General features: G+C 35.1%; 3 protein-coding genes across 8 annotated transcripts; 1 reads left to right on the top strand and 2 right to left on the bottom strand.

The window, feature by feature from the left end:
• Positions 1-36,623: 36,623 nt before the first annotated feature.
• On the bottom strand, positions 36,624-57,483 carry LOC129799253 (transcriptional regulator ATRX homolog). Of its 6 annotated transcripts, none has more exons than XM_055842975.1 (11): positions 57,341-57,483; positions 56,904-57,075; positions 55,551-56,707; positions 50,839-51,049; positions 49,473-50,190; positions 49,221-49,396; positions 45,397-45,648; positions 45,160-45,331; positions 41,097-42,232; positions 37,409-37,552; positions 36,624-37,331 (listed from the first exon to the last, which is right to left on the bottom strand). In XM_055842975.1, exons 3-11 carry the CDS (start codon positions 56,705-56,707, stop codon positions 37,245-37,247), a joined length of 4,053 nt encoding a protein of 1,350 aa, XP_055698950.1. In that variant the 5' UTR covers positions 56,904-57,075; positions 57,341-57,483; the 3' UTR covers positions 36,624-37,244. The 6 variants fall into 6 exon arrangements, with proteins under 6 accessions (XP_055698950.1, XP_055698947.1, XP_055698952.1 ...); XM_055842972.1 differs by having other exon boundaries at positions 57,336-57,476; XM_055842977.1 differs by having other exon boundaries at positions 36,624-37,325; positions 57,341-57,476.
• Positions 57,484-57,727: 244 nt separating this feature from the next.
• On the top strand, positions 57,728-58,218 carry LOC129799252 (28S ribosomal protein S21, mitochondrial). Its single transcript, XM_055842971.1, has 2 exons — positions 57,728-57,958; positions 58,022-58,218. Exons 1-2 carry the CDS (start codon positions 57,812-57,814, stop codon positions 58,136-58,138), a joined length of 264 nt encoding a protein of 87 aa, XP_055698946.1. The 5' UTR covers positions 57,728-57,811; the 3' UTR covers positions 58,139-58,218.
• Positions 58,219-61,654: 3,436 nt separating this feature from the next.
• Positions 61,655-70,127, bottom strand: LOC129799251 (arylsulfatase B). Its single transcript, XM_055842970.1, has 5 exons — positions 69,306-70,127; positions 64,995-65,082; positions 64,531-64,919; positions 64,171-64,477; positions 61,655-62,398 (listed from the first exon to the last, which is right to left on the bottom strand). Exons 1-5 carry the CDS (start codon positions 69,565-69,567, stop codon positions 61,735-61,737), a joined length of 1,710 nt encoding a protein of 569 aa, XP_055698945.1. The 5' UTR covers positions 69,568-70,127; the 3' UTR covers positions 61,655-61,734.
• Positions 70,128-72,089: the final 1,962 nt, after the last annotated feature.

Below are 72,089 nucleotides of genomic sequence, written 5' to 3'. Positions count from 1 at the left end.
AAAAATGCAAACAGTCGCTGACACCGTAGATGCTAAAGGTATTCATGCGATCTGGATTGTCACTTAAACAAATTTAATTGAATTAGCCAGGAAAATTTCAGCATCCCAGATATTGGGGATGAGATGGGGGGCTGAAATAAGTGTCGACCAGTCACTCTATATCAACTGATTGCGAACCCAGGGGGTGTGGACCTTAAAATAGAAAAAGGTTTGCATTGTAAAATAATTTGATTATGGCAATTTATCCGTTACCCCGCCATATTTTTTTCTCTCTCTCTCTTTCCAACAATGACGGACGGATGGTTGAATAAATAAAGCACCACCCCTCTGCTTTGGCATTAACTTGCCCAGCCACGGGATGGATATAAATGTCAGGTGGCTATTAATTCTTTAATTGGGCAGTCCAAATGGGAAGCTGAATTTGAGATCATTGGGGCATGGGAAGATTTGGTACATGGAAGTTGCATCAAATTTAAAAGTCACTCATGGTGACATTCCAGACACCTTTCCCACACAGCAAAATATTTATAAATTCATTGGCATAATTGACTCTCGACAATGGCGGGAAAGGGTGTCGATTTGTGGAGAGAAACAGTCAATTTGCCAAGTGCATTATTTGGCTCTTTACTCATCCCTCAGCATTCGTTACCAAATCAATTTTCACCACTGCAATACACCCCCTGAATCAGAATCTGTGACAATTTTCACCCAATATCATACGACATTTCACCTGGTTTCATCCCTAAACATTTTCACATGGCAATTTGACTCAATTAAGCCAATGACTGAGCTAAATCATTTGGGTGGAAATCATAAATTTCACTCTAAATTTTTACAAACTGTCGCTAAATAAATCAGTTGGTACCTTGGTTGGTACATTGCTGATTCTCTTCCTTCTTGACCCTATTCGCAAATACTTAGCGGATTTATTTTAATATTAATTATTTCTGAGAGGAATTGAGATAATGATTATTTTTATAGAATCATTTTCAGCAGTGATTTGGAATATAGGGAAAAGATGAGTTCTATGAGACACCTCACTTTATTTCGTTTTTAGGACACTTTATCATTTTAGATCAAAACATGTTACCAGTTATTGTCTATTTTGTTCTACAAATATTTAGTTATTAATTTCCGAAAATTTAATCATGGGCAATACCAATTATCTCGTACAACACATCATTATCCCATTATCCGAGACACTTTCTTGTATTCCGAACAGAGAGGGTGCATCTAAAGGCGTCTTCTATACGGGGGGATTTCGAAATGCACCCCACTGTGCTATGCACCGGTGGGTCTCGGGAAATCTCCCCTAGTGGTTCATGTATGAGATAAATTTTCTTCACACTCTGTTATAAATTCTCCAAGTGTGCTCTAAGTAAAATAGATAGCCTGGAAGACTTTCTATTTTATTTCGAAACATTTCAAACGTCAATCACACAGTGTTTTACAATCAAAGAATTTGTTAAAGAGTTGGTAAAGTTAATATTTATGCCTGGTGACGAACACTTTATAAGGAAGAGGAAATGAGGCACCCATTCTCTATATCAAAACCGTCTTACCGCAGGATTTTATGCTAATATTGTTGCTAAATTAAGAAAATATCCTAGGTTTTTATTTTTCTATAAATCACCTTTATTCTATTTAACTATTTCTTTATTACTATTTAATTATGTCTAGTTAACAATTCGACCATATTAAGAAGATTAAACGATACATTCAGAAAAAAGATCGATACCGTGTCCATATTTCACCTGCTTTTCGAATTTTGATAATTGGAAAATAGATCACGAGAAAAACATCTCTTGAAAAACAATAAATGATTTGAAATCGCTTAAAATGTCAAAATATTTGAACATAAACAAATGGAGCTCTCGAAGACGAAGATTTGAAGCGCCAAAAGATAAGCAAAAATGCACCGGTCTAAAGCTCAGTGGGGGACTTTTGTGTCAAAATGGCGATTTCGAAATAAAATCCCCCCGTTTAGATGCTCCCAAAAGGAGGGATTTTAATTCTAAAATCCATTTCTAAATAAAAATCCCCACTAAACTTTAACCAGGTGTATTTTGCCTAACTTTCGACGCATTAAATCTCCCTCTTCGAAAGCTACATTTGTTTATGTCAGGAAGTAGACAAGTCTACTATTCACGATAAACTTTTCGTACTGATCAGCGCGATCCTAGAGACTGATTGCGCGATAGACGTTAAGAAGTTCTTCTTCTGAACGTTTTTTTTTAGCACATGACTGTTCTTATATGCTCCTGCATTACCGACTTTTCCGTTTATTGGTGTTTGTCTCGCCTGTTTTCCGGAGTCCTCGCCGTCCTCTCCGTGTTCTAAAATCCCCAAACAGTCGTAACAGGAACCAACACCAAAAATCGATTATGCAGAAGTTTTTGAGAACTGTCATGTTTTAAAGATTTCTCTCTTTCATTTTTCAATGGGAAAGCTTTTGATTTATGCTGATTATACTCAATTCTACAAATCGCAGAAATTATGTTCTAGATTCAATCTCAAAATGGGATAATTTTGGGATTGAAAGAACTCCAATACCATTTTTCGATGGAATTCAGTCCCATTTTGTGAATGACTTTTAGAACATATTGTGGTTGATTTTATCATATTTTGCGGTTGATTCTATCCCATTGTGAGATTGAAAGGGTTCCAATAAGATTTGGTGATTGAAATTATCCCATCATGCGATTGATTTTTCAAAAATATCTCGACATTATTTATCCCACAATACGATTAATTTTATACCATATTGCGATTAAAAATGTCGCATTAATGAGATAGTTTCTTTCGCATTTTGAGATTGATTTTATCGCATTTTTTCGATTATATTTATCTCATTTTGAGGCTGATTTTATGCCATTTGCAGTATTGTTTTTATCTCATTTTGGGATTGTTTTTTATCCCATTTAAGTATTGTTTTTAACCCATTTCTGAATTGTTTGTATCCAATTTGGCACTGCATTTATCTCATTTTGGGGTTCTTTTTATCCCATTTTGGGATTATTTTTTACCCCATTTTGGGATTATTTTTATCCTATTTAGGGATTGTTTTTATCTCATTTTGGGACTGCTTTTATCTCATTTTGGGGTTTTTTATCCCATTTTGGGATTGTTTTTACTCCATTTTGGGATTATTTTTATACCATTTCGGGATTGGTTCTATCCCATTTTGGAATTGTGTTTTATGGCATTATGGGATTGTTTTTATCCCGTTTTGGGATTGTATCTTATCCCATTTTGGAATTGATTTCTGCTAGTTCCATCCATCCAGGCATCCACATTTTTTCGCTCAGGCCGAGATTTGATCTCATAACTTCATGGCATTTCTCCACTTTAGGGTCGACGATTTTACCAATTACTCCAAGAGATACTTGAATTTCCTTGATTCCCAGGACAAAGGGTTTCTAATTTTATCCTTTTAAGGGTATTGATCCTATGGCATTGTGATGTAGATTCAATCGCATTGTGGGATAAAATCAATCGCACTAATTCCTAAAATTAAATCCTATCTCCCCTAGATTCAAGAAATTTTAGGATATTTCTGAGATAAAAATCGTGTGATTAAAACAATCCTATTGAGCTTTAATTTGATCTGAATGCTTGGAAATTTCTCTTCGTGAACAAATAAAAAATATTTTTGAAAAATTCTTGAGAAAAATACATCAATAACGGCTATACCGACTCATGACCGATAAAATATGATTCAGTCCGGCTGGAAAATCCAAAACTTTTTAAAAGAAATCCAAATTTAAGTAAAAGGATTGAAAAATAGGGGAAACTGGGGCACCATCAAACATAGCGTAGCACCAAACACTCCGATTTTTTCGAAGAAATGGTCGAGATAGTCCAAGTAGATTAGGAATAAAAATTAGTGTTTGATGCTACCCCGTGTTTGGTGGTACCCCCGTTTCCCCTAGGCCGTAAAATGAAAATTTTATATTCATTCGCCCAGAACAGGGTGTGGTTTAAATTTACATATGGGCGGGGCTTACTTGGGAACTTCATAGCCTTCCTTGTAAATTGCTCAGATCAAATTGCAATGAAGAAATTACTTCTCAAAACTTATATTATTTGTCCATCACAGACCGACATTTCCCTTTGTTATCAAAGCTATAAATTTTTAAATATTAAATTATTTGAAAGAATATAAATGAGCCAATTAAATAACCTTAAAAGCATAAACATGTAGTATTGGAAAAAGAACTATTTTCTTCCATTTCGAATTTTCCAATAAAGCCATAATCATATTCCCACATGCAGCACTGATAATAAAGATTATTTGGCATTTATGCACGTTTCAGCAGATTGCATGGGAAATTCAATGGATGTAAAATTAATTAAATTAATTAAATGTGGTGATAAATTAAATTAACTCATATACTGTGTTCATCTGTGATTTTTTTTGCCAATAAATTATGCGATACTCCATGGGAAAATGTTATTAATATGTGGAATATATCCAATTAAAGTATCAAAGATGTGAGTAAATATCAAATAAATTTTTATCCTAATTCACAAAATGTTTTAAATAAAATTGAGAGAGAGAAAGAGGAGTCAATGATCTCTTGTGGGCTTCAAGGATAGACAATTTCCCTTTTAGTCGAAAGTTGTTTTGGGAGGGCTTGGATCTTGGGGTTGAATTTTAAATTCAAATTGACCTATAAGCTCTCCCCTAAACTCGAGAATTGAGATAAATTTAGGTGTGTCGAAGAATCTTGAGGGAGAGGTGGGTATAGAGCGTGAGAAAAGGTGTGAGATTTCTTTGGGGAGCGCACCTTCTTTGCCATATCCCAGGCTCCATGTGCAGAGGAGCATTTGATGGCGATGCTGCTTTGGGAATTTTCTAATGTTCGACAATCAATGTCATCTCATTTTAGTGGAGAATTGAGCTTGAGATAGGTTGACGTGACAGTGATGGGGCGCCTTCAAAAATTTAAGAGACATTCCGTGTTTTGGATAAGAAAGGGATAGGTGCCTCTCAAACCCCTTGACTGAAAATTTTCACCTCATCTCACATTGCTTCAACCTCTTCTCTAAACCCAATCCCCATTTGAGCATAGAGCTACACACGAGAAGTCGTGTCTCATGTCAACTCATCGCATCATCCGGAAGCTCTCCACTTTCAATTCCCAAGCACCCGGACCAAACAACCCATGTAAAAGTTTTTCCTGCTAAAAAGAGGTGTTTGTGTCAAGATGAAGATTAATATCGCAAAGCCACGTTTCTGGGGGGGAAGGAAGAAAATTCAGGATTCACGGCCCATCATTAGTAAAAACGTCTCACTTTTGGAGAACACCACAAAACACCTTCATTCCATAATTGATCCCATAAAAAATTCACAGGAAAACATTGAGTGGAAAAGTCTCGAAGCTCCCCCCAACCTCTCCCGAGAATTATGAAAGGTGAAACTTTTGTACTTCGATAATTTTCTGGAATGTAATTGAGCCTCTGATGGATTTTCTTGGGCAAAAAGGGGGTAAAACTAAAAGTTTCCTCTCATTGGAATTTCCCCGAGGAAAGTGTCGAGAAACAATTGAGAAACTTTTGAGTCCAGCAAAGCTCTGGAGAATCACTCAAATGCACTCCATAATGGTGCAACCTGAAATTACTCAATTGCCCCAATATTCAATGTATCAAACTGTATATGGATTGATAAGGAATTATTGAAGAAAAAGTTTCCAGAATTATTTATTGCATTTGATCTGCAGACTCACAAGAAATTTTCGTATAAGTTTGAGAAGCTTTCGCGGAAAATTGCATTAATTGAGTCAAAACCTTCCTGCAGAGTATTTACTTATTTACCTCACTGTTTGTAGATTCTAAAGAAAAAGAAAATTGAAGGAAAGAAATTTGAGAGAGATGTCAAAGCACCACAGCTTTGCAGAATGCTCAAATTTGTAACTTTGACGGTACAGGGGGCCCCAGAATTATGCATATTTTTGGGATCGAAAAAAAACGCCGCGAAATGGCTGCGTACAGAAAATTTGCATAGGGGAATGTACCCTCCCTTCGAACATTCATGCCTTCGAATAATGTGAATTTCTTTTAATTTTCCTAATGATGTTTATACACTAGGAGCAATTTTCGTAAAAAAAAATGCCGTTTAAAAAAAAATCTAACGTTTCTGCCTACAAGGATAGGGGAAATTTTCTTTAAAAAGACATTTTTTAATCCTTTAAGGACGATTGGAACACTGGTGTCCCATAAAGAAAATAATTTTTCCTGACTACCTAAAGTTATTTTTTTTTCTTATATCTGTACAAAATTGTAAAGTAGAAGGTTGAAGGAATCTAAAATATTTTTTGCAAGTCTCTAGCTATTTACTATGTAGTAAATATTTATGCTCAAAAATGGCGAATTTTTAAATTCTCAAATTCATAATTGATTTTGTTTATTTTTTATACTTCCAATTTTTTTTAAACAAACCCTTTTGGAAATAAAAACTACAATACTCATACGTAATATTTTTCATTAAAGCGAAAAATATTATTCATTGGTATTGTCAGAAAAATTACTTAAATTTTTGGGCTATTTTTGTCCCTATCGTTCATAGAAGCACAAAATACACCGAATCAAACTCTGTTGTACTTTCCAAGGTTAGATGTAAGACTTATCATTGATTATGTTTCTCAGTTTAATTTTTATTTTTTATTTTAAGTTCGTAAAAAGTGTCTCGTCGTTAAAGGATTAAAATATAAATTTATTGGTACAAAGGTGAACTCATTGGGGATCTCCCGAAAAGATGGAGTAACCGTTCAGGCTTTTTTTTACATAACTAATCAAACATCTATCTAAAATCTTGCCACACTATTTAAAAAGTGTCTCATCCGGACAACCAGATTTTTTTAAATTTTAACGTCTGTCGTAATTTATGAAAAATTTCAAGGGCTTCAAATGTCTCAGATTAATTAGGCAATGTATAAAATTAAATTTTAAGTAATATAATATGAATGAATAAAATTACTTTTTATTATTTTTAATAAACCAAATTAGCATTCCTTACAAACAAAAACCTTTCAAGTGGGCCCAGAAACCGAATTTGCAGTGTATGAATCACATCTTTATAACCTGATCTAGGCTTATCACTTGCTTTAATTTTTTGCTGGCCACTTTTTTAATTTTTACTGATCAACTCAAGTATTTCTATTGCCCATTTTTAATTTTTTACTGATTTTTTTAAATTTTTTGCTGCTCATTTTTATTTTTTCTGATTATTTTTATTTTTACTGATCACAGTTTCTTTTACTGCTCTTTTTTAATTTTTTGTTGATCACTTTTTAATTTTTTACTGACCATTTTTTTTATTGTTCATGTTTAATTTTTTATAAGGTAAAGTGTCCTCACTGGACCGGAGTCCTCAACTCGACCGGTCGGTGGGTTAATTTTTGAATGTTTGATAATCAATTTCTATGAAATTGTCACTGATTCGTATTATTTATGGAATAATTGACCTATTAATGTTAGATCATACGCTAAATATTATATCAAGTAATAGCTAATACAAAAAAATGAATAAATAATTCTACCGATCGAGCGAGGGCACTTCTTAGATCATCTTCTTTAATTTTTTATTGACTTCTTTTTACTTTAACTGATCATTTTTTGATTTTGATGACTGATCATCTCGAATATTTCTACTGATCGATTTAAAGTTTTTACTGCTCATTTTTTACTTACAAAATAGAACTTTTTACAGACAAAATTGTCCAGTTTTAAAAATATATTTCGGAGTCATATTATTACTGAAAAACATAGGAAAATTTACTCATTACGAAGCTTGAGATCGTACCAAGCATGGGCCAAGGGGTAAATAACGGTGCCGCTCATGCTTCACTTGAGTACCAATTTGTCGATTTATTCCAAAAATAGTGCCGATCTACCGTCAATCTGCCGATATCCTAGCGATCTACGGATTTCTGGCAAAATTATGTCGATCTTTGAATTTCCCAGCAGAATAGTGACGATCTGCCAGTTTTTAGTTCCACATCGACACTATTTTGCCGATCACCGCTCATGGTTCTCTTTGAGAAACACTTGTTCACTCCTTTGGGATGGGTACTTTCCGCTATTACTCTATCCTATTGAACCTCTCATCCTAAATGTAACAAAAAACTTTAGCATTTTCCAAGACCTTTCAACTAAGATCGAAATTGTTAAAATCGGAGTATAATTTTCATAGATACGGATACTGAAAGGCTACATTTATTTTAATTCAATATGGCGCCTATTAGGACTTGTAGGGGGAGGCTTTGAACTTTCGCATACAAAAATGATGTTCAAGTTCAGTGATTTTTTCTGACTACCATGCAAACTGTATGGATTCTCCAACTATGCCAAAAAAATGTCTTACTTATAAGGTTTATAATCCCACCAAACAAAATTCCAGGAAATCCTTAGATTTTCCTCCAGAGGAAAATGAAAATTTAATGGCGATTTATCCGATAGATGAATCAAGTTTCTATTATCGCACACGATTCACGCCATCATTGAACACCCCATTTTCACCGTAAATTTTGCACCGGACACTAAAAGTTGCACATCATTGTTTAAAGGGAACTCTAATCTACTTGATTAAACCATTTTTATATAGAATAAAACATTTTAATATCACTTTTTTGGAACTTTTCTGAGAGATGTTTTATTGACATTAAAAACCATTTTTTTGATTGGTTCTACGAGAATTTCACTCCGGAAACGGTTAAATCTGATGAATACTTTCTTAGAAAGTCCAAATATCACCAAATTTACACGAATCAATAAGTTTTTAAAGCTAAAAATTGACTAAAACTCTGCAAGCGAGAAGACCACACAAGATTCCACCATTCCTCCACGGAGCCGGATATGCACAAAAACGTTTGAATGCGCATCATTGAAGATTTCTCTGTTCCTGCAGCTGCAGGAATCGGGATTTAGCACAGATATTGAGCTTCAGCAGGTGAACAAGCTAAAATTTTCACAAAACAGCTTCTCACGGACAATTTCTTTTCTTTGTCATGCAAAACAACACAATAGTGAGGTTATGTCAAAGATTGTCAAAAAACCAGTTGTAAACTGTATGAGCTTATTGCAGATGTGATTCTTTCATTGCACATTCAGTTTGTGCAAGCTTGAAAAATATTTTTATATCAAAGAAATGCAAAATTGCTTAATAATTACTCAACTGCAGCCTATTTGAGTCAAATTACTTCTTGTTTATCAACTTTACGATTTTTAAGTTTTCCTTTTTAGTGGTGGATCAAATCGGTAGATTACAATAGATGTGAATATGAGGGATCGTATCTAAAATGAAGTTTCCTGGAAAATATCTGAAAGAAGCAGTCTTCTATGTGCGATCGATGAATCTGAGTCAAGTTTGTGAATTTTGTTCCACCCACAAAAAGTGCCTGTTCAGCCTAAAAGATTTTTACATAAATCTGATTCCTAATAACCCTTCTACCCTTTGTGATAGTAGTTTTTCAGAAAAGTGATATTAATTCTGCACAATCGTATGAAATATTGCACAGCAAAATTACAGTTTTGGACCTGTTTTTATTTTTTGTTTCCTGAAACTAGGAAAAAAGGATTAGACTCTCAATTTTTTCAGGAAAGATGGGATTTAAGGTTAGCTATTACAATATATAGCCATATGTGAGATTCATAAAGGAACATGGGAGAAATATGAAGTGTCTGAAGGTAGCGTATGTGCGAACGATCAAAGCCTCCCCCTACTGTTTTTCTTTCACATAAATTCCATAACTAAACAATTCTCCTAATCTATTTCCGTTGCTGGAGAATTTTGTTTGATATTTTTGCATGAATTCATTATAAACCTGCCACTTTTCACTGGGAAAGTGAGGAAAATGTGCGGTAATGCAAGAAAATTTTCACACATACCCCAAAAATGAAGTGGGAAATATTGTCGTTGATCTTGAGGGGGACAGGATGAGTGGACGTGGAGACAATTGTGGGGTATCCACAGACGCCACAGAGATCCCATGTCAGAGCTACTAATGCTGCCTGACACGCTGTCTGAGAGTTCAGGAATGAGAATTTGTGGAGGAAAACTCCCAAGAAGTTGCTTCTCTCTCTGGGAAATCCATGAATAAATGACATCATCCAAATGTTGGGAAATTTTCAAGAGCACCCCCGCCCCATACTGATTTGTTTCATTTCCCATTTGACTTTTATCTGCACAACAGCATTGCAATACTGTCTCTATACAACCCCTTTCCTTGTCTTCTTGTCTGTCTCCCCGGCATAGAGTCTGGGTGCCAAAAGTGAAAAGTCATTACTTATTAACACTTCTGTTTGTTTTCAGGAACATCTCGCGAATCAACTATCCAGTCCCATCCACCTGCCAGAATTTTAGATCAATCCTTAGCGAGACTGACAGCATTAATTAGCCCGATGATCGCCTCGCAAATCGACCATCCCAAGTGGGAATATTTGGAAAGGGTTGAGAATTTAGAGAGAACTTTGTGAGTAAATTTACTCGTTATACATATCCAAGTGATTAAAAATTCAAGGGGAAAATGTTCAGAATTATGTTTTCTTTTTTTCAAACATTTTGTACTTAGTCTTTATGAGAGTCGTAGTATTTTTAAAGACCTTTCAAATAAGCTAGGAGTGATGGAAATCGGAATATTAGAATTGTGAAAAAAATATAAAAATGTTAAAGATTGAGAAAAATAATAATATGACGTCTGCGGTATCTGAGAGAAATTTGGAATTAACGGAAGCTTTTTTTTATTCTTTTTACAATCTTCTGCGTGATTGATTAAGCGTGATAGGTGAGCAAAAACCGTGTGAAACCAAACAAACGTCAAATGAAAATTATACGTCAATTGCCAAAACGCTACCTGTAGGGGAATTCTGTAAAAAATATGACAATGTCATATGACAAATTTTCGTAGTAAATTTAGGGGGAGGACAACATTAACCCTTTAACGACGAGACAGTTTTCGCAGACCAAAAATCAGCAATAAAAGCAATGAAACCAATGAACAAAACCAGTAAAAGGTCTTATATCTGGCCTAAAAGCCAACAGAGTCTGATTTGGTGTATTTTATGTCTCTATGAACGATAGGGACAAAAATAGCCTAAAAAATTAAGTAATTTTTCTGACAATACCAATGAATGATAATTTTCAATCTAATGAAAAATATTATGTTTGAGTATTGTAGTTTCTTTTCCTAAAACGGTTTTGCTTAAAACAAATTGGAAGTATAAAACATATTTAAAATTAATTTTCATTATGAGAATTTAAAAATTCGTCATTTTTGAGCTTAAAAATTTACTATATAGCAAATAGCTGGAGACTTCCAAAATGTATCCTAGATTCCTTTAACCTTCTACTTTGCAATTACGTACAAACAGAAGAAAAAAGTAACTTTAGCTAGTCAGGAAAAATTATATTCTTTATGGGACACCGGTGTTCCAATCGTCCTTAACTCTTTCCGGACCACAACATATCCAGCGAACGATTTTCAGTAAAACTCACTTTATTGTAACTCTTAGTGGTCAAATATGATACTTTTGTAGAGAAAGAATTTTCTCCGCCTCTGGGAAATTGGAAAACTCATGGGAACTCTCATCCCCTAAAGAACGCAAAAGATAGAAACTTGGACAAACTTCAATTTTCCAAAAGCCAATAATATCAATTTTGTGAATTATTTTTGCATGTCAAATAACTCCTTTACAATGTTGATCACTAAAACAAGAAGAATTATTGACCAGTATCTTGTGGGATGTCCAGGAAGTGCTGAAAAGGACACCCAGCTCCTGCTTGCCAACAGATTCCTCAAAATATTTCACAGAATAGCACTTTAACACACATTTCTCTCAACAGGATGTTATTGCAGACACATTAAGCTTTCTCAAGAGCCAAAAAAACACTTCCTGGACAATCAGAATTCACCAAAATCTGGAAGAATAGGAAAAACTTCCCCGAAAGCAATCTCCTTCGCTGCCAAATGTCAAAATTATCGGCCATATTGACAAAAATTTCGCTCCCGCTTGAATTTTCTTACAAGGTTGGTGTCAAAAACCAAATGGCGGGCACTGGCGGGATAACCTTACATTTGACCTCAAGATTCTTGGGGACGAGAATTCCCATCAACTTTGAACAAGTTTTTTGAAAATTTATGAAAAAATTGTTTTTCGAATTTATGTAATCTGTAATTGATAGTTATCATACTTATTGGCCCCGAGAGGTTTTTCCTTATTCGGGTCTAGAAATATGAAAAAAGTCACAATATGTGCAAGGAAGCAGAAAATCGAAAATTCACGATTTTTGACCAAGAATATCTTAGCTCAGGAGTTAATTGGGATCCTGCAAAAAATATCCTAGATTTGGACATCCTTATAGTTTGTAATTATCCAGAAGAATCGGATTTTTATCGATTCTAGATAGTCTAAAAAAATTGTTGTTTCCATGGGTACCCAGTGTCCCAAAGGAGACGAAAGAGTTAAAGGGTTAAAGCTCAATGAGCATCGAATAGACATTGCAATGAGTTCTATGAACCTCTTTGTAACTGATACGGATTTTCGATTATAGTTCTTTTGAATTAAGTACATAAAAAAATTTAAATTGATCATATGACATTGTCATACTCAAAGGCATGACGTTTCCTATGTTTCCCATATGTTTCTAGCGAGCCGAAAAAACTTTTGAGTTTATTAGCTGTTTTCTGTCATTGTAGAATGAATTATCAAGAAATACAAATAAAAAATAAAAGCCAATTTAATATAGAATAGGCAACCGAAGACCCCAAATTGGCAACCTACGTAGTTTTGGAGATATCTCATAAAATGTGTAAGAAAACAGGGAAAAATTTACACTAAAAGTGGTCGCATTTTTCAGAGCTAATGTCACCCAAGTGGTCATACTGTTACAGAATTGTTGATCTAATCTACTAGTCAGAGAAAAGTATACAGTGCCCGCTTTGTAATCCGGATGATTGGGGGACAATATGACAGATGTCCGCTTCGTAATCCGGATGGATTTTTTGAATTTGTTCAACGTCTCGAAAATATAACACAAGTTTTCTTTGTAAAATTAGATTAAAAGTTTTAAAGAAGATTAAAAAGGCATAATTAGAGAATTCTATGCTATTATACTTTATTTATTAAACAAAAACATCATAGCATAATTCTTTTTCATTGCTGAATATACATGCATACATGACCTCAAAATTATTTTAAATGTAACCGTCGATAACTCGTCCGGATTACGCCGATCCGGATTAGAGAGCGGGCACTGTATTTAAAAATTCAAATAAGAAACGTTAGAAAATAACCGTCATTAGACAATGTTAGATGTGGAAATGCCTATACTTGCAAACTCCAACGTAAATTGCAAACTGGAGCGAAATGTAACACCAAAAGGGGGATGGAAAATGTGGGGTGATGTGGCTTTCGACAGGAGGAACATTGTGCAAATAGCGGCTGCATTAAAATTAATACGCGATATTGCAAATAATTATCTGTGAATTGGAGGATTGGCCCTGTTATCGGGCATGGGAAGTTGCACCCAGGCAACTTCCGTTCCCTCTCCCCAAAACCCATCAATCACCCATTCTGGTGTTTTCTTCGTCATATGCCTCCGAGGCCACAATATTGACAATATACAAGCGAGAATGGATTATGGATGAGGGAATTTGAGATTTGGCGAAAATCTCACCAGTGACACATTTTAGGAGACACCTTTGTCGCTGGGAGAATGCCTAATACAGGAGAAGCCACAGGAGTGACACTCCGCCTCGGATTGTCCATCAAAAATGAAGAAGGGACTTCCTAGCCTTGGACACGGTTTCAAGTGGAAACAGCACTATCCACTTTTCTCGCTTCGCATATATTCATTATGGATAAATTTGTAATGCGCCCATCGTCCTGGAGCACAAAACACTTCCATCGAGCTCCATTTCCATTTCTGACAAATTAATGAAATTGACTGACGTGCTGCCAATTGCCAATATATTGGTGGAAATTGATAAATCTGCACACAATGCTGAAATCTCGGGACTTGCCCAAAAATCTGTGAGTCTCTGTGTGTGTGGAAAAACCACCCAATTTTCACCCAAAGCTCCCAGTTATTCTTCCATACCCCACATACATATTTTCCATTTTTAGAGTTGATGCTACTGTAGATAAAAGATGATAGAGCTAATTGTCATTAATTTTCAAACATGGAAAATATTTAGCGGAGACACACACTTTTTAGAAATTAATTAAAATGTTTTGTTGAAAGTTTGTCAAAATCATCTAACAATTGCTGAATACTAATAAGTCTGAGGCATTGTTAGTACATTCGAAGGGTAATAATCTCATCCCCTTTCCACTGTTTCTATCAAACGAAGAGATTCCACTCTCCTCCAGGGTGAAAAACCTAGGTATTATCTGTAATACGCTTATACGGGCTTTGGACCTAAGGCTTAGCCATATGGCTTAACTTCTCTATTATCTTATCAGTCAAGATTTTTTGGGAAATTTTGACTTAGGATTGGCTTATTAAGGGCAAATGACATATTACATTTTGAAAAATCAATCAAATCGGTTGCTGTTAAGGGTTTTGAGACCCTCGGGAACTGGGCTAAACCTCTAGTCTGAAGACGGTCTTACTAGGGCCGATCACGTGACGGAAATTTGTCGCAAAGTTTTTCTTATATGATATTGCGACGATATCAATCTCTTACTCTAAGGGAAACCGGATTGGTTTTAGTTAGAGCGCTAATTGTTCCATTTTTCACTTAGGATTGGATGGGGTAATTTAGAACAGTAAGGTTTCCGAACAGTTTTAGATGGCAAAGGGAAAAAAAACAATAAAGAAGTACTTTCGGATGTAAAGTCTTGTATTGAATCGTAAGCATCGAATCATCATTGGAAAAACCTCTATGAATATCTAAGTGATTGAGATGAATCGCATTTTTTTTAGTGGTTTTTAATAATTTACCCAATGAAAATGTCAAATAATGTTTGTGTTTTTGGGACACTGGTGTCCCACTTGTCCTTAAAGGATTAACGCCTCGTCCTAATCTTATATGGGGGGCCATTTACTGTCACCATTTACCATTTACGTGGTCATTTACCATCACAGGACAGTTTGTCCTAATGATTTTTTAATAAATTTTTGATATAACATCAAACAAAATTAATATTAACATAGGGGAAAGTGCTCTCCCTTCGAACGTTCATGACTTTGAATAATGTGAAATTCCGTTATTTTTCCTAAGAGACTTGCAAGTAATTATCACATAATTATCAATAATTGATCATAAGCTCACTAATATTTAATAGAAATGTGTAAATCTTATAGGAAAAATAAAAGAAAATTCACATTATTCGAAGGTGTGAACGTTCGAAGGGAGAGGACTTTCCCTTACATACTTTACCATTTTATAACCTTTAGCTTTTAAGGACGAGACGGTTCTCACATATCAAAATCACCAATAACAACGAAACCGATAAACAAAGTCAATAGGACCAGTGACATGGTCGCATACAGGGTCGTCGTCGGCGACCCCTCATATTAAATTTGACATGTCCCATTTTTGTCCCAAAAAATTTCCGAGCACGCGAAAAGAAATTCAGAATAACATATTTGATACTCAATCTAACCTCACTTTATGATTTTTAGTGGCAGAGCGACGAAAACAAATTATTTTTGTGACTTTTCATATTCCGTCAAAGAAATATGTACAGCTCCATTATTGTACTAATCTATGTACAAGGACATGAATCAAAAATATATTATTATTAAATAAGAACCAAAAAGGCTAAAAGAAAAAGACCATAAGGATAAAACCTAACCTCTTTTACAAATATTACAAGAAAATGAGATAATTTAGGTAGATGATAGACTATTAAGAAATTAAGAAGCAATCAAAAATGATCTTTTGATACTAATTGGCAATAATTTAGCTGAAATTTTACACAAAATTACTAGAAATGAAACTAAAATTACATTTAGAACTTTAGAATTCATTTATAGCGTTTCTAACCTCACAAAAAGGTCATAAAAATTGTTCATTGTTTACATCGAATTTCTATTGTTTACATAATAATTTCTACATTGCCATGCAAACTTTTAGATTCGAATTTTGGAACAATTCAATTCAAATCAAATGCGACGGTGTAAAAAATTAATAATGGATCATTTGATTTAAACGTAAACACTATAAAAATGTTTAAAATCATTAGTGTAAAAAACTTGTAATCTGAAATCTTATCTAGAAAAATCCAAATTCATAATTTATCAACTCTGATTGAATGTTGCAGAAAAAACTGCAAAGGAGGAATGGAAAAAAAGTGAAGAGATAAAAATAAAATTTCAATATATCGCATAAATTTCAACATCCACGCTCCTGATCTAGGTGATAAGAGGAAAAAAAGCTCCAGGGACACCCACATATGAACATAATTTTGCCATTTGGTGCTCTTATGATTTATTTTATTACAATTCACACTCAATGGCAGATTGACATGCCAATGAAAATTCAACCAAATGGTCTTACTTAATTTTGGTGCCAAAATCTTTGCCTGAGTGGATTTCCGTGTATGGAAAAAGGTCTCAATTGACGGATGAGATGAAAATTCATCAATTGTCAGTAATCAAATTTAGGAAATAAAATTAATTTAAATCCTTCATTGCAAAAGAAACAGTTTAGTCTTAAAAGTTCAAGGATGTCCTGAGAGTCTTTGTGTTGCATGCAAATGAGTTTCAGCTGCAAAGGACATTGATAGATGGTGAATAAGAAGTTCAATTTGACCTTTTTCCAATGAGGATAACTTGCACTTCTTGTTTCATTTGGCTTTAGAGAACTTTAGATGACTTTAACTTTGTGTAAATTGATTTATTCATCCGGATTTGGACAATTTCTGCAACTTTCCTCGTATAACATTCTGAGGTTGATATTGCAACCACAGAAAAAAAATATTTCAAAGGCAAAGTTTGGTACTAAAAAGAAAGGAAAAACAGTGGATAGATCGTTCTTTGAGCATTACAGAGACGTAATTCAATTTTAGTTCAGTGATTAAATAAAATCTCTGCCTTCTGTTATAATCTCCCAGGTGTGTCTCGGCTAAAATAAAAACAGTGAAAGATTTTCTGCATTTTACTTCGAAATGTTGTGAGATTTTCCACGGGTATTTTATTAAAAATAAGTAATTTAATTAAAAAAAAATGTTCAGTGTTTGAGAAGGAAAATAAGGTAGAATATCCTTTGTACGAAAACCATCTAATTATAAAATTTTGTGTCAATTTTGCTAAAATTTAAGAAAAAGTCTTAGATCTTTCAACCTAGTTGTTGTTAGTTGTCAATTCTCCATATCGTCAGGTAAAGCTAGCATCTAAATAATTTTCCAATTAGTAAACATTATTGAACTCTAACGAAAAACACATCCAAAATCATTAAATCGATTCAAAATTCTTGGATTAAATACGGAAATACGGGCTTAGAGATAAAAATATAATTAAAATATCAATTGAAAGAAAACTATATCAAACAAACATAAATTTATTTCGAAAAAAGAACTCTCAAATAAGATTTTATGCTCCGAAAGATAGGCAAAAATAAACTAAAGTCTCTGTGCTTACAGCGGGAGTTTTATTCTCCAAAAGTGTCCCGATTAAAAGCTAAATGGGTGCAAACACAAGTAAAGTTTGTTTCATCAATAGTGTCTTGGATAAAAGCTAAATGGAAGTATATGTGCACGAAAAGTCGTTGATGTTTGAAAACTCAAATTCAATTTCGAATTTTCATACTATATTCTCGTAAACCGTTTCGTTATTTTTGTCGATTCGAAGGTACATCAGAGAGAACTTACCTAAAAACCCGTTGAAAATTCGAACTTTAAACCGACGAGTTACATAAAAGCCACAAAACTAAGCAAGTTCATGAAAAGGACATTTATTTTAATTAAATTAAAATTAAAACGTTTTGCCATCCCGATATTCCCCAAAACTACACGAAAAATCACTTTTGCAGCAAATGTTTACACACTGTTGCTGACATTTTTAACTATTGAAAGTGTCAAGAATATCGAAATTCGAAATGACAGAACAATCAGCGCTAAAGCGGTGTGTACATGAATTTACACCTTGGGCTTCCGGTAGATTTTTTAATAGGTCTGGCTTGGCTTTGTCTCTTTGAAAGGCTATTACTGAACGGAGTCAGTTTTTCCTCACAACAAAGAACTACACATTTTGACACTTGAGCACTTCGAAATTCGAAAATAACGTACTTTAACCACCTTTCGGAATTATCAAGAAGAAAGAATGTCTCTTTTTTGGCTTTTCAAATAGATTTTCGAATTTTTCACACTCTTCTTGTGATGATGTTTCTTATTTTCGCAAAATGTCGTTGATATTCGAAAAATTGAAATAGAATTTCAAATTGTCATACTAAAAATTTACACAAGGTTGTAAAAATGTATGAAATACCGTAGGAAGAAGATGTTTAAAAAGTTTTCAATATTCAGTGACTGATCAGTCACTGATACTCGAGAAACTTCGAAATTCGAGGACCAGGCCGAAAAAAGAAGTACCAAAGTCTTCTTTGGCTCTCAAAAACGATCTTCAAATGTCTTTTTTCTTTGAGAAACTCAATCTGTTAGTGCTTGAAACATGTTTTTCCCTTTGCTTTAAAGACCGATCTTCGAATTTTTCAAGCTCTGACTATGAGTAAATGTTATTTCGAAAAAGAGGTTTCGAATCAAAATATCCTCGTTTGTCTTCGCAGTCTACAAAATAGACCGAGTTTAACACCCCTTAAATTAAATTTAGTCTTTGAAATCACCTTCTGATTAAAATAGACATACGCCTCTGCAATATGGGATGAACGATATTTCTTTTACAACATTCAAAAACACCACCCACAAGGAATTATCCTCTTCAGTGCATTGGCAAGCAATATGAATCCATATTGCAACTATTCAGGACTTAACCATTTGGATTCCTCTTGGTGAATTCATGTGGGATTATTTCTCAACAAATCACCCAAATCACCCTTAATCCCCTCAGCGTTGGGTGCTCCAATGGCAGGACCACGATATGGAATTTTAGTTAATTTACACAAGTTCGCGGTTGATTGAATACCGAGAGCTTTTTGATGTGTAAAAGTGGGTTAAATTAGTTTTTCTATGCTCCATCTATTTTTGGCACCGAAGGGGAGAAACAGCATCCCGCAAATTTCTGAATTTGTATCCCCCTCAGAGAGGAACTTTTCAATCAATGATTAGAGTTATTTCTTCTCTTTTGATGTTTTCACTTCGCCATTGCGAAGAACAAAAGTTTCCCGCACTTTTTCTGCTTTTCTTCACTTCAACTTTTTGGATATAGGCAAATGGTAATTCTTAGGGAACACAGTGGAATTTCTAGGCTCAAACAGTGCGATTTGATGCGATTCAACAGGGAAAAGAGTTGAATTTGCAGAGGGGAATAAATAAAAATAGAATTTGTAGATTAGAGCAAGATAAGTAAATCGAAAAGAAATCCTTCAAATCTCTTCTTAGATCTTAATAAAATAAATTAAAGTATTTATGTTATTTGTAAGTTAATAAAATATTTATCCATGCGTTCTTGGATGACAACACAAAGTGGATTAATAATTTAAATCCCATGGGATTAGTAGAAAAATGATTTATAATTCAAGAAAACAATCTTAAGAGTTCTTTTTGGGACGAAATATACTCGAGTACCATTCATTGATTGATTTGATTTTTCATAATTAATTAAATAATAAAATTGTATTAGGGTAAGTGTGCCAACTTTCGGCATAGTTGCATGCAAGCGTCAAAGTCTCAAGTTTGAAATGTAATATTTTAAATTCAAATTGATTTTTTTTATTCTTTCTTTTTAAAGAGTGTTTCTTGGAACCTTGTAAAGAGTTTACCGTCTTTATTTACTCTAAAATCATTCTTAATACATTTTAAAATGAATAAAAATATAAACATAGCTTTGGTGCCCTATTTCGGCCACCTTCATTCTCACAGTTCCTTGCCCTTCGGGACTTCTTCCAATTCCAATTCGGGAATTCACGTCATCTCGTTTGTCGAAGCTACATTTTTTGTTACTATTTTGCATTGTATAATCTCTAGAGTACGTAAAATCTAAAAGTTCATGGAAATTCGAGGAACAAAAAAGGTGGCCGAAATTGCAAGCTGGCCGGAATTTGGCACACTTACCTTACTGATTTTTTCTATTGACTAAAAAGTATAATTATACTTTATATTCAGCAAATACTACATTTTATTCAATTTGTTCTATATTTGCATAAAGCAAAATTAAAAAATCATCCTCTTTTAAAAGTACTCACGAGACAAATTATCTTTTTTTTTAATTATAGCGAAATGAAAAATTGATTAAGAAATAAGTACATAATTTTAGAATGTTTTAGCATGAGTAACAAGTATACGGACAAATACAAAAGAATATTCCGGAAAGGTAAATTGGAAGCGATACATCTTAAATTACATCTTAATTTAAAAATCTTCGAAATTTAACTAATTCCGTTCTAAATTGAGTCATTTGGAGTAATTGACTTTTGCCCTTCGAAAATCAAGAAATGAAAAATTTCCGGTCGTAAGGTGTCTACGTCTATTGTCGAAATGGTCATCTCAACTAGTTATACAACATATTTGAAAAGGATCGGGAAAAAGAAGAGAAAAATTAAAATAATCTCAATTGAGGGAAGGTCATCAAATTCCGGAATCCGGAACTCGATATCTCACACCGTTTGGCCTCCAGTACCAAAAAATAGTTAAATCATTATTTAAATAAATTAATACAATTACCGGAATTTTACCGATAGGATATTCAAAAAAAATAAAGGTATCAAATGAAAAATAATTAAAGAACAATTATCTAACGTTACGGTGCTATCACACTAGGATTTTCACAATTTAATTTTAAATTCAATTAAGCCAATTGAGCTTTATAATATTTCTAGAATTTACTTGAAAATTCTCACAGCCAGGACACATTTTGCAAGAAATTTGCTCAATTTTAAATAGTGCAGCGAGATTTTTGATAGTGAATGACTCCGGAAAATGGGTGATAGTACTTAAAATGCCTTATAAGTCACTTATCTGTTGTGCAAAAGTATCCCCAAAGAAAGAACAATAATTAATAACGAATGAATAAATTTAAAAAGAACAATTTGTTTCAAAAGGCCTCTTGTTTAACTGCAAATAAAATTGAAATTAATGAGCAATTTTAACATTTTAATTTGCTGAATTCAAATTCAATTGAACAACTAGATTTATGCTATTTTAGCATGTTTAAACATGTTTTGGTGGGTCAAGTATTAGTTCATATCAATAAATAAGCGAAAATCTATCAATTCAAATATTTTTTTAATGCAAAATAACGCATAGGAACAATTCATCTAAAAATTAATTTGAATTTGCAAATTGAAAAAATCCTAGTATGACGGTTAAGGACGTTTTCACTCAAAATAATTTTACTGTTTTGAAAAGGTTTTTCTTTCAACTATGAACTTTCCAAAAAATCCAAAACCATTTAATGAGGACTAAATATCAAAGAAAAATATTTTAAAAAATTGTGCAAAATATAATTTTTAAAATTTTCAAAATGGGATTTAAAAAAAGCTACAATGTCGTCTTGAAATAGATTTTTGGAGTTTAAAGAGCACTTTTCACTATATTTTTTGATAAATTTCCCGGTTTTCTTCAAGGAAACTTCTTTTTAGTGGGTTTAGTAAGATTTCAGCTTAAGATCACTACCAAGATATTGAATATAAATTATATTTTTAATTTCAATTACATCAATAAGACCAATAAGACAATTTCTTTATCGGAATTTCCACCCAATTTTGGAAATATTTTAAACGTTTTAGAGAATGTTTTGAGAAAGTGTTCTCGTCTTTTCAAAAAACGGAGAACTCAAATCTTCTTAAGGGAGTTTCAAAAAAAAACACTAAAGCTGGCCAATATTGACTTTCTAAAAACTATTTAAAAACTATTTATGAGCTATCTGAACTATTTAAAATCATCAAAATCAGATTAAAATAAGAGTTATGTCGATTAAGAGTCAAAAACCGTTTTGGTCTAAGAAAATCGTTTTGAGACACTATTTTCCAAAGCTTCAAATACAATTTTATCCAGCAAAAAGATTTTCAGACCCATGACAACGTTTTTGTACTCTTAAAACCGTTCCTATGAGTGGATTTCGTTTTCCTAAAGATCCTTATTAAGGATTTTATTGATTTTTAATGAAGCTCATATTCGTACCTGTGTTTCACCTTCTGGGTCCTCCGGTAGAAAAGCTCCTTCTCAGCTTGTGTTACAAAGTAACAGCAAGAAAAGTGCACAATTAATTGTACAACAATTTCAATCAAGATAAAAATTAAATGTAGTTTACTAAAATTATCAGTTGATTTTTTATATGAGAATTTAGATGTAATGGTTTATATTTTTGGTACTTTCCGACGATTAATTCAATAGGTGTCGAAACCGGTGAGCGTAGGGTAAGAAGAAACAAAGAAAATTTTCAAATTCTTCCCAAAGCTTTCGGCTCGGACTCCAAGCCTTCCTCAGGGGTCAAATTTTTGGTCTTTTCTTACTTTGTCAAAGGGTTTTTTTTGTTCACAGGGCATGGGATTTGGGGCACTGCACTTAATTTTCTACTTATTTTTATAATTTTTAGCAATTTTTCTCTCTTTGTATGTCTTTCTTAAGATTGCTTTGTGCGACTCAACAAAGAAATCTTAAGAAAGACACACAAAGAGAGAAAAATTGCTAAAAAATATAAAAATAAGTTGAAAATTAAGTGCAGTGCCCCAAATCCCATGCCCTGTGAACAAAAAAGACCCTTTAACAAAACAAGAAAAGACTAAAAATTTGACCCCTGAGGAAGGCTTGGAGGCCGAGCCGAAAGCTTTGGGAAGAATTTGAAAATTTTCTTTGCTTCTTCTTACCCGACGCTCACCGGTTTCCACCAAGGGGTAACTCATAATCAATCAGATTGGCTCGAGTTCCCAAAAAATGTATGGGTTCCCCGGGTTTCCTGAAAAAAATATATGGGTTCCCCAGTCAGATAGGCTCGAGTTCCCCGAAATGAGTTACCCTTCGGTTTCCACACCTAATGGTTTATAATTTTGGAAAGTGATACCCAAGCAGCAATTTTTTCTTAAAATAGTCTTATAGAATTCCCTAGGAAAGGCACTATAGAACCAAAAATCTATTTATTTACTAATAACGCTCTTGCTTCCATCACTGAGATTACTATGAGTAAAGTGGCGCACTGTTAAGGATCTTAAGAGCTGCTATGGGAATTTCAACAGAAAATTTTCACTTTAAGTCTTTTAAAAGTGCACTAAAAGACTTGTCTAATACTTGGTTCTATAAGGCAGCTATTTTGCTGCTTGGGTAGTTTACTACGTCTACCGCCGTCTTAGCGTTGGCCAGACTCTTAGCTCTAGGGCCAAATCGTAATTGGATTCCAACTCTAAGACAGGAAATAATTGTTTTTCAACAATATCCTTTATTTGAATTCCTCTTGTAAGGATGCAAGAGCAAGGATTCAAGAGCGTATCAGGTGTATCGTATCCGTGGCCTAGTGATGGCATTTGCATAACGTGGCCCAGAAAAAGTTCTCCTTCTGCGTGGGAAAAAATTTCTACGGTGAAAAAAAATTAGCCACCCAGTGAGTTCTATTGGCACATTTTCCTCCTGGCAAGTTAATTAATTTCCACACTCTGTGGGTGGGTTATTTTATTGTGCCCTAAATGCTCGATGGAGCTTTTTTCTGTTTTCCCACACCCAGAGGAATGAGATACCTTCTTGGAGTGATTGACATAGAAGGAAATCCCACCCGGAAGTGTGGATTCGTGGCGGACACGTGTGTGGTGATCATTGGGCAGAAGGCGGCAACTCGCGAGATCAAGGCTTGGGGCCCACCGGAAAAACGGGGGGAAAAGTTTTTGGAGGACAATCTCGTGCGCCAGTCTCTTCTCTCACTCGCTCTCGCCGGGCTCCCCATGTGGAGTGCTCCCCTTGGTGATTCCTGGTGGTCTGGGCAGGGAAAATGTTGTGAGCATGTGTGTGTGTCGTGTGGGTGGGTGGGTGGCTTCGAAATTTCGGCGACGGTGCACTGCACAATGCTCTCCAGATTTTCAATCCGAGAGACGCGAAGTTTGTTTTGCCAACAAAGTGATTATGGGGTTGCAGCATCCACCTGACTTTCACCAGTCTCTCTTATCAGTTCGAACTGAACGGATCGTGCCCCGGAGATACTTCTCTTCCTCACAGAACCAGTGAAAAGTAACTAAGTTCTTCTATATTGCAAATATCTCCCACACTTTGTGTCAATTTCCCACGAAGCTTTTCCTCAATATATCTCGCGATTTGCTTTCAAACTTCTCTATTTTTTTTTTGGCTTTTTCCAAAGCAGTTTTTCCTGTGTCTCTGTTTATCTAAAGCTACTCCTGAAAAACCGCCACGGGTCAAGGATGAAAGGTGAGAAGCAATACAGTAGCCTAAAGGGTTTGAAATTCTTCTCAAGCTTGAAAATATCGGGTAGATTATTCAGAAAACTTGAGGAAAATCCATCGATTGTTTGCCCAGAGATGATGTAATTGAAAACCCTGGGAGAATGTTATTCAGTTGTAGCATTTAATTCCTCAACATCTCCATTGCCTTTTTCCTGCTTTTCACCCTCCCATCCACCCACAAAAACCACCCACTTTCTCCCAAATTCACCTGCAATTTATTTAGGTTGAATAAAGGGGCATTGCACTGGTTAATCCAAATTCCAAATTCTTCCTATTCATTGCTTTTTAAGAAGATTAAGAAAATTTGTTTAATCTTGAAGATATCGCATTACATTCAAAAATCGGAAAATTTAATAAAATGACAAATAATTTCAAAATTTTCCAAATATTAGTAATGTCCGGAATATTATTTAAGCACTTCAAATATTTTTAAAATATTAAAAATACAAATAAATATAAATAAAAATGTTTTCAATAATATCAAAAAAAAAACGAAAATTTCGCAAAATAAATGTTTAAAAAAAGCAAATACAGATTAACAATTTTGCGAACATTAAAATATTCGGAATAAGGAACGAAATGACTTAGGGGAAAGTGCCCAGTCCATGCTTCGTACAATCCCAAGCTTTATAATAACTTTAAAACTAGATGAAAGTGCCCAGTCTTTAAAAAAAAAAGATTGCTTCACATTTATTCAGAAAAATAGAAAAAAATTGTCATTACAAAGCTTGGGATCGTACAAAGCACGGGCACTTTCCCCTATGTTTTTATTTCTATTTTTAAATATTTTAATTATTAAGAAAATTTGTTTAATCTGAAAGATATCGCAACACCTTAAAGATTGAGAAAATATGATAGAATCTTAAAAAAGCAAAAATTTCTCAATTGTAGAGCTTAAATTTCCCGCCTTATAACAATAAATGCTCTGCTGAGGCAACCTTAAATATTCGAGACGCATTGTCTCCTTTCTAGGCCAGCGCCTCTGGTGATGGTGGAGACGACTGTATTAGTTTAGTCGATCGTACGATCTCAGTGAGTACGGACGTGAGTTCGTCTTGAGTCGTACAAGTGTTAGGACGTAGTGCGGAGAGCTCGCGACGGTCTGGAGCCCACACCAGTCGATTGCATAAGCAGGTCACCTTCTAAGTATATTAGATTTAAGAGTAGATATTGCTTGCCCCCTATACAATATCCCTAATATAAGGAATATCCGGAATATTATTCAAACACTTAAAATATTTTCAAAATATTTCAAAAATCTTGAAAATAAAATATTTTCAACAATATCAATATTATTAACGAAAATTTTGCAAAATAAATATTTAAAAAAGCAAATAAACCTCATCAATTTTGCGAACATTACAAATATTCGGAATAAAGAACGATATGAGTTAGGAGAAAGTGCCCAGACTATGCTTCGTACAATCCCAAGCTTCTTAATGACTAAACGGGGCATTTCCCCTAATTTTTAAAATATAGGTGCGATGAGTCACATTTATTGAGAATTGTAAGAAAACTTTAGTCATTACGAAGCTTAGGATCGTCCGAAGCATGGGAACTTTCCTCTATACAAGATATGAAGGGGCTGTTTCACCGTTTCGCTGTGGGGATTGGACACCTACGCTAAGACGGCGATGGACGTAATAAACAAACAGTTCCCAGATTTGTAAAATGATACACTTCTGTAGCTCTGGTCGATTAGACGTATGACAAAGCCCTCGTGAAAAAATGAGCAGTAAAAAGTTATCTATTTTAAAAGCTTTTGCAAAGGAAAATAAACTTTTCAATTTTATCTGTAAATAACTTAGGTATTATATAAGTTAGACCTATCATTTATAAAGATTAGTTTTTTTTATTGCCAAAAATTAAACTTCTTAAAATTATTTTTTTTATTTTAAATTTTTTTTTTCGTATGAATTTTTATTTTTTTCAATACTATAAATATCACAAATATCCTTTAATGTAGGGGAAACCGTGGCAGAATTAGACAATGGGATGTTATTGTTTGCCTTAGAAGGAATATTAAAGAATACACCATTTATTCTAAGTAAAAACCTTCCGTCTTATTCATTGAAATATTTATCAGGCTGATAAAAACATTTTTCCAAAAAAATATGCAGAGAAGAATTTCATTTCTTGGCTAATTCTGCCCCGGTCTCCCTAGAGAATGTTCTTTTTTTCAATTACACTAAAGAATTTAACAAATTCCTAACAAAGTTGAGTGAAAGGAATTAATAACAGGAATATAATAAATATCATGGATAAGATTCAAATATTAAAAAAAAAATATTGCAAACAGTGTAAATAGTTTTAAATGCCATAATACAAAAAAAGAATGTTTTGATTTCGATATAGCGAGTATTACAAATGATAATTTCGAAAAACACAATTATGGCTAAGACGGCGGTGGACGTAATAGAATAAAAATGAATAAAATATCTATCTATACCTCAAATATTTTAAAAGTTAAATAAAAATAATGTTTTTTTTTAAATATTTCATGTATAGATTTTTTTTATTTTAGGGGTTATGTTAAAAATATTTTTTATCTATTGAAAATATATTATTAAAGCGAAGTTTGTTTTTCTTATTTAAATATTAAAAATAATATCAATATTACAAGTTTCTTAAATAGTAGGGGAAGACTTTCAGGCTGCGCACACACTCTGCCTTTGAACACTTCATATTTTTCATTATTCTTTTAATAAATCTGACCAATCTATGGCAATATTTTATAATAACTAGTTTTCAGTCACATATTAACTAAAAAAAAAAAACGTCAAATTTATCAAAAGAACTTGGGAAAAATATGCTGTGTTCGAAGCCAGAGGGTGTACGAAGCATAAAGGCCTTCCCCTATCTTTGCGCATTCTATTTTTTAATTTTTTTTTGTATACTACTTTTGTAAAGTGAAATGTATCAATAACTTTCCTCATTTCCTTTTCAAACTTGCCTAACACTTCCATAATGGTGCTATTACAATAAAAAATGAACAAGTTTTTTTTTAGCACTTTACTGTTCCTAAGTGCTTCTGCATTATCGACTTTTCTTTGTATTGGTTCCTGTTTCGACTGTTTTTCAGAGTCCTCGCCATATCCTAAAACCCCCAAAACAGTCGTGACAGGAACCAATACTAAAAAGTCGATAATGCAGAAGCACTTGGAACACTAAAGAGATAAAAAACCATGTTCGTTTTTAATTGGAATAACATCATAAGTGGTAAATCTTCAATACCTGTGCACCACTTCCATGTATTCCAAATATTTAGGGAAGAATCATTCAAGCTGAGTGCAGAGTACAAATTTTTCACTAGCTATCAACCCCTAAATTCAAATATCTCTCCCACACAATCCCTCTTTGCCTTCTTCTCCCAAGACAATGGCAAAAGGCATCCAGTTACCAATTTCACCCCGAAGGATTCCTGAAACAGCTTCTCTTGTGATGTATATCATTTTGATTGTTGCTCAGAAAGCCGTGTTTTAATTCACTCATGAGGCTTTCGAGTAATAATTAAACACAGATACATCGCACACCATCGAGGAAAAGCTCAACCCACAAAATATAAATCCCAATTCCCAGCTTTTTCCTCTTCAGAGAGGCCACAGGGATGTGCTTGAAATGAGTTCCAGTGTGCAAAAAGGGTGAGAATTAATTGAAAAATTAAATGGAAAATCAGCTTCATTTCTTATATTTGCAGACATTCGCACCCAACTGAAAATTGAATTTTCCCCCTAGTTCGTGACATTTTCCATCCCCGCCAAGTTTATCAGGCTTCAGGCGACAATTGGGGGATCAATTCTGAGAGAACCCACCGCAGGACAAACCGTCAACCGCCCCGGGAGAGCCAGTGGTAAGTCTGTCAAGACAGCAATCATCCGGGGTTATCGTGTACAAAAATCCCCATCCCTTGGACAACAAAAATCCAACAGAAAATCCCTCAGAAGGGCTCTCTCATCCAGAGAGTTCACACAGAAAATCATTTTAAAGTCTTCACTCTGATTCTGTTGTTGTGCAATTAAGAAAATTCCGAAGGATCTACAATTTTAGATCCTACAAACTAGATGAGAATTATGCCATTATTGTCCTAGAAAACTTTCCGACAGGCAGCTTATGCCAAGTGCTCCAAATCCTCAAAAACTTACCCCAAAAAACCTACTCAAATGTTCGTTATAGGGAACGGAGAGGTAAATTCACCAAGGGGCACTTTCAATTTTTTCCTCCCTCTGAAAAGAATTGTTTAAAACCTGAAGCCTATAAGGAGATGGCTTTCAGGCTTCGCACAAACTTTGGCTTCGAACACTCCATATTTTTCTCCAGGAAATGTATGACCTAAAACTAGCTTTTAAAATATCGCTCCTTGGAAATTACAAGGGGCCAACTCACTTTTTGGCGATTTTGAGGTTTTGATGCACTCAGACAGAGAATTTAATAAAATTTCAGATGATATGAGTCAATAAATTTCGTTATTAGAAAAGTTTTTTTAAAATTTTACTCTATATGATTGCTTGCGCGGTTTTGTTTGAAATCAAGGGGCACAAAATAGATTTATCTTTCAAATTTTTGTGAAACAAGGGACTAACTCAAGCAAGTTGATCCCTTGTCATTCTAATTTCATGAAATTTTGCGCATCATTTAGAATGACAAAGAGCTAACTCATAAAAAAAACATATTTTGAAAGGTAAAAATATGTATGTTTCGATGTTTATAATAATGCTCATACAAATAGAAAAGAATTAAATTGTTTTTATTAACATAATTAATTGAGATAATTATTTATACAAAGTTGAATATTTTATGCTGTCTCCTGAAAAATGGCTCAGATTGAGTTGGCCCCTTGTAATTTCCAAGGAGCGATATATTACCCTTGTGGTTAGATTCATTAAAGGAATATAGGAAAAATATGAAGTGTTCGAAGCCTGAAAGCCTTTCCCTATTAAAAGAACACTTTAGGAACAATTTTTAGAAAAAAAAATCCCTTACCATTAACGATTTTAATTATTACGATTATTAATCGTATCGGGATGTTACAATTCAATCATGTTGTCGTATATCCCGTCTTGGAAGAATCTGCTGATCGTAGATCACCCAGGAGCGCCTTCAACGCGATGTAGATGCTTCTTCCATGCCCCCGGAATTTTTGGGCATAGGCGGTTCATTTTTATTACATTGTATCACAGTGAAAATGGGGATCTCAGTGTCGCAAAAGGCAAGACCGTTGGCTCTTGGACGGATGAGATCTCTGACTCGACTCGCAAAGTTGTAAGTTCGAGTCCCGCCCAGTGCAAGCAATCGAATTTCAAGAAAAGACATTTTCACTGTGATAAAACGTAATAAGATGCAGCGCCTGTGCCAAAAAAATACTCCGGGGCACGGAAGAAGCATCCAGATCGCAGGAAAGGTGCTCCTAGGCGGCCTACAAATAGACTTAGCACATTCTTCCAACACGAAATACAACAGCAATATAATATTATTACATTGTAATAAAAGTATTCCAATACGATTAATTACAATGAAAATGTCTTTTTCTCGAATTCACAACACTGTTAGTTAAGCCGGAGATTTATCCGCCCAATAACCAACGGTCTCGCCTATTGCGCCACTGAGATCCCTTTTAAGTTTTTAGGGCCTTATCATGATATAATTAAGCTCCACAAACCAAATACGAAGCTAAATTACATCGTGATAAGGCTCTATTTCATTTAAAAATAGTCGAATAAGGCTTAATTTCAAAGCTGCCCCAATTCAAAGGAGCTCCACTTTCCCCAATAGGCCATAAAATAGAAACTAAGCCCTAAGTTCAATAAAATCCATTAATCTTGTAACGCTTTTCGTTTGACTTCTTCAATTAAATTGGTAAAATTGCTTTTGACTGGAATTTTCAACATTTTTTGCTTTTATTTATTCCTGAACTATCAGTTTTTTTACAAACGTATCGGAGGATGGGGCAGTGTCAGAAATTCAGGACCTTCGAAGAGGTACTAAAGCTTCGGAAATACTAAATTCAAAAGAAATTAATTGAATTGAGTTTGCTTTAATAAAGTTGATAAACGTTTGGCATATGAGTTTAAAAAAAAACTTCAACTGTGTAAAAGTTCCCCACCTTTCCGTTACATAATTTGGAGAGACTTTTGGGGCTTAAAATGGCTATTCAAGGCTCATATAAGTACTTCAAAATCAGTAATTGATAATGATGATCGGAAATTGTGTGATTGGATCACCTAAGGATCGGAATGTATACGTGGGGCAGTTCAGTACTGACTTCTGAGACAATTTCTTGTGTTTAATTGTGTATTGGAACTTAAGAGTCCAGAATCCTCATGAAAAAAAGTATAGAAAGCCTTTTTTCTCGTAAAACATGCTATAATTGAAAAACAAATACTAATTTTACAAAGATTAGGTTTAAATAAGGTTTTAAAATATTTAATTAGGTTTACAAATTAAAAAAGAATAGCGAAAGTCCCAAGAAGCAATTTTTTCTTAATATAGTCTTGTAGAATAAGGATGAGGGCGACCTAGTCTGAAAAGTCTTTACGGGAGGACTGTATGCTTCGAGGAAACCAGGCCGACCCAGCCTTTGATGGACTGATAGCGTGCAACAGAACTTCAGCTCATTAAGGGTGCGGAAGTGGAGAACAGTGGCGCGTAACAGGCTCGAGTAGCGACGGATCCTGAGTCATGCCAAGGCCAGCAAATGGTTTTAGCATCGGTTAAGAAGGTAAGTAATCATGTAGAATTCTCTAATGAAAGCGTTATTAGAACCAAAATTCTTATAATCTGCTTATAAAGCTCTTAGTTCCGTCACTAAAAGTAAAGTGGCACACTCTTAGAAGGCTCAAGAGCTTCTAGATCTAGAGGAATTTCACTGTAAGCCTTTTAAAGGTAAATTAAGAGACTTGTCAGTCTTGGTTCCATAAGGCAGTAATTTTCCTTCTTGGGCTGTGCCAAATTTCAAACAGTTTGCAATATCGGACACTTATTATGTTTCTCAAAACTCTATATTTTTTTTATTATTTTTATTTCCAGATTGTACAACACCTAAAGGAAAAAACAAGGGTCGTCGAACGAGTTGATGTAAAAAAAATCCTTGGAAGAATTCCAATAGGAAAAGAAACTTCGAGTCACTTGGTGTCCGGTATAACACGCAAAGCACAATCTATATTTTTATTAATTTTTTAATGTATTAAGAATTATTTTAGGAAAACCAAATGTTTTATTAAGATTCCAATCCTAAAAGATAAGTTGCAAGATCTTAAGTTGTGGCTTTTGTAGCTTATATGGCTTGTATGCAACATGTCCGAAATTAACACAGTTCTTCTAACTGTATTCCTTCGTAGCAATGCTACTTGTCCTGTATAATGCTACAACTCACCAAAATATTAAAAACTCAGTATAATGCTTAAGAAGGTTAGACTCCTCTTGTATACTAAATTGTTCTGAAAAATTATTATTTTAGTTACAGTTATTTTTATTAATTATCATTCTAGTTATAATATTTTTTCAGAAAAATTTAGTATACAGGAGAAGTCTAAACTTCTTAAGTACTCCCTCCGTTCCGAAATAAGTCGTACGTTTGGCGAAAAATTAGGGATTAAGGAATGGTTTCAGAGAATGTTTTTGTTATTTGCAAATATCTTGTGTATGAACTATCCTCCAGGTTCAGGGATAATATGGGGATCCTACGACGATGGTAAGTTGAGGAATCGATATGTTGAAGTTGTCCATTTTTGGCGTTTTTTTCAAAGAGCTCCGGTAGATAGTTAATTACTACAAGATGGACTGTGATTAACATTACGGGCTAGAATTTGTTCTAAATTTTTAACATGCACAAGTAGAAATCAACAGTTATTACCGATATGACATTTTTTATATCTCAAATTTTGCAGAATGAGCAATAAAAAGAATTTTCCTTTTTTATGTTTTCGAATATCTGGATGCAAAATGGTGAGGGATAGGGACTTAGGATCTTCAGCGGACCCCCCATAAGTTGATCCTGGGACCATTTATATGTTTCTCTAAAACATATCCAGAAATGAAAAAAAAAATCGCACGAGGTGTTCTCGAGCAATCCCAAAAAAGATGATTTTGGAGGGGAAGGGGAGGCGTGGGCGCAAAATAATGGACATATTAATGGTCCCAGGGTCAACTTATGGGGGGGTCCCCCGAAGGTCTCAAGTCCCTATCTCTCACCATTCTGCACCTATTTTAGATTGAAAATAAAACGCAAAAAATAAGACATTTTTAAGATATTCGTTCCTCAACTTACCATGAATATTGGACCCCAATTTTAGTGCTGAACATTAGCAATAGTTCTTTACAAGAGATAATTGTTATACACAAAACATTTACCAACAAACTTTCCCTTAATCCCAATTTTTCCCAAACGTATGACTTATTTCGGAACAAGAATTTTTCCCAAACGTACGACTTATTTCGGAACGGAGGGAGTATTATACTGACTTTTTAATATTTTGATGAGTTGTAGCATTACAAAGGACAAGTAGCATTGCTATGAAGGAAAGAGCAATGCGTAAGTGCTGTTATGGGAATCCTTAGCAGACTTTAGGTTATTTTTTTGCCGAATTAAAAATAAATCCAGCAAAAAGGCAGCCAAAAAATATTAATATTGGTGCTATGCGAATGAAAACTTAAGGGGAAATTTTTCTACTGAACATTTTTTTTAGTACATGGCTGTTCTCAAGTGCTTCATTATCGACTTTTCTATGTTTGGCTTCTGTTACGACTGTATTCCCCAGTCGTCGTCTTGGTCGAAAACCACCAAACAGTCGTGACAGGAACCAACTCAAAATAAAAATTGATTAAACAGTAGCACATTAGAACAGTTAAGTACTAAAAAAATGTTCAAGAGAAGGAATTCCCCTTTTCATTTTTCACTGGAATAGTACCATCATGTGATTTTTTTTCACATAAAACAAAAGAAGGTAATAATAATGTTATATTTCTGATTCATGTCCCTGTACATAGATTAGTACTATAATGGGGCTGTACATAAATTAACCGGCTAACCGTGTTTAAAATTTAGGTATTTTAAGATTAATCGAATTACTTGCATTTAAGGTAATTTTATTAACAAGACAATTACGTTTTGCTTATGTTAAATTTCTAATTTGATAATAAAAAATCTGTAGGGATGATTGAAACTGCCTCGTTCTCCCCTACCACAAGCAGAAGGTACCCTTACACCGCCCATCACATGGCCGCGAACACCCTCCTGAGTTATTTGATGCTCCCGCCAATTTATTTAATGATTTTTTGAGTGGAATCTCAACCCGCAGTGTTGTTTACTTATCCGGGGTGGATTCCGTGAATTCCCTTCACCAAGAGAGAGAGAGAGGGACTTTGTTTCCAACATTACCAATTAGCAAACATTTTCAAATGAAGCAGATTTTTTGTGCTTTTTTACGGTTATTAATTCTAAAAATTACTGAAACACCTGAAAGTTGTTAACATTGTGAAAAATATAATGTAATGAATTCGTAAAGGGATTTGCACTTAATAATAGGGGTTTGTAGAGTAATTAAAATTTTAGGAAAAATACATTGTTTCGTTTTCAGGATGAATTTGTAATGAGTAGAGTTTGTTTATTAAGATCCTGCGAAATTGTTAGGAGATTTGAATTATTTTTCAATGTTCAGTCAATTTTTATCACTTAAATTTTAGTGCATTTCAATTAATATTCAAAGAGAAATGTTCGTTTGTTATTAATCTTATTGTTAAAAAGAAATAATGAACTTTTTATGGGATTTTCAGAATATTTTAGTAGTTGTAAATTTCTATTAATATGTTAAAGGCTTATCGACATTAAATGAAATATTTAAACCTTTAATATATTTTAATCCCATTGTGTTATTTGATTGGCTTTAAATGCATTTAAAGCTGTATTCAATATTGGAATGTGATATGATCAAAATATATTAAAAAAAAAACAATATTCTATTACAATATCGATATTGAATTATTGATATGTACAAAACATATTTTTTAAGAATTATTTTTATGGTACCTCTAGCCTATTATAGATTCTCTTACGTTTAACCATGTTAAAAATAAGTAGATTGAATAAATAAAATTAAGCATAACCAGAAACAAAATTAAAAAGGATTTAAGGAAAGTATTTTTTTATTCTGTGAAGCTTTCAATGCAGTGTAGATCGAAAACTGAACCCTTCCTTAGAGCTTTCGAGCTTTTTAGAGGCTCCATGTCTTCCCATAGTCGTTAAGATCAAATATCAATGGATTTCGCTAGGAGGAGAATTTTACAATATTGAAAGGAGGGTTCCAGGATCTTCACACAAAAGCTTCGGAGACGCAGCACTAGGTACTCTCCATTCATCAGGGGACTGAGGAAGACACGGATCGTGTCGAAAGCTCTGGAGAAGAGATAAGTTTTTGATCTACACTGCGTGGAAAGCTTCACAGATCATGCTCCGTCCGAATGTAGTTTCCCTCCGACAATTTCGCTAATAATTCCAAAAAGCTTCAATTTGTGGAAGATTAACAAACTTCTGGTATATAGAGAAGTTTAAGTGGATGAAAGTTTCTTTTCAGGCACAGAACTAGTCCTTAACGGGTTAAGTAAGAGCCAACAAGAGTGTACTGATGCTTACGGTTCACTGCTTAGCGTTCTTAGCCTTCTAAGCTGTGTTTTCTTAAGATTTTTAGTCTTTTTTCTCCAGTCACCGTCGACCTATAAGGTTGCCTGGTTTAAAGTCTTTGATCATAGTGATCGCTAGCTCTTGTTAGATTGCAGTTGGTTGCTGTTTTCTGCAAGAGGATTTGTACAGGTACTAAATCCAGGATGGCTTCCTTTACCGAAATTAGGCAAGATCTCATGGCTCTTGTTGCAAGGCTCAAAGACAGGATGGCCTTTGTGCCTTCCTGTTTGTTTTTTAGCCTTGGTTTGTTGAATTTTCTTTCATCAAATGAAGCAGCCGTATGTTAACGATCGGTCTCAGAATGGATTCGTATATCCAAATTGTAATAAAGGGTATTTGATCCCATTTTTGATCAACCATTTAACGACATGTACAAAAGAATTCAAAGGGAATTAATTACCTTATTGGTGATGTATACGTAACTAGATATTTAACATATTTCTCGACATTTTCTCTTAATAGTTTTTCAATGAGAATATTTAGCATGGTTCTGGCGATCGTATTTCTTACTCGATTGGGACAAATTTGGATTTATATGAAAGGTCTTGGAACCTTGTACAAATTAGAATCGGTTTTGACCGATTTAAGGTATTTTGGTAAAAATGATCAGAGAAAAATCACATTTGGTAGGTACAGTAGAAGTATTTTTTTTTATTTTTTTTATTTATTAATGGATTCATGTCCCAGTACAATTTGCAAGTACATTTATGCAAATTTATTACCTACAAATTACAATTTACAAATATTAAGTATGTAAAATTATTACCTATTTAAAAAAATCTTGAAGAATGTTCCACATTAATATTTTTATTATTTGGTGTTCTTATTTCAAGAGCAACTTTCATTTTTCTTGCTGTGCTCTTTCTTGGTTCTACTGAACAGAATATTATCTTTCTGGGCATCCGTTGGAAAGATAAACATTTTCAACTTTATAAAAGACGTGAATTCTGTAAAAACCACGCCTTGAAGATGGAAAATTCGGGGGAGCTTAGATTGTGTCTCATCGCACTCATACTTAAAAAACTCACTGATAAAAAAACTGGGGTGCGATTAACTTTTCTTCCTCATAACTTTAACACTTTTTAGGTGTAAAAATATATCATCTTTTTTAATGTTAATTTTACACCTTTTTAGAGGTAAAATTAACATGAAAAAGGGTAACTTTAATCCATTATACACCTAAAAAGGGTAATATTTACACCGATTTTGGATCGGAACATTTCCGGAATGTTATTTTAACTTTTTCGGATTTTTCTCAATGTAGAGCAAGGTGTTCAGCTGGAAAATATATAGCGAAGTAACATTTATTCAGAAACATAGAAAAAATGTAGTCATTACGAAGCTTGCTTAGGATCGTACGAAGCTTGAACGTTTTCCTCTACATCTCAATTTAAACCCTGAAAAAAACCGAAACGGGAAACAAATGGACAATAAAAAAACCAATATAATTAATTACTGTCAAGATCATTTTATTTACGCTTACAGTATAATTTATTAAATTAACTACAATGAATTTTTTCATCTCTCTGTACTACATCTCTTTATTTCTACTTAAATCCTTGTGAAAAAATATCTAAAGTCTTCATCTAGAAATTGATGCATCAAATGGTTTTATTTAAAATCAATAACAAGAATTAAAAAAAAAAACTAACCAATTGTTTTTAAATTGAATTTTCCATATGAGAACTTTTGAAGAGCCTCGCTGACAAAGTGTCAGTGGAATTGTGCACGTTACTGTAGTAACTTTAAAATTGTGTTCTCCAATATTTTACTGAAAGTTTTTCCAAGTTTGAAAACTGGTAATTTATTTATTCCAAACTTAAAGGTAAATTCTAATTATTTCATCGTAAATCCCTGCACTCAATCCACCAGCGAGGCTAAATCTATTTTTGTAACCTGAAAGGCATATTTTACCTCCCAAAAAAAAAAAAAAAGAAATTGTTGTTGAAAGGGAAAAAATTAATGCTCCAAAAGGGACATAAGGATTTTCTTCTTTCCAAAACAAAAAAGGCATAAAGTCAAAGAAACAAAGAAGTCCTCTGTAGTAAGAAAAATCAAAGAGCTTCACCTTAATCTATGTTTATAACCCCATTATCCGATGTCAGGGTATTTCCTCTCAGTTGGTTATTCTGTCTATAGTTCTGACGATTCTGCAACTGCCACAATTCGGAAATTGGATTCTTTTTTAGAGCATTCGCACACAGAAAATTTGTCAGACAAATTGAGGACTTACCATGTGACCGGAGTGGAAGGGATTAATCACCATGCTGCCCGAAGACCCTCCTGTATAATGTGAATTGTGACCCTGGTAAATGTTGGGCACCATCGGTGACCTATCAACAAGATCCTGCTGAAGCAGAATCAGCGAATTGTAGGTCTGAAACCAAGAAAAAAAGTGAACTATTCTTAGCAAGGGGAAAATACGACGTTATATGGCTCCGGCACACCTTTTTGATCAAGAAAATTTCATGGATTCGAATTTCGGATCCCTTTCTCACATGTTTTACATATGTCTATCTCATTTTCTCGCACTCTTCTTCTTCTGTTAAACATCACTCCAAATTCAATATAGCTCAATCGAATTTGGTATGCGAAAGAATGAGATAGTCATATGCAAAACATGTGAGAAAGAAAGGGTTTCGAATTTCGACTTCATGAAATTTTCCTGATCTAAAAGGTGTGCCGGAGCCATTATAAATCATTTTGGCATTTTCGGTTTGATTTAAAGATCATATTTATCACTTTTAAATTTTGTGCCAACCAAAATTGGATTTTTTATTGACCATTTTGAATTATTTAAGGCATTTGCGAGATTTCTTGTAAAAATGGACCGTTTCAAAGAAAATCGCATCAAAATGCGTCAAAAAGCTCAAATTTTACTCAATATTTTTTTTAAAGTGAATGTACATTTTTTGGATTGTTTACTAACTAAAAGCTAGTGATAAGCCTAGAACTCAAAATGTATGCAAATACGATTTAGAGCTGAAGTTGGGGGACGCTATTCAGTTATCTTGAACCAAATTCGTGAAATTATACAAATTTTGTATTTAAACCAAAATATCAAGGATTGGGATGAACTGGCACAAAAGTGATATATGGGTGAAATGTAGACCAGAATGTTCTCTATAATTTTCCTATAGAACATGATCTCATCGATTACTCAGAAGCCAAGATAAGCGAGGTTTTTTGTTTCTTAACTCGTTTTTTCGCCCAGAGCGCCCCAAGTGTTCATTTGATGAACTTCAACTATATCAAAGAATTGTTGTATTTTGTGAGACTTTCCATTTAAAACCCTATTTTAAGTGTCTTTGGTCGAGTAGAAGTAGTCAAATTGGCATCTGAGTGGTTTCAAAGTTATTATGGGAAAAGTCCATTTTTTCACGTTTAAACGCTAAAATCGGGTAGATAGCGTAGCCTGAGCGGAAAATGATGTATGGACGAAATGTAGACACAAATGTCAATTTGTGCAATTATGTCGAAGTAATCATCAAAATCGGTTAAGCACGTGTTGAGATAATTGAGGTTATGTGATATTGAAATTGGTTTTTCGACTGTGGCGCCCCAAGCGTTGATCCTACGAAGTTAAAATGTTTTACAAAGTTGTGGCGCTTTGAGAGACCTTTAATTTGGCGCTCTCACATTTCAATATCATATCATCTCAATCATATCATATCTCCGGTTCTATTGCAACTACAGTGAACCCCCATCACTTTTTGAAAACTTCATAGCCTAGTATACAAGCCACTCTAAAATTTGATCAAAATCCACTATGGCGTTTTTGAGGAAATTGAGTTTAAATTTTGACGCTATCGCAGCGTCACCTGTGGTGAAGTTTATAACTATCATCTGAAAGTGCTCATCGAGACAAACTTAAGGTGTTTACACATTAGAGCTGATCTTATCAAAAATTATTTCAATAATTTTTGGAAGAAAAATTCCTATTTTTTAAGGAATTTTTGAAGAGAAATGCTTCCACATTGTATGTATTATCCATTCATTTTTTTTACTGCTGTCATACCTATGTCTCTTGCTCTTGTGATGCGAAAAAAGTGTTTTTGGAAATTCATTGGGTACCGACCATACACATAGAAATAATTTTCATCCAGACGAGGCTTCCAAAACATTTTGATAAAAAATATTTGAAGCAAAATGTTAAAGAAAAATGCTTGAATTTTATGGTGTGTCTCTACACACTAGAAGCAAATTTCGTCAAAATATTCATTTTTTTTAATTGTACGATTCAGCCTACAAGGATAGGGGAAATTTTCTTTAAAAAGGCATTTTTAAAGAAATTTCTACTAATGTGTAGAGGCCATAAGAGAGGACGGCTTATTGTTTTTTACTGCTCGAACTCCACGGAGAAAGCAGTATATATTTTTAATAAATTATGTTTTTTTTAGGAAAAGACTGTCAAAATTTCTTCAATATGTCAAATATTGACAGAAACTTCTCATAGTGTGCAGAGGCCATTATGCCCAAAGTAAAGATATTCTCTTCAAAATAGTACAACAAATATTTTATTTTTCGTCAAAATGATTTTGAACTATCATTTTGATGAAAACCATTCCAATTTGTGGAGGCTTTAATAAAATAATTAATTTAATTCACATTGAAATCTACTCGCATCCTCAAAACTCTGAAATTTATATAATTTTGCTATTTCTGTTTCACTTTTTTTTTTAAATAAGGGTAATGTCCTAATTCAAAACCGTTTCCAGACGCTTTAACTTTGACAGAAGATTCAACACATTAAGTTTATATTTTTTCTGAAGAGAATTACATAAATTTGCTCCTTGACTCTTCTAGAATGTTACTGTTTAGTGAAAATTCTTTAGATATAATTTGAAAACTTCTTAAAAACAGGAAAAATACGCGAGTGTAAAATGCTTCTATTGGAAACAAATTAATCCAAATGGAGACAAGGGAAAGTTTCTAATTGGAGACAAACAGTGTAAGTGAAACCGCGACGAAAGGCTTCCAAAATCTTGTTGAATTTCTCTTGAGTGCAGGATTTGTTCTTATTCCTGGTCTTTTCTCCTTTCCCATCTAAATCAATAAGAAAATCTCTCCAAAAAATATCATATGTCCGGGGTTTCCTATTGAAGCATTTGTAGACATTTCAGAAAAACTCTTTGTTTACGAAATAGGTAATTATTTCATTTGAAAACTTTACGTACCGTTAACAATAAAGATTATCACTTAATTTAACTAAAATTAGCCAGAAATATGACTGAAATGTTAAACAAAACGAATAGGGTAAAGTGATATAATTTGGAATTAGTGTTACAAGTTGGATAATTCGCCGGTACAAGTTGGACATGGCTTTTTTCTTGATAAATCCAGTACAAAATTTGTTTTTAAAGTTTTTAAGCACAAGGAACCAAATTATAAGACTAAAGCATTAAAAATATACAAACAAAAATGAAGTACTAAATTTATCAAGACAAAAAGCCCTGTCCAAATTGTACCATTGTCCAACTTGTACCTCTTTACCCTAAATAACAGTCACCTCATTGTGTTTTTCATTGGAAAACATGTTCGATCGATGAAAAATTCCATGGTGAAAAGGTACACTTTTAATTTTTCTGAGAAATTAACAAATTAAAATTTGTGAATATGAATGGATTTTCGCTTTATTTGGAGCAAAATTAACTAAATAATGAAACTGTGGTATAGAAAATATATAAATATAGAAATTTAGTACTGTATTTATCATGAAAACAGTGACGTATCCATTTAGAGTAGCGAAAAATCTCCATTTGGAGCAGGTTTTGAATTTTTGAAAAGATTAACCAAAATTAAAAACAAGTCGAACCTTTTTTAATTTTGCAATCCTGAAATAAAAACTTTTCACAACAATTTTGGATAAAAATGCATTTTTAATTTAAATAAAAATAAAAATAGAGAAATAGAAAACTCACCGTCATGTCCCCAATGGATACTTCATTGTACATTTGCTGCACGAGAATTGGAATGTGCTGTTTGATCTCCATTTCATCGAACTCCGGATGATCCTGTCTGGCCTTGTAGTCAAGCAGTCGCAGGAAAATGTCTCCGCGGAAGCCAAAGTAGTTATTTGATGTGACTGCCATGTTTGCCCTGCCAAAGGCTCCCGCATTGAACTGCCCCATGGCCATTCCAGCATTCATCATTCCGTAGTTAATCACCGGAGCACGCTTCTTTTCATTCTCATATTCTTCCCAGGCCGCTCTGCGTTCCTCCTCATTCAGTGTCTCCTCCTCCTTGTTCTCCAGCAACGAATCGTGCTCGTGGTATTTGTATATGACATCCTCATACTTTGTCAGCATGTCAGCAAAGAGACGATCTTTGGGCAATCTTGGCGTCTCCCGGGGTTCCTCTGGTTCCAGCTCATACTTGTACAGTAGCATCAGATCGTGCTCCCTGTAGTGCCGATCAATTTGCTGCTCATCGATCACACGCTTCGAGATTGCCTGCTTTGTCACCTGCCGCTCATAGATTTTCTCCTCCATCGTTCCCATGGCCAGGAACCTGTAGATGTAGCAGGGTTTCACCTGCCCAAAACGATACACACGGAATATACTCTGGACATCGTGCGATGGATTCCAGGAAGCATCGAAAATCACCACACGATTTGCTGCCACGAGATTCACTCCCAATCCTCCAGCCTTCGTGGAAATCAGGAACAACCTGGCACGATGGTTGTCCACGCGATTGAACGCTTTTATAGCGATATTTCTGTTTTCAATCGTCGTCGAACCATCCAACCGGAAATAGTCCAATCCAAGTGCCCATGAACCTGCAAATCCCGCCAGAAGGGGATTACTCTTCTTGGCCTGCTCATTGTCATCAACAAGTGCCAGGAAGTGCTCAATGACATCCAGGGAAAAGAGACTCTGCGAAAACACCAACAATTTGTCTCCAATGGCTTCGCATTCCTCCAGAATTGAAAACAGCAACATCAACTTCCCGGACACTTTGAGATTATCCAAATCTGCTTCCGGAACCATATCAACCCACCATTCCGTGGGATTTTCCATTTTTGTCTGTTCCAGGACAGACGGCGTGAAGAGTGGCTCTAGGGGCAAGACAATTAACACAAAATTTCACCAAAAGTTTTCAAAAAGAATTCGCTGACTGCTCGATATCACAAGCTTGAGCAATCAAAATGGATGGAGTCCTTGGGGGTTCCCTGAAAAATATATAGATCCCTGGGCTCCCTGAAAAGTAAATGGGTCCCTCGAATTCCCTAAGAAATGTACGTGTTTCCAGAGTTCCCCGTGGGTTCTCTGAAAAAAATGAAAGAGGACCTCGGGTTCCCTGAAAAATGTATGGGCTCCCAGAATTCTCTGAGTCCCTCAAGGTCCCTGAAAAATGTGTGGACCCGTGGATCCCCGGTAAAACGTAAAGGTTCTCTGGGTACCTCATAGGTTCCCTAAAAAATGTATGGGTTCCTAGAGTTTCCCGTGGGTTCCCTGAAAAAATGTATGGGTCTCTCGGGTCCCCGTAAAATGCTTGGGTTCTCCGGGGTCCCTAAAAATGTACGGGTTCACAGAGTTCCCCGTTGGTTTTCTGAAAAGATGGAAGGGGTCCTCGGGTCCCCCGAAAAATGTATGGGCTCCCTGAATTCTCTGAGTTCCTCAAGGTCCCTGAAATATATATAGATCCCTGGGTCCCCTGTAAAATGTATGGATTCTCCGGGTACCCCGTGAGTTCCCTGAAAAAATGTAAGGGTTCCCAGAATTCCCCATGGGTTCTCTGAAAAGAATGTGTGGGATCCTTGCGTTCCCTGAAAAACATATGGGCTTCCCGAACTCTCTGAGTTCCCCAAGGTCCCTGAAGAATGTATGGACCCGTGGGTCCCCGGTAAAATGTATAGGTTCTCCGGATACCCCGTGAATTCCCTAAAAAATGTATGGGTTCCTAGAGTTTCCCGTCGGTCCCCTGAAAAAATGTATGGGTCCCTCGGGTCCCCCGTAAAATGCTTGAGTTCTCCGGGGTCCCTAAAAATGTACGGGTTCCCAGAGTTCCCCGTGGGTTTTCTGAAAAGATGGAAGAGGACCTCTGGTTCCCTGAAAAATGAATGGGTTCCCTGAATTCTCTGAGTTCCTCAAGGTCCCTGAAAAATATCTGGATTCCTGGGTCCCCTGTAAAATGTATGGGTTCTCCCGGTACACCGTGAGTTCCCTGAAAACATGTAATGGTTCCCAGAATTCCCCATGGGTTCTCTGAAAAGAATGTGGGGGATCCTTGCGTTCTCTGAAAAATATATGGGCTTCCCGAACTCTCTGAGTTCCTCAAAGTCCCTGAAGAATGTATGGACCCGTGGGTCCCCGGTAAAATGTATAGGTTTTCCGGGTACCGCGTGAGTTCCCTGAAAAAATGTATGGGTTCCCAGAGTTTCCCGTGGGTTCCCTGAAAAAATTATAGGTCCCTCGGATTCCCTAGAAAATTTATAGGTTCACAGAGATCCCAATAGGTTTCCTAAAAAAAATTATGGGTCCTTCGGGTTCCCTAGAAAATTTATAAGTTCCCCGGGTTCCCTGAAAAATGTATGGGCTCCTTGAATTTTTTGAGTTCCTTAAGATCCCTGAACAATAAATGGATCCCTGGGTCCCCTGAAAAATGTATGGGTTCTCTGGGTTCCCCGTGAGTTTCCTGAAAAAAAAATTGTATGGATTTCTTGGGTTCCCTAAAAAAGGTATAGGTCCCCAGAGTTCCCCTTGGGTTCTCTGAAAAATGTACGAGTTCTTCGGGTCTCCTGAAAAATGTATGCATTCTCCAGATTAAACATGAGTCCTCTGAAACGGACTCCAACTTGTTCAGAATTTAATTATATTTCAAAAAGATTCAATCTTGTCTCAAATTACATGAGAAATCTTATTTAATTGGACTTTAGACTTTAAGTTATTGCAAATTCGCGGGCAAAAAGTTCACAACTCATTTAAAACGATTTATAAATCACTCAAAAAATCGCTCCAAATAGCTTAAGGGGTTACATAGGTCTCTCAGGCCAAAAAATCATTTTTTTATTTTTTTTTATGGTATAACATTTGAAAAATATTTTCTGAAAATTTCAAGTCAATCGGAGTAAAACTCTTGGAGAAAGAGCAGCTTGTTATGCATTCCGCCCGCGCGGGCAAATTGTTGTAAAGATTTAAACGCGTTTTTCTCAAAACACCGTTTTACAAAGCGGTAGTCAAGATTACTCAGAAGCTACTGAACCGATCTTTGTGAAATTTTGCATACTTGTTTTGAGAAGTATTATCTACTGTTTGAACGATGGATTTGCACTTCCTTTAATCAGAACCATTTTTACAATACAAAATCTGTTGAAAAATAGGGAAAAATTGATACTTTTTTACAAAAACTTTTGCCAAAAATCCAAATTTTGTTTTTTTCCAAAAATCCTTCATTCATCCAGGGGTCCAACTAATCCTCTAACAGAGTATATTCGGTTTTTTGATTTCAGATGAACCTATTGTGGGAATCCTGCCTACCGCAAGGTCTGTTTTTTGAGGAATGGTTCCAAAAATCAGCTACCAACGGTCGAATTTTCAAAATTTTTCGAAATTCTTTTCTTTTAAATTTTCTTCTAAAGTTACTCTTTAATATCCCAAAAATTGGAATTTCTAAAAGATTTTCGACACAATAAATTATTGTCAGAAAAACGGCATATTTTTTGACCTGAGAGACCCATGTAACCCCTTAAGACGGATGAAAATCACTTATTGGTCCATAATCGGTTTATTACCGGTTCACAACCGATTGGAACCGGTTTAGTCTTGTCAAAAATTCCAAGACCTTTCGAACAAGCTCAAAGAGAAATTATTCGGTTGAGAAATATGCTCTCTAGACCCTTTTAAACCTTTGACCTTGAAAAATCGTTATTAGGAATGATTCAACTGGGTTTTTCGTATATGAGCGAGACGGACAAACGGGAAAGGTCAAAAAGATACTCCTCTCTCTCTCTCTCTGTGAAGTTTGATCAGTAAAATGACTCACCATTTGTGATAGTTCTTGCCGTCCTCGTCAGTCTCTTGACTGGCTGTTTCTCCTCGTCTGATCCTTTACTAGACCCACTTTCTTCGTCACTTGACGAAGATGTTGAAGATTCATCATCAATGAAATCCTTCAAGGACCCAACAGATTCCTCTTCATCGTCATACATTTCACGCTGTTTCAAATAAAATTCCACATTGACTAATATTTCATTAAACGCAATATATCTGAAGAACCTACCTTCTTTTGCTGATTAACTTCGTATCTATCACTGTTGTAGCGCAGAACGCGAGGATGCGTCCAAATACGCTGCAAATTTTGGAAGTCAGCAAAGAGAATTGATGTTCTCTTAGACTGTCCCTCTTCTGAATTTCTGGCCTTGTTCTCCATATAAAACTTGTACAATTTTATCTGCAGCTCCGTCAGTCTTATGAACACGACGTATTCGTGTTTGGGCGGCAAAAAAGGCGCCAATACGGAATAGTCTCGCCTCTAGAGAATATCAAAGCACACAAAAGAATGTTTAAAGATGATTTCAAACTAGAGACATTTTGTATTTCAGAAAAAGGTTATTTGGATTTTTCAGGTTATGTTGAACATAACCTTGCAAATGTGCATTTGGTATGAAGTTGAAATTTTGCCCAAATCCGCCCATTAAAGATTAACACCATGGCATTTTCACTACTTTCCAGAAATTTGTAAAAAAAAAAATAATAGTGGAAAGAGAGAGAAGACAAAGAGCACTGCAAAGTAAGGTTATGTTGGATTAACATAACCTAGAAAGACATATTATACAATTGGCTACATTTGATTGATCCTATTGCTAATTTTGATGCAATTGAATCTAAATAGGTATGTTATATTAATTTCATGTGAATGACTAGCACAAGTTACAAGGCATAAGGAAAAATGGGGCAGTTTCAGACGTGTCAGACATGCATACTTTTCGAAATTTTTATAAATAGCTAATACACAAGAGAAACTATCTGGATTTAGTTAGCTTCAACACAATTAATACACATAAACATTTAGCAAATGAGTTTTAAAACGAACTTCAGCTGTCTGAAATTGCCCCACTCTTGCCTAAAACAAAAGGGAATGAAATTGGATGTACAGAAATTGTTCTAAATTGTCCCAAAAAATTTAATAGGTATTTATTCTTTTTAGCTTTCTCAAGCTAAAACGTTATTACAACTTTTCACCAATTTAATATGCTATTTAAGGATCTCATAACCTCAATATACAGCAAAACTTCTTGTCAACTTATTAAGTTATGCCAAGGTTAAAATTACAGATAGTCGAAAAATAAAAGTTTATGCTCTTAATTTGTTTTTGTTTTGGAATATGAAGGTTATGGCTTAGTGGAAGGACAAACTAGAGATTAGGGAACAATGATGAGAGGATGCACCAGGAAACCATGGAAAAAAGTAGGTGATAATGCGTTTACACAGTTGGAGTGCTAAGCCACTCAAAGGATCTGACGGAAAGCCACCAAGATTTCAGATGGGCAATCAAACGAACATTGCAGCTAATTTAGGTAGTTTTGTGAGGTTATAGCACTCAACATAACCTTAGAATCTCAAATAACTTTTTTGCCAGTGGGAGTGTGAATAAATTTCCGCGATTCTTGTTGTATTCTCGCTGTTTTATCGACCAACGCATGATTCAAATTGATTCTTGTAGATACTTAGCGAGCACCAAATGCTAAGCTATTTCAATTCAGCTGAAAATATTTGTATTTTCAGCTGAATTCTGCTAACCTTAGACGAAAATTCGCGAGTCAGTGCCATTTCCATATATTTGGTTAGCACTTTTTGCTCGGCGACTGCTAATCGGTCAGCACATTTTTGCTGATCAATTCAGCAAATATGTGCTGAAACCGTTAACTTTTTCAGCTAAGTGTGCTCGTAACAGGTAACGATGCCTGTCTGACAGTTTTGCCCGGGTTCAGACATTAAGCTTGCAGATCGGCGTCCTGATAGTTGTTAGACTTTCAATCTTTAGAAAGACCAAAAATATTGTTACGATAAGGATTTTCTCTCTATGCCAGTGCTCAGCACTTCAATATATCGTATAATATATAATAGGGAAATATTCCAATGGGACATTTGGGACGTTTGGGACAATGTCAAATTGTCAAGTTTGTTTATGTTTTCTTGTGTTTGGAAAAATTATTTTTCATGTTGTTTCCTGTGGAAATAAAAGTGAAAGACGAAGTTTTCTCATCACTACGCAATCAAGAAGATATCTGGCAAAATATCTGTAAAGTTATCGCATGATTCGCAGCTTTCAGAGCGATTAATGGTAAACAAATGGCGTTCACTTCAGCCATATAATTCGAGGGAGGATACACAGAACTTTGGGTAGACACGAATGGTCTTGATAAATGCAATTCGAGCTAGGGCAGAGGTCTGGAAAGCTATGGAAGCAGTTACAGATGATCAGTCTAAGAAGTAGCAGTGGCTTGTGAAAGCCAGTAGACCTCCTGGGAGTCGTTATAATAATAATAATAAACATTTATTCATGCCCCAAGCAAAGCATTTTACAATTAAGGGACTATACAAATACAATGATTACTTTAAAATACAATCAGAATAAAGATTAACAGAAACAGAAAATGCGGAGGTGATTCGAGACAAAGAAGCCTTTTTTTATCATGAAAATTCAGAGATGTGTTTATGTACATTTTTTTTTTTAATATTTTCCGGTGTGGAATCCGGGTGTTTATACGTGAAATAATTGAAAAGTTTAATAGATTATCGTGCCTGCAAAAGGCGAGTCTGCCTTTTTCGACGTGGAATTGAGAAGCAGGTGCGCCCTAAACATTGGAGTGTGAGTCCTCCTGTCACGAGCGAGTCTGCCAGTAAGTATCGTTCTGTGAACACGTGGAAATTGTTTCATACGAGACCTTTATTTCGGGGGAAGCAGAGGACATGCAGTACATCAGCTTTTCGTGGATTTCCGACAGACCTATGACGCGATCGATAGAGAGGCTCTGTGGAATACCATGCGGGAGTTGAGCTGTCCTCCAAAGCTAATAAACTTAGTGAGGATGACCATCTATAATTCAGTGTGCCAAGTGAAGACGGTAGGAGAGAAGTCGGGAAGCTTCAAAGTGGATTCGGGCTTAAGACAAGGGGATGCTCTCTCCCGACCTTCTTCAATCTTGCCCAGGAGATCATGGATTTACTAAAAGTCCTCGCAAATGTTGGCCTACACGGACGACATCAATATCATGGGCCACTCCACACTCGCAGTTAAGGAGACTTTCGTCGAAGTAACCGCAGCAACTGAGAGGATGGGACTCAAGGTTAACGATAGTAAAACGAAGTACATGGTCACAGGCGACACGACATTCAGATTTTGTCAGAATGTCACTTTGGACGAGTGGAATTTTGGGGTCGTTAAGGACTTCAACTTCAAATACCTCGGATCGGAAAGACAGCAGAAGCTGCTTTCGGACAACCACTGTCATGCCTGTGACCTTCCCGTCTCTGGAGATATCAAATAAATCCCTGGAACTCCTTCAGAACCTAGAACTATTTGAGCGGAATAATTGTCTTTTTTAAAAAGTGAAAACACGGTATTTCGACCTTTTATCTTCTCCTCCTTTATTCCTTGCCAACGTTTCGGAGCTTGATGGCTCATCCTTCAGGTATGGAAATAGAATGGTGGGAAAAGGGTGTCATAGAAATGGTTTACTACTACTTTTTCACAAATGGACAAAGTGGACATCACGATGGTAAGAATGGGAATTCCCAACCAGAGTTAACGGCCTAAGTCCGCAGGAAATAAACGCTATTCTGAAAGGGTAACCTTAGGAAAGAGTTGTAAGTTTGCCAGGGTGCAATGGTTACACGGGTGAAGAAGAGACGACAAAAATGTCACAAACTGTCATTTGACGCCTAATGATGGCGCTGCAGGCTGAAGTTAGAAATAGTATTGCCCGATGCAAATACGCTCAAAACGCTGAATACTGCCATAAGACAGTTAGGCCACAAAAATATATTCACACTCCTAATAAAAATAGATGGATCCTGAAAAAAAAAATTGTCGTAGTTTACCTGAACACACCCATCGAGCATTTTGTGCAGAACGTGGGATCGTCTCTTCATAACTTGGATGTCTCTTGGCGTTGAATCAATATACTGTCCATTTGTAATAGGATTCACAAAGCGATTCATGTACTCAATATACTTTCCTAGGAGATTAGGCTTCACAAATTGCACCATGCAGTAATCTTCAAGAACAAAAAGAAAAACCAGAATAAGTTTTCCTTTGCCACCAAAAAAAGGACTTTAACCAATTTGTCTTACATTCTTTGAGATTATTCTGCAGAGGTGTCCCCGTGAGGACAATTCGTCTGAGTGTACGAATTTTGTTGACGGCCTTGCTTATAGACGTCTTCTCATTCTTCAAGAGATGCCCCTCATCGCAAATAACGAGTTCGGGTCCGGGAGTGATTAATCCCATTTGAATAGCTTCTCTGGCTTTCTTTTTGATATTGCGATTCTTTTCATTGGATAAATTTCTGAATAAATCATATCCAATCACAAGAACACCTCCTCCATTGTGCCACTGTTTGATAACGTTCCCTCGTTCGTTATTCTGTTTGAACTTTGACAGTTCGTAGACATCAATCTCATCTGCATCTTCAATGTCCTCCAGCCATTTATGGAATTCATTGACCCAATTTAGGACCGTGGACAGTGGACAAATCACCAGGACTCGTTTCACTCCCGTTTCCTCGCTATTCGTCAGCAGAGTGTGCGTCAGTGCAATCACCTGCAGTGTCTTCCCCAGACCCATACAGTGGGCCAGAATACACCCTGAACCCTCGCTGTTCTTTGTCCTCTCCAACGTCTCAAAGCACGCATCCCACATGAACTTTATCCCAGTGCCCTGGTGAGGCTTCAGTTTCTTCACCAAAGCCGGATGAACTGAAAGGAGCTCCTCCTTCGATTCCTCATCGAAGTCAAGCACCACTTTCTCCAACTCTTTCACCTCATCCTTCTCCTCGTATATCGAATTGTACTATACAAATACGAAATTCACTTGTGAATTTCTCAAAAATAGCAAACCTAAAACATTTTAGCCAAGAAACACACCAACTAGCAAAGATTCACAACCCATACGTAAACCATTCTCATTGTTTTTTTTTATAAAATTCAGAAAATTTAATTGATGTAGTATTGAATTGATGCGCTCACAACCAGTAACTTAATTCTACAGAAGTGTCCTTGCTAAAAGGTAAATGGCACTCTCTTTGCACAAAAAGTCGTTGATGTTCGAGGAATTCAAATTCAATTTCGAATTTTGGGAATTTTATCTTGGGAAAACTACAGCTATGAGCGCTAGAAATGAATCAATGATCGTAATTCAGGGCCATTAGCTACGGTGGTGTGTGTCTTGGCTATTCCTAAACTTTTGTCTATTTTTTCGACATTTTACAGTATTTCCTGTTTTTTTTTATCTTCATTTGATTTAATGTCTCAAAATACATCGAATGATTTGTAACAATTCGCCAAGACTTTTCATTTTAAGGATTTTAAATAATTATAGTAGCTTTCGTTGCTTTCAAAATTGCAATAATTTGATCATGAATTACTCACAATGGTTGTCGTCTCGACTTAAATTGAAATTAAAAAAAAAAATAAAGTGAATTTTCTAAAAATCACTCACCAGCTTCTGTCGCTCCTCGATCCTCTTCTTCCTCTCGGACTCCTCTCTTGCTGCTTTTTTTGTGTCCTCCTCGAGATCAGTATCCTTTATCACTTTCCTGATGTTCTTGCGCTTGTTGCTCTTATCCCCTTTCTCATTCTTCTCATCATCACTCGAATCACTGTTCTTGGGGCGCTTAATACGCCTCTTTCGGGTATTTTTGGACTTAGAGCTATAGGAAGCAATTTATAAAAAAAAACTATAATAAAATCATTGATAACACTCAAGAAATATAAATTCGATTAATCATTTTTTGAAAAAGGTTTTCATAATGTAAGTGTCTTCTACAGTAGACTCTCTCTCAATCGGCAATATGGGGCAAAATGTCATCCGGTTTAGCGATAGAATTGAGCGTCAAATCCTTTGTAAATTCCACAAAAAGCGCTCAATTATAAAGAATCATGATAAAATAGGAAGAACTACAGCGAATTTGACCATATTAGCTTCATAATTAAGCGTGAAAATTGTCAACAAAATTTGACGCCCGATTGAAAAAGAGCCGATTGAGTGAGAGTCTACTGTAATTATTCTCTAAAAAAAAGCTACAAAAGCGCTACCATTGGTTATTTGAAGAACTTCTCATGTTCAGAAGGATTATAAAGTTCCAGTGAACTAGCCGATTTCAATTAAGCTGAAAACATATTAGTTTTCAGCTGAATTCTGCTAACCTTAAAACGACACTCGCGAAGCAGTGCCAAATGGTTAGCACTTTTTGTTCGAGAACTGCTGACCGGTCAGCATATTTTTGCTGATCAACTCAGCAAAAAAATGCTGAAATTTTGCTGATCAACTCAGCAAAAATATGCAGAAAACGCTGTCCCTTTCAACTAACTTTACTCGCTGGGGGCATTGAATTTTTCGGTTTTTAGTAGCACTAATTGTTGCTTACCCTTTAAGGACGATTGGGTCACCGGTGACCCAAAAATGAAATTTTTCCTACGGCCTGCTAAAGTTGCGTTTTGCTGTAAAAAGTCAGAAAAGTGATTTTATCTGACCCTCAATTTTTGACCCTCTCGTCCTTAAAGGGTTAAAAATGCTAAATTGTTGTTTAATAAAATTAATGGAGCCTGATTATCTCATTTGATAAAGATATCTTTAAGAAAATTCTGGTTTTGTTAGGCCTAACCTTAAAGCTTTCCGACTCATGATTTGAATGACAAAATAATCAATAATATCCTCACAAACCTCAAACAGTAATTTGGAGGTTAGAAATTTTAAGATTTCCTGAGATTTTATTCAGTTTAGATAGAAAACTCATGCTAAAACGTTCAATTTGTCTGTCTAATTTTCAAAATTAACCTCAAAAGCATATTTATGAGCCTTTCTTTCTGAAATAGATTAATTTTTAGGTTAAATACGACCTACGGAGAGATATTGAACTTAATTCTCTTATTTGATAAAGAGAGTAATACCTGAATTTTGGGTAATATATGAACTAAACTGAAAAAATAATACTTCATAACAAGAAATTCCCAAGTTTTATGTACAGTCTTTACGTTTTTTAACAAATACCGCAGAAAAAATTTAAATGACGATACTCTGTTTTTTGAGGTTAGAATTTGATATATTAAAAGTGTAAGGATTTTTTAGTGTGTGTTTGGTTTGTTTTCTTTGTCGCACAAAGGTTATTGACCAAAACTTTTCTCTACATGACAGATCAAAAAATTTAGATTCAAAATAATTTTTAATTTTTTGAGGTTAAATTTAAAGTTAAGAAGAATTTGGTCATCTCAGATAAGGTTTCTGATCAATTTTATGTTTTTACAGATCCCAAGTGTTCTTGCCAATATCAAATATCGTTAACTTAAAATTTAAAATATTGCATAATATAAATCCTGTTACCCACCTTCATTAGCATTGGATTAAAATTCCATATAGGGAAAATATTCATTGGAAATTGTCAAGTCTGAATTTTATTCAACGAGTTATAAATATTAATACAAGGGGGAAATGTTTTTAACGTGGAAACTACTTCCCGAGATCTAAATGTTTTAAAAAAGGTTCTAGAGGGAGTATTTCTCAACCAATTTAGGTAAGTTTGGGTTCAATTGAAAAGTCTTGAGGGTCTTGAAATTTCTCTTAGTTTCAATTTCATAAAAATCGGTAGAAATCGGTTGAGAACCGGCAAACGGTTACCCGTTTAGCGGCTCAAAACTCGCAAGGATGACAAATATACCCAAAATGAATATTACCGGTTTATAACCGATAACTAATTTTTGTACCAAATGTAATTTATGAGGTGTATTTCGGGCAATACTTTGAGTAATTTATAAATAAGTTCAGATCTGTCATGAACCGGTAATCAACCGGTTATTAACCGATAATTTTTGTTAGAAAATCAATTTTAATACTCATAAAACTATTTTGGGGGATCTTTTGAGTGATTTGTGAATCGGTTTAAATCGGTTGAGAACTGGTAAGTGGTAAATGATGCGAAAGGACTTTGAGGAATAGCAAATTAAGTCACGAGTTCGAGCACTTCACAAAGCTTGGGACGCTCTGCCACCCCTTTTTTTAATTAAATTTCTTTTTTTATACTTCAAAATGTCAGACTAAATTTGCATCGGTTTTAATCGGTTGGGAACCGCTAAACACAAAAAAAAATAAATGGAAGAAGACTTTGCTAAATGCTCGAACTCGCAAGGAGGATGATTTACTCAAAGATATGAACCGGTAAATAAATTTCTTTACAAATAAAATTAACATGTTTGAACCGGTTTAAATCGGTTACGAACCGGTGTTAACGCAGAATACATTTTTCTTAAAAAATCAGATTGTTTCAATTCTAAAAAATGTCGGACTAAATTTGAATCGGTTTAAATCGGTTGGGAACCGGTAAATCTGTTTAAAAAAAATGACGAAATAAAGAACAACTTTGCTAAATGCTCCAACTCGCAAGAAAGATAATTTACTCAAAGATATGAATCGGTAAATAAATTTCTTTAAGAATAAAATTAACATGTTTGAACCGGTTTTAATCGAAATTTGAATTGGTTTAAATCGGTTGGGAACATGGGAACCGGTAAATCCTTACAAAAAAAAGTGACAAAATGAAAAACAACTTTGCTAAATGCACGAACTCGCAAGGAAGATGATTTACTCAAAGATATGAACCGGTAAATAATTTTTTTACAAATAAAATTGACATGTTTGAACCGGTTTTAATCGGTTACGAACCGGTAATAAACGCAGAATACGTTTTTTTTTCTTAAAAATTCAGATTGTTTCAAATCTAAAAAAAAATTGTTGGACTAAATTTGAATCGGTTTTAATCGGTTGGGAACCGGTAATCCTTTAAAAAAAAGTGACAAAATGAAAAAAGTTTGCTAAATGCTCGAATTCGCAAGGAAGATGATTTACTCAAAGATATGAATCGGTAAATAAATTTCTTTAGGAATATAATTACCATGTTTGAACCGGTTTTAATCGAAATTTGAATCGGTTTAAATCGGTTGGCAACATGGGAACCGGTAAATCCTTACAAAAAAAGTGACAAAATGAAAAACAACTTTACTAAATGCACGAACCGGTAAATAATTTTTTTACAAATAAAATTGACATGTTTGAACCGGTTACAATCGGTTACGAACCGGTAATAAACGCAGAATAGGTTTTTTTGTTTAATTCAGATTGTTTCAATTCTAAAAAAAAGTCGAACGAAATTTGAATCGGTTTAAATCGGTTGGGAATCGGTAATCCTTTAAAAAAAATGACTAAATGGGCCGCTAATAAACGGAGAATACATTTTTCATAAAAAAAATCAGATTGCTTCAATTCTAAAAACTGTCGGACTAAATTTGAATCGGTTTAAATCTGTTGAAAACCGGTAAATCTGTAAAAAAAAAATTACGAAATACAGAACAACTTTGCTAAATGCTCCAACGCGCAAGGAGGATGATTTACTCAAATATATGAACCGGTAAATAAATTTTTCTAGAAATAAAATTAGAATGTATCAACCGGTTTTAATCGCTTACGAACCGGTAACAAACGGAGAATACGTTTCTTCTCAAGAATTCAATTATTTTATTCCTTCAAAATGTCGGACTAAATTTGAATCGGTTTAAATCGGTTGGGAACCGGTAATCCTTAAAAAAAAATGACTAAATGGAAGAGGACTTTGCTAAATGCTCGAATTCGCGAGGAAAATGATTTATTCAACGAAATTATTTTTTTCTCAAATTCTAAGGTTCGAGCATTCAGCAAAGCTGAGCCGCTTCGCCTTTTCTTCACTTTTATGCCATGTTAAAAGTGCATTATAAATAAAATGAAAAAAAAATTTCTATACCTAACTGATCTGCTAGTTCTCTTGTGTGCAATTCTATTTTTGCTGATGTGTTCTTCGTCTTGGATACACTTCCCTAAAATTGTTCACTTTAAAGAACCTTCTGGAAAAATTACTCGACTCAAAAAAAATGGCCAAATGGACGACCCGGAAGACCCCAGAGAAGGGCAGACAACGAAGGCGTAAAACAAATTAGAGAATGCGTGTCCAATACATTTATTCTTTTAAGAAATTTTTTCTGTGATGAGAACTTTTCTTCAAAGTACATCCTAATTTTACAATTTTCTCTTTTTGTTTTTTTAGTAGTTTTTTTTTATAAAAAAAATGGTATAATTGATGAAGCGTAAGGTGTAATGAAAATGAAATGCAAAGAGGAAATGCTACTCACTCAGAATCATCAGACATGGAATCCTTGGAGGAATTGGATTGGGCTCGTTTCCTCTTTTTGGGATTGATGATAATTTCACTGTCTGTGCTGTTATCACTGTTATCGCCCTTGTCGGCATTCCCATTGACCTTTTCATCGGCTTCGGAGTCGCTGTTGAGATTTTCAACGGCATCCTGGTAGTCTTCGTCGTCGGAATACTTGGATGGCTTCTTCTTGAAGGATATTGGTTCCTCGTCGGACTCTTTGTCTGTCAGGATATCTTCGTCAGATTCCTTCTCTTGATCGGAATCCTTGGATTCTATCCGGGTCTTCTTCCTGGATGGTCGTTTGAACGGGATGCTGTCTTCGGAACTTTTGGACTCTGTACGGGTCTTCCGTGGTTCCTCCGGCAGGAAATCCTCTTCGGAATTCCTCGTTCGGGTTTTCTTCTTGCTCCCAGTGGCTTCTTCCACGGAATCCGATTTCTCCCTAGCCTTGCCCTTGTCCATTTCTGAGGGAGTGGGCTTTTTGATAATGAGCTTTATGGGCTCCTTTGAGGCTTCTCCTAGATTCTCTATGACCACTCCGTGAATATTCCTGATCTCACTGACCTTTGATTGACGCTTAATCGCTGAGAGATCTTCGGAAAGGGATTGTACTTGAACTTTGACACACTTAGCGTGCTCAATGACCTCTTGGGATGGGTAAACTTTAGCAGGCTTCGGTGGAATCTTCACTGGTTCATCGTCACTCGAATCCGAGATGACAATGGAACTTTTATTGAGCTGACGCGGTGGTGGACGCTGCCTAACACGGGGCTTTGCACGGGAATTTGACAGGAGGGAGGGATCTTGGAGTTTCTCAAGAGCTACCAATCGAATTTTTGGCTTATCACTCTCAACTGTATCCTCACACTCCGCCTTGATGCTGCTCTGTCCCTTCCACTCGCTCACACTGTTCTTTACGGAATTTCTGGCTCTGTCGATGGTTTCTGTGACTTTTGTCTGCACTTCCAGGAGTGTCTTTAGCAGATTCTCTGCTTGATCTTCCACTGATTCGTCACTGTTCTTGCCCTCTTTGCTCTTCTCCAGAGCACTGCAGGCTTCCGTGAGACTTTCTCGGACGCTCTCAATGTATTGATGAATATCAATGGATTTACTCACGGATGAATCGTCCATCTGCAGAGACAGAGAGAGAGAGAGGGGGCAGGCTGTATCAGACCAACAAAGGCTAACAAGGGACATGCAAAATCTCAAAAATTTCAGACAGAAAACACGCCTCACAGCAGAGAAAAAAGAGAAAATGAGGAAAGAAAAGCAAGGAAAAAAATTGAGGTTATGTGACACCAACAAAAAAAGAAAAGAAACTATTTACCGCTAATTTTCTCAACTAAAAGGCTCTTTTTTGTGTGCTTGGGGGAGAAACAGTGAGGAAGGCCAAGTCTATGTGAAAAGGAGCAACAAAACACACCGGTCCACTTGATGACATCCGGATGTGCGAGAAGGAAGCAACCCCCAAACCAAAAAAAACCCCAAAGATGCACAAACTAAAAATAAATAAAAAAAAAGAAAAAGATCACAAGAGCTGCCACCAATTGGGGCCCCCAATAGACTGCCCCCAGCTGGTCAGAAGCGCCCCTCTCTCTCTCTCCGCACCCGGATTTATGAGTGAACAACAACAAAAAAAAACATAAAAGCGCTCCGCGAGAGAAAATGGAGACGCGTTTTCGCTGTGCGGAGTCGCCAAATGCAGAGGAGCCTTTTTGGGCTTTTTCTCCCACCTCCACCCAATATTGTACAAAATTACACTACATAGTTGAATGCAGCTGGCCTACAGCAACAATTTTACACACTTTTATTCAGTTTTTCAACCACAAAATCCACAAAATAATTCACAAAAATTCACCCAAGAAACACTTTTGCCGGACTTTGCGCGCAGTCGCAAACTGTCAATTGTCAAAAGTGTCAAAAAGAGCGCTGCGATCTTTGATGAATTTTTACATGAACTCCGCGGCGTAGAAAAATGTAAATAAGCAATTTATTTGTTCTAAAAACCCTTTTTGGATTATTTGAATTTTTTCTATTCATATAACCTTTTGAATACTAAAAACTTGTAGTATAAAATTGTTGCAAGTGAATTTATTTTATGAAATTAAAAACAAATTTTACGCCTTGTGGTGCAGTGTAATGTGCACTGGAGTGAAGTTGGCTGAGTGGTGGATTACATAACCTCACAAGTTCTGTATTTTCTCCCAGGATTTCATTCTTAATAAATATTCAGCAATGAGACATGTGAAATTCCTAGCCCGCACCGTGCTGGTGCAGAATAACAACGTAGATGACGCCTGCAGAGTGCTGAATAGAATCCTCGGCAAGGAGGGCATCTTTGACCAGTTCCGGAGGACAAGATACTACGAGAAGCCCTACCAAGTAAGCAAATCCCAAGCCCCAAACACCCCCAATTACCTAACGAGCTTCCTTTGCAATCCTCAGACACGGCGGAGGGTGAATTTCGAGAAGTGCAAGTCCATCTACAACGAAGACATGGACAGGAAGATCCAGTTTGTCCTCCGGAAGAACAGAGCAGAACCTTTTCCCGGATGCTCGTAGACGGGGAATATTAATTAATATAGAATTTATTATAGTGGATTTCTATGCAATCCATAATAAAATTGAATGTTTTCCCAATCTTTGGTAAGTTTTTTTTTCTAATTTGAATTTTAGGAGTGATTCAAGGGGTAATTCATAATAAAAAATTTGTCTTTTGAGTCATGTTTCTGGGAACATGGTATTTCAATCGTTTCTAAAACCTCTGAAAAAAAGTTTTGTTACATTTCTCAAAAGGATTTTGTCAAAGTGACGACCTACTGAACCACAAAAATTGTTAAAAGTTTGTCAAAAAGATGTTTTCCTTATAAAATGTCAGAAAAGATTTTGTCAAATTTAAAAATAACATCACTTTGTTCAAAATTTTATGAAGATCCAGTTAACAGCTTTACAAACATTTTTTTTTACGGGAGAGCGGGGCAGATTTAGCCGGCAGTCGAATGAAGAATATCGAGCAAAATACTTAATTAGTAAACAACTCCTTCCCTGTCCATTGAAATATTTATCAGTCCAGTTTAAACAAATTTTTCATAAAAAGGAAAATTTCTTTTTCTGGGTAAGTCTGGAACCGTCTCCTAATTTTATCTCCTATCGGACTCAAACTACCGAAATGTCTGTCACGTTTCCTTGATAACGATTTATATGATTCTACTAAGGCATAGATCAGTCTGAAACCTAACTCACCAAAACTAACATGACCTTAATTTTTTTTAAATTCTTCGCAAAAGAATAATAATAAAAATAAAATAATAAGTTCTAAAGTTAAATTCTAAAATTTATTTCTTATTAATTTTAAAAAGCTTCGTAAATTCGTTTTTGAATCAATCTTAAAATAAATTTAGAAACAATTTTTTTAAAAAAAGTTAGTAATATAATTTCCTGTGCTGATTTGTAAAGCATTTAAAGTTTATTGAAGACAATATTCTAGAATTCACTTCTGGTTATCGATCATGTGAAAGTTTAATGCGTCAAGGTAAAAGGGGTCTATCTTTTGTTCTTCAAATTATTCTTTCAGCCAATCGTTCGATTTTTCTTCAGGGCATCAAAAAATATAGAAGAACAATAATTATCAAGGAAATATTTGAAGCACTACTTTCACTTCCTCGTCCATTACCAGTTCAAGCTTCCTAATATTTCCATGCTAATTGTTCTAGCACTTTTTTTTGATGCCTTAAAGAAAATCATATCCAAAACCGAAACGTTGGCTGAGGGAATAAATTGAAAAATTAAAAAAGAATAGACTCAAGTCTTACCTTGACTAGCATTTAATTTTTGAACTTTATTGAAAGCACCTCTTATTTGTTAAATTTAAAGTTTTATAAAAAAGTATTTACGGAATATTATCATTGAAATCATTAAAATCGTTTTCACTTAAACTTCATATTAATAAGTAGGTTTTAGTTTTAGTTAAACTAAATCCCACTAACTGAGCCTTTTTTGGGGAGATACCTGTGGTGCTCACATGAATTATAGCCTTAGGTGAAAATCTTCTGTATTCAACCACCTAAAATAATTTTTAAACACGGCCTTAATTATAGTTTTCGAATTTTTTTCCTCATTCAAACAAAGATCTTCTTTTCTATAAAAGATGTTTCTATGCTTTTTGGGTGGCTTTTTATGTTTCTAAAATCATCCTTCTTTTTTACGATGCGTTTTCGAACATAAGAAGCATGAAAACTTTTTTTTTAGGAAAGCGGAAAATTTTCAGGAAACCCGGAAAAATTATTATTAAAATAAAATGAAATTAAAATAAAATGAACTATCCCAAGTTCTAGAACTAGAAGTTCTAGAAGAAATTTAGAAAACATCTGTAGAAATGTGAATGCACGTCCTTAACACCTAAAAGTTCGATAGAAAAATTTGCATTTTATTTTTTTTTTCATTACCTTTATTAAAATAAAAGTTATTTCACTTTTTTTAATCAGAAACGCGACCAAACTGACCAAACAATTACGAAAACGGGTATTCAAAAGTGAAAACTTATCCAAGAAAATTTCTTGTATTACGTGTTTTCGTATTTCCATAAACACTAAAACGCGTCGTAAAAACGCGAAAACGAAAACGTCGTCGGGCACTCAATGGATCAAGTGGTAGAGCACTCGTTCTATGATGCAAGTGTCTCGGGTTCGTTCGAATCCCCTTTAGGTCACTAGGAATTTTTCTGGCGTTAAAGGTGTTTGACTTGCATCTAGTGAGCTTTCACTGCACTTGATTCCATCGGGCATGGGACTGACAATAACATCCCGTACAAGAAAAAATAATAATGCATGTCTAGAAATCCCTTTGCGGGAAGGCCTTGTTTCTTCATGGAATGTACTGCCAACATTATTATTACTATTATTATAAAATTATTCGACGCTTTTTCGTGTTTTTAGAAATGTTTCTGTGTTTCTTAAATCGTTTCCATATTGTTTGAATGAGTTTTCAAGTTTTAGTACCCGTTTTTGATGATTTTTGACTGCGTTTCTGTGCTTTCTAAAAATGATTCCGCAATCCTAACAAATATTTACATGCTTCTTGGATGAGTTCGTGTTTTTATTAATCCATCGTGGTTTTTAGGATGTGTATCGTTGTTCTGAAAACGTTTATATTTTCAACAAACGATTGCTTTTTGAACAAATTTACGTGATTCATCCTTGCTTATTTACGATGCGTTTTCGTATTTCTAAATGTGTTTCAGTGTTTCTTAAATTGTTTCCATTGCATATTTCTTGAATAAATTTTCGTGTTTCAGTAGCTATTTTCGTGATTTTTGTGTTGCGTTTGTGTTTATAGAAATGTTTTCGTGTTTCTTGAAATATTGAGCTCTTTAAAAAATGTTTTCATGATTTTTGCTGCGTTCTCAGTTTCATTGTACATTAATTTTTGTGTTTAGGACCCATTCCGTAGAGGTGCTTCTACGTTTCTGAAACCATTTGCAAATTTCTTGAACACTTTTCGTATTTTAATATCCCTTTTATTGCAATTTTTGATTAAGTTCCTGTATTTCTAGATACGTTTTCGTGTTTCTAGAAATTATTCTGCTTTTCTAAAATTTCTCTGGAGATGCTTTTGTGTTTCTGAGATCGTTTCCATTTATTGATGGATACGTTTCCGTATTTGAGTAAATTTCTACCTAATTTTTTGGCTATATTACTGTTTTTATAGAAACTGTAGTGTTTCTAGAAATGTTTTTTCTTCATTTTTTTTTTGGTTCTTGAATGCATTTTCGTATTTCTATAAATTGATCCTGGTTTTAGAGACGCGTTATCGTATTTACGGAAATGTTTCTTTGATATAAAAGGGTTTTCGTTTCTCCAAAAAATATTACCGCATCTCTAGATCGTCCTTGGCCAAGGTTTTTACATTAAGTTAACCCTGGATTTAAAAGGAATTATTTTTTATTTCCTTACCTGATTTGTGCATAAGATGCACGAGATGCTTAAGTCGCATCAATCTCATGCATCGGATGCAGAAAAAGCTTCTTTCGTTGCTTAAAATAAAAAAAAATTGAAGGGAAATTGAGATCTTGTCATTAAATTAACTTAAAAATTTTTATTGTAAAATCAACAAATATAATTAGTCAAATGGGTCAAATGCTTCTTGGGATTTGCAGTAAATTAAGTTTGGGATGAATTGTGATGATTGTGAGGATTGTGAGGCATTATACTAATCACTTCCACTTCCGATGGTCTCATGTCCCGGCTGAAGAAGCTATAATCCCCAAAATTTGTCCAGACATTGTCCCAGAATCTGGGATCAGCTCTGGGATCTAGAGGCATGTTGGAAGGAGGAACTACCGTTCTGTTGTACTTGTCCAATTCTGCGAGGACAGAGTTCAGTATATTTGGGTATTTGCTGGCCAAATTGGTCAGTTCACAGGGATCCTCATTGACATTGAAGAGGCAAGGACTCTTCAGAGGATTGCAGTCACTTGGGGAATAGGGGAGTTTCTTTTCGCACTCCACGTTGGCTTCTGCCCTTAAGCTCCGGATTTGTCCATCTGTTGGGAAGTACTTCATCCTCAGGAGGATTCTGGCTGTTGGGCAGGATTTCAGGACGTTGAGATTGTAGTTAATGGGATCTCTGTCTCCTGCTGGACCGTACCATCCATCCCACTGGCCATTGTAGTTTGTTCCTTTGACCACCTTCCAATTGCTGACTGTCAGAGCAGCACTTCCCCAGATGTCGTCAATATTGTGCAGGATGTGCGTTCTCTTGGAGTCCTCATCCTCTGTGAGTTCTCTCCACAAGTTCATGCCATCGAGCCCGTCTCCTAGATCTCTAAAAAGTGAAAATTTTATGAAGAAAGCCAGTGATAAGCCTAGATCAGCTTATAGAGGTGTGATTCCTTCGTTGCAAAATCGGATTGTGGCAAACTCGAACGATATTTATACATAAAATTGTATGAGAAATGCATAAAAGTATCTGAAAATCTTTAAAGTCGATTATCTCGGAAACTATGAGAGATAGAGGCCTCAACTTTACATTCATTGAGAACCTTTGTCAGCGACCCGAGAAAATCGCTCCCCGCGAAAATTCGCGAAAAATTACGCGTCCCGCGAAAATCCGCGAAAAAAATTCGCTCCTCGCGAAGATCTGCGAAAGACATCGCGGATCGTGAATTATATATGCCACCTTACAAATTTTCGAATATAGAGAGAGAAAGGGAGAGTGAGACAGTGCTATATACAGTGGGTGTCAATAGTTTGTTGCCTAATGCATGTTTGAGAAATCAAGTGAAAAAAATTATAGAAAAAAAATACTTTTACAAATTTTGCTTTTTGCAGATGAGTTCCCAGTAATCCGTAGATATTATTTATACTTTTCAAAAAAAAAAATAATTTTATTTCATATCAAAAATAATTGTTTTCCAAAAGTTGGTCATTTTTGAAAAATCAAAAGTTTGTTGCCTCATTTAAAAAACTGATTTGAAATGATCAAAACATGCAACCAACTTAATGTAAACCGGTTACATTTTAGGTTTATGTCATTTGAGAGGCAAATGCTGGGTTAGTACATTTTTAAAGTTGTCAATGGTAAATATATGTATATAAAAGTGATTATAGAAAACAAGAAATAATCTGTTTTTTGATAATTTATAATTTAGGTTAAAAATGGCAAATTACAAAGAGTTAAAAGGTGGGAAATCGTCCAGAGATACTGCCAGAATGAATCTGCGTCGTTAATTGCCAAATTTTATAGAAAATCACTAAAGGTTGTACATAAAATATTCAAATATTATATTAATGAGGTACGAGTACATCTGAAAAACGCTACTGGCAGACCTAGGGTATCGACTCAGAGGGTTGATAATAGCATTGTAAGTATCTCTATAACAATAATTTTTTATATAAAATAGAATGCAATAATTTTTTCGAAATATATAAATAAGATCAAATTGCAAAAAGAAAAATTTTAAAAAGTAATTTTTTCTATCATTTTTTGCACATGGTTTCCCGAAGAATATACATGAGGCAACAAATTTTTGACACCCACTGTATATATGGGGAAAGCTTGTTCGACGCCGCTTCTCCCGCTTTTTTTCCCGCCTGACGCTAATAGCAAATTTTCTTAAAATTGAAATCTTCAAAATGAAATATCTCGAGAACCGCTAGACGAATGTCCTTAATTTTTTTTTTTAAATTGGTCTAAATTTTCTGGGCTACAACATAAACATAAAAAATTCAAAATTGCATAATAGGATTTCGAGATAAACAACAAAACGTGATTTTTAACCGGTTTAGAACCGGTTTTTCAAAAAACTAATAGGACAGAAATCGTCGTACGCGCGCGTAGATATATTTAAAAAAAAAAATTTATGAAGATATCTCTATCCAATCCGGAGATATTGCGTACTACGGACGGCCGGACGGCCGGACGGCCGGCCGGACCCGAAATTGCCGGCTTATGATTTTCGGCATCAGGGATGTTCAAAACATATACCCTGTGAATTTCAGCTCGATCGGAGCACTTTGAGAAAATCCGAGGATTACAATAGGTGTGATTAGAAGGAATCACACCTAGGGAAGTCGAGCTAGACTTTTTATGCTCACTTTATGTCTCCTCCGGCTGCAACATAGAGAGTAGGAAGCCAATCAGAGATGTGCATGGTCTGCCTGGCTAGTCTCTGATTCTTCTTAATCAGAGGACTCCAGAGTAGACCTGCTCCTCGAACTCCTCCCTCCCAGAGAGTATTCTTAACTCCTCTGAGTGGCCAATTGGAAGCAGCATTGAGATTGAATCCCATTGCTGGTCCTCCATTGTCCGTGCTAAAGACAATTATGCAATTCTCCAGCATCCCTCTGGCCGAGAGAGCAGACACAACGGCTCCCACAGAGTCATCCAGGGAGGACATCATAGCTAGAAAAATTCCCCAATGAGAATCCCTTGGAGAAACTGGACAGAAAACTCACCAGCGAATTTTTTCCTATTGAAATCCTCAATGTCCCTGAATGTGTCCACTTTCTTATCCGGAGCTGGAAGGGGATTGTAGGGATTGCCAGAGTGAACAGCTCCATGGGCAATGTAGAGGAAGAGAGGAGAGGAGGTGTTGTGATTCTTCACAATATTCACAGATTCCTGCCCAATGATATCCGTGAGATATTTCCCATGGAGATCATAAGCCACATCCATGTTGCGTCTCATGTCAAAGCCCCAGCTGGGCTTCTCAATGGACGTATGGTCGAAATAGTCCTGACGACCTGACCAGAATCCCAAATGGGAGTCAAAGCCACGATAGAGTGGAGTGTAGACTTTCTTGTAGTGACCCAGATGCCACTTCCCGACGATGTGATTCACATATCTTAGCAGCAAAGATTATAAGGAGAATGGCAAATAAAATAAGAACATTCTGATAAAGAAAAATTGTAGCAATTACCCAAGTTTCTTAAGATGTTCAGGTAAGAGTTTCTCCGAGAGCGGTAAACCACGAGGTTCTGCCGCATAGAGAACAGTGTGCTGCATTCCTGGAAGTCACAATAAATGCATTTAGCTGACTTTGGGAAGAGAATCACAATAAATATTTGCCCAAACGTTTAGTTAAATAAAATATATTGTGTAAATACAACAGAAAAAAAGTGCAGAATATTCATTAACATTCATTATTTAACAATTATCCAAGTGCATTTTACTCAAGGAAAAATATCAAGCGGTATCAATCAATAGAATGCAAGAAAACTTTCAATGCAAGAACTGAAAGAAGAATCAGTAAAGCGGTATTCAGAGTTCCCGAGGGTCTCTAAATAGCGAGCAATTTTATTGCTTTTTGAGAGCTTTATAAGTTAATTATCTTTAATAATCCAATCCAAAGTTAGATTTTTCCAAAAAATCGTGATTGATAAAAAATTAGAACAGTTAAGCCATATGGCTAAGCCTAGGTCTGAATCTCGTATAAGATAGAATCCATTTTATTTCAAATTTGTCGCCGACCTAGAACTTAAACGGCGAAAAATATCAACTTCTGGTCGTCGATGACCCTCCCTCACTACCCCATAAAAAAAATAACTCCGGACGTTTTTTCCCCATCGCCCTCTTCTTGCCCTAAAAACTTTCGACATCGAATATTTGAAGATCAAAGTCTAACCACTCTAAAGGGTATACAGTATACAGTAGACTCTCTCTCAATTGGGAATATGGGGCAAAATGTCATCCGGTTTAGCGATAGAATTGAGCGTCAAAGCCTTTGTAAATTCCACAAAAAGCGCTCAATTATAAAGAATCACAATAAAATAGGAAGAACTACAGCGAATTAGTTTCATAATTAAACGTGAAAATTGTCAACAAAATTTGTCGCCCGATTGAAAAAGAGCCGATTGCGTGAGAGTCTACTGTATTTCTAAACCGATTTGATTACATTTAGATCTTTTATGAAGGTCTTGAAATGTCCTACCCGGTTTCATCGGTTTCAATTGATAATGAATTGGTCAAGTACTCATAATTGATTTATCTTTCTTTAATATTTATTTTTAATATGACCAAAAGTTTGTTACCGGGCTAGAGATCAAGCGTATTAAACGGTAAGAGATATTGACTTACGGTTTTTGATGATCCCTCCCCTTAATTAGTCGACATTAAGTAGAAACTTTATTTTTTTTCTTCCTATCACCCCCGAAAATCAAAGAAATCGATAGCGTAATCTTCGAAATAAACCAAGACAATATTGGATTGGCTAGAGGGAGTGAGAGGAAAAAGAAAAAAACATCTGGGGATAATTTTTTTTATTGGGAGTCGCCGAAAACTGGAAGTTGACATCTTTTACTGTTTGTTCCAGAGCGGTGACAAGTTGGAAAAAAGCGGAATGTATAGGGTAAGTGTGCCAAATTTCGGCCAGCTTGCAATTTCGGACATATTTTTTGTTCCTCGAATTTCCATGAATTTTTAGTTTTTGGATACTCTTGAGATTGTACAATGCAAAAAAAAAACAAAAAATGTCGCTTCGACGAGCAAGATGATCTGAAAAAGACATTGAAAGAATTCTGGAAGGGCAAGGACCTATGAGAATGAAGGTGGCCGAAATAGGCTACCAATGCTATGTCTACATTTTTATTCATTTTAAAATGTATTAAGAATGATTTTAAAGAAAATAAAAATGATAAACTGTCTGCAAGGTTCCAAGCAACACTCCTTATAAAAGAATAACAAAAATATTCAATTTATATTAAAAAAATATTACATTTCAAACTAGAGACTTTGTCGCTTGCATGCAACTATGCCGAAATTTGGCACACTTACCCTAACTACTCTTTCTTTGAGTTCGAGCAGAAAATATCACATAATAAATTTGCTTTTAATTTCGTGGGACAAAAAAATCTACTTGCAATCATAAGAAGATTTTTTTAATTCTAAAGAATATTTCAATAATACTGATTCTATTACAACAAACAAGTTTTAAAATGTCATAGCATAGAAGAGCGTGGGGCAGTTGCAGGTAAGTATGATTTTGAGACAAAAAGTTATACTTAAAGAAAATAGGGAAAATATGCTGATAACCCAAGATAATTCATGTTACAGATTTAATAAAAAAAATATTTAGAAAATGATTCTTGAAAAATCTTCAACTACCTGAAATTGCACCGCCCAACTCTATAGTAATTTTGCGATTCATGAATTTTAAATACTTAATTGAATATTTCAAATACTGGAAAAACAGATAATGAGAGTGAAAGAAAACTTATTTTTAAACTGTTGATCGAAGTGAATCATCTTTTATTTAAAATTGTCTCCTCAGACTTGAATGTTGGAATGCGAATTAACTTAGGGGAAGGAGGGGTTATATTGAAAACACTATTTGTTCGCATATTTCTAAAGAAAGCTGAACCTATCCATAATTTATTTTAGATCCACATTGGTTTTGTATATCTATTATTATTTACATTACGTTCGGTCAAGTGTCTTCCAGAAATATAAGAAAAAGTAGCGTTTCCAACATAGTCCGGACCTATCCCTTTTTTAACCCAGAAAAATTAACCCAGTAAAATTACTTATTTTGTTATTAGGCTCTTTATGTTCACAGCATTAATTTGTTAATTTTTTCGGATAGGAAACTTTTTGATTAGAAATATTTCATTAAATCGAAATTCGAAATCCTTTCTATCACTTTTCTTCTTCTGAACATCACAGCAAATTCAATTTAGTTTGTTAAATCGGTTAAAACCAAATTTTGAGTCTGAAAAAGTGGTTCTAAAATATTTATGGCTCTGACATAACTTTTAGATCAGGAAAATTTCATAAAGTCAAAATTCTCATCCCTTTCTTAAAGGCTTTGTGTATGCCTAATGCCTGTCCTACTTTTTCGTACTCTTCTTCTTCTTTTGAACATCACACCAAATTAAATTTAGTTCAGTCCAATTTCGAGACTGAAGTAGTGAGATAGACGACTTACGCAAATCTTTTGAGAAAGAAAAGGACGCGAATTTCAATTTCATGAAATTATACTGAGCTAAAAGGTGTGCCGAAAACATTAGGAATGAAATGGATCTAAATTTCATTTGTTCATTTGTTTATTTTTTGCAAAATAAAAGATCTCGAAGTTCACAAAGACACACAAAATTTTTCCAAAGTTTTACCATTTTCTTCTAATAAATGATATTTCGTCAATTCTTTAAAGAAAATTTCTTCAAGTTTTTGGCAACTTTTTGCATGACTCTTTAAAATTCAGAATTAGATAAAATCAAATTGAAATTGTTGTGACGTTTAAAAGAAGAAGGAGAAGAGTGCGAAAGACGGAGATAGACATGTGCAAAACGTAATGGGATAGAAAGAGATACTAATTTTGTTTTCACGAAATTTTCCTGATCTGAATAATGTTCCGCAGCCGTTCTAAATTGAATTAATTTTTATCCATCCGGCATACTGGCACCTCAAATTAGATTGAACTAAATTGAATTTGGTGTGATGTTTAAAATAAATAGAAGAGTGCGAAAGAGTAGGAGAGACTTATGCAGAAGGATTGAGAAAGAAAAGGGCGTGAATTTTGACTTTATGAAATTTTCCTAGTTTAAACGGTGTGCTTAAGCCTTTATTTTATATTTATCAAATTCGATTTGAACACTGTTTTTTTTCTTTTTTTTTAATGAAAAGGATAGAAAAATTGAATATATTTGTTCTTAGAAAGTACTTCTTCATCAGATCTTTTTCTCATAATACCTAAACCTATGATCATGATCTCAAATCCAGTTGATTGCATTCCTGTAAAGTTTGCAACGAGTTTTAAATAAAAAAGACCTATTTTAGGAAACTCGTTTTAATGTTGTCGCAAATTTGCATTTTTTTATGGAGAAGCCACCAAAAAAATCTGATGAGTAAACATTAACTTACAAACTCATTAACACTTTCCTTTTCATTCGTCTTTTTTTGGTGAGTTCTTTTTAAGCACGTTTACGAGAATTTGGCAAAAACTTCTACTTTTAGTGGGAAATATAAAAAAAATAAGGAAGACTCACGAAGATCTTATTTCACTCAAAATACAAAAGATACAGAAAATGGAGAAAATTTTAATCACTGCACTTGGGACGATTTTCCGGTACTTGAAGGTATTTCAAAAATTTCTCATATTGCGGCAAGGTATTTGGGATTGTTTGAGGAAATACCATGAAGAGCAGTTGATTTCCCATGATGGACTATTGCACTTGAGGAAATTTCTGCACAAGCCACACTTTGGCTTCCGACACAAACACCAATCGATACTCACCCAAGTGGATGGGATACTTTCCCGTCATGAGAGCTGCCCTGGAGGGAGTGCAGATCGGAGTGACGTAGTAGCGCTGGAGGATGAGGCCTGAATAGGCCAGAGCATCGAGATTGGGCGTTGGAATTTGATTGGAACCATGGAAACCAACATCATTCCAGCCCAAATCATCGGCCAGAATGAAGACAATATTGGGTCTCTGATCTTGAGCTTCAATCACGAGCAAATTCACTAGCACCAGACACAAAGCCACTCGAAATTTCATTGCATTGGGTCACAAATCTCAAAATGCGCGCCAGAAATTTTTACTAAACAGAAAAAATCGAAAAAATCCCTTTGAACATTTGAAACTTTCTCCCTCACGCACAAGAAATAGTCACAGGAAGCAACTGGAGATAAGAATTGCCTACAGCTGCAGCGATATCAAAGCGCCTGCCCCAAAGTCTCGGGGACAAATTTGTTGTGAACAGCTCGCAATGCCCCAGACAACTGATAGAAGAGTTAAAGAGCCCAAGAGTCGTGAGCGCGAAATTAAATCGACTCGCGTGGCTCGACAACAACAACAAAAGTTCGTAAAACTTTGTGGAAAATCATTAGGCTTATCGCTTAAGATTCCTGAGATTCGGGCAGATACAGTTCTGATTGCTGAACATTCCAAATCCAAATCGTTCTTACATTGGATAATAATGTCATTTGGAATTGTTTTGCTACGTTTAATTCTTCCCTCTGATGAAAACGTTATTTTGAAATTTGAGGTTACATCACAAATAACCTCAAAAACCCAAATGAAATGTTTGTTTTTTGGAGGTTATGTAAAGCAAAAACTAGTTTTTCAAATTCGAAGTGTGAATAAAAATCATTTTTCTTTTTTGTTTGCTGACGAAATTATACGGAGGACAATGTGTAGAAATTTATGAAAACACAGAAAATTTCCCTTTACCTTCAGCAAGCGCAAATCCTTAGTAGTACCAATGACACTTAAGATTTCAGGATTATGGGTTTCCGAGTTTTGGCTTTCGGAGATTTTGGATTTCTGGGCTTTTCGAAATTTTTTTTGTTTTTCAGAATTTTGTATTTTAAGGATTTTGATTTAAGGAATTTTGGCTTTCGGGATTTCGGCTTTTTGGGATTTTAATTTTAAGGAATTTTGGACTTCAGGATTTTTGATTTCCGAATTTTGGCTTTCAGAATTTTGGCTTTTCAGGATTTTAGTTTTCAGGAGTTTGGCATTCTTCTGGGATAATGACTTCGGATTTTTAGTTTTGGTATTCTATTTTTTTTTGGATTTTGGCTTTTCGGGGTTTGTCTATTCGGGATTTTGTCTTTTAGAGATTTTGACTTTTAGAAATTTTGGCTTTCGGGATTTTGGATTTCGGGATTTCGGCTTTTTGGGATTTTAACTTTGAGGAATTTTGGATTTCAGGATTTTTGTTTTAGTAATTTTGGCTTTCACAATTTTGGCTTTTCAGGATTTTAGTTTTCGGGAGTTTGGCTTTCTTCTGGGATTATGATTTCGGATTTTTAGCTTTGAGATTCTATTTTTTCAGGATTTTGGCTTTTCGGGGTTTGAACTTTTCAGAATTTTGGATTTCAGTATTTTAGCTTTCGGTATTTTGTCTCTTCGGAATTTTGGGTTTTTGGGATTTTAGTTTTTGGGATTTTGGCGTTCGGGATTTTGACTCTTCGATATTTTGGCTTTTCGGGATTTTATTTTTTGGGACTTTCGGCTTTTTGAAATTTTGGCTTTCCGGATTTTAGCTCTTGGGATTTTGGATTTTTGCGATTATGGCTGTTGAAATTTTGGCTTTCGGTATTTCGACTTACGGGATTTTGTTTTTCGAAACTTAGGCTTTCAAGAGTTTACTTTTCGGAATTTTGGCTCTCTCGATTTTCGTTTTCGGGATTTTAGTTTTTTGGGACTTTCAACTTTTTCAAATTTTAGCTTTCGAAATTTTGGCTTTCGGTATTTCGGCTTTCGGAATTTTGTTTTTTCGGGATTTTGTTTTTCAGGACTTAGCCTTTTAAGAGTTTAGTTTTCGGAATTTTGGATCTCTCGATTTTAGTTTTCGAGATTTGCTTTTCGGAATTTTAGTTTTTCGGACTTTTTCAAATTTTGGCTTTCGAAATCTTGGCTTTCAGTAATTCTGTTTTCGGAATCTTGTTTTTTCGGGGTTTTGTCTTTTCGGGACTTGGGCTTTCAAGAGTTTACTTTTAGGAATTTTGGCTCTCTCGATTTTAGTTCTTGTGATTTGTTCTTTTGGATTTTAGTTTTTTGGGACTTCCGGCTTTTTGAAATTTTGGCTTTCTGGATTTTAGCTTTTGGAATTTTGGATTTTTGAGATTATGGCTTTCGAAATTTTGGCTTTCGGTATTTCGGCTTTCGGGATCTTGTCTATTCGGGATATTGTTTTTTCGGGATTTTAGCTTTTTGGGATTTTGGGTTTTCTATATTTTCGCCTTTCGGAATTTTGACCTTCCGGATTTTTGGATTTTGGCTTTCGGAATTTTGTCTTTTTTTGGACTTTGACTTTTCGGGATTTAAGCTTTCAAGAGTTTTGTTTTCGGGATTTTGACTCTCTCGATTTTGGCTTTCGAGATTTTGTCTTTTCGGGATTTTAGCTTTCGGTATGTTGACTTTTCGTGATATTGCCTTTTCGACGTAAAAATTCTGTCAAAGTGATAATTTTTTCGTAAATCTTCTAATGTGCGGAGGCCTTAAAAAATATTTCATGAGCTGTGTGATCATACCCTAAATGAAAAATTTAATTCTTCCTTATAAGAATGAGT

The sequence above is a fragment of the Phlebotomus papatasi genome, chromosome 1, assembly GCF_024763615.1.
Source record: "Phlebotomus papatasi isolate M1 chromosome 1, Ppap_2.1, whole genome shotgun sequence".
NCBI classification, from domain to species: Eukaryota; Metazoa; Arthropoda; class Insecta; order Diptera; family Psychodidae; genus Phlebotomus; species Phlebotomus papatasi.
The sequence above is the reverse complement of the archived record's forward strand: the minus strand, read 5'-3'. Positions and strand labels throughout refer to the sequence as shown.

Bases quoted from the DNA above. Each gene is read 5' to 3' on its own strand.
- LOC129799253 (XM_055842975.1), bottom strand. From the start codon at position 56,707: ATGGACGATTCATCCGTGAGTAAATCCATTGATATTCATCAATACATT. The intron at 45,332-45,396 runs GTAGGTTCTTCA...TATTTGAAACAG, and splicing joins AAGTTAATCAGCAAAAGAAG to CGTGAAATGTATGACGATGA. The intron at 42,233-45,159 runs GTGAGTCATTTT...TCTTGCCCCTAG, and splicing joins GGCAAGAACTATCACAAATG to AGCCACTCTTCACGCCGTCT.
- LOC129799252 (XM_055842971.1), top strand. From the start codon at position 57,812: ATGAGACATGTGAAATTCCTAGCCCGCACCGTGCTGGTGCAGAATAAC. The intron at 57,959-58,021 runs GTAAGCAAATCC...TGCAATCCTCAG, and splicing joins ACTACGAGAAGCCCTACCAA to ACACGGCGGAGGGTGAATTT.
- LOC129799251 (XM_055842970.1), bottom strand. From the start codon at position 69,567: ATGAAATTTCGAGTGGCTTTGTGTCTGGTGCTAGTGAATTTGCTCGTG. The intron at 64,920-64,994 runs GTAATTGCTACA...TTTGCTGCTAAG, and splicing joins GAACATCTTAAGAAACTTGG to ATATGTGAATCACATCGTCG. The intron at 62,399-64,170 runs GTGAGCATAAAA...TTCACTTTTTAG, and splicing joins GCAGCCGGAGGAGACATAAA to AGATCTAGGAGACGGGCTCG.